This window comes from Rhipicephalus sanguineus, unplaced genomic scaffold (genome assembly GCF_013339695.2).
Source record: "Rhipicephalus sanguineus isolate Rsan-2018 unplaced genomic scaffold, BIME_Rsan_1.4 Seq216, whole genome shotgun sequence".
Classification (NCBI taxonomy): Eukaryota; Metazoa; Arthropoda; class Arachnida; order Ixodida; family Ixodidae; genus Rhipicephalus; species Rhipicephalus sanguineus.
Genome location: NW_023614789.1, coordinates 113,787 through 174,734, shown reverse-complemented (window position 1 = coordinate 174,734; position 60,948 = coordinate 113,787). Strand labels below are relative to the sequence as shown.

The following is a 60,948-nucleotide window of genomic DNA, read 5'->3' as shown; positions in this document are numbered from 1 at the left end:
GACGTCATCTTTGCGCGAGATTCACCATATGCTGTGTCCAGAGCTATCACAAATATTTAATCATGATCATGGACGTTAGTCGTAGGATGGAGATGTGTCACCAGTTATCAATTTGGGTGCGTCCACATCAAGCGGCGCTATTTTCCAAACGCCTATAGACATTGTGCAGGCTCTCGTATATCAATGTACAATAAACATTCAACTACTTCGGTGGGGACTTGTTTCCTGTTATACCGATTCCTATGGCGGAAAGGTCAATCACGTTTTTTTTTCTATCTTTTTGTGTCCGTTTCTATCTCTTTCTTCTCTGTCAATTTCTTTCTGTGTCTTTCTATTGTTTTCTCTCTTTCTTCCCTTTCTTTCTCTATATTTTTGTCTATCCCTGTCTATACTCTCTCTCTCTCTCTCTCTCTCTCTGTAGTCGTTCTCTCGCCTCTCTCTTTCCTCTCTTTCTTCTCTTTCTTTCTATGTCTTTCTTTATCTGTCTCTCTTTCTTCCTCTCTCTCTGTGCTCGTTCTCTCGCCTTGCGTCCCACGCCGGACAATTCGGCGTACGTGTTCTGGTAGCGAAGCAGAAGATGAAGAAGATGAAGAAGAGGGCGAAGAGAGAGAGCGCGTGTTGGTTCATGATAATGAAAAATTTCTATTTACGACACACGGCCACCCTCGAGCATAACAACTCGGCTGTAATAAATATTTGCATCATTTTGAGTACATATGCAGAATTAGACATGTCAAAACAAAGGAAATAATACCGACAGTATGCGTTCCGAGGGTCCGAAATAAAGTTTATTCATCCATCCATCAATTATTATTTGGAATGTCAACCAAATGAAGGGAAGACAAACAGCATTCATATCCCACTTCTGCAAGAAGAAAATAGCTCCTGTTATTGACGTTATTTGGTCGCTTATTTAGAATGAATGGCACATTGTCTATTAGTGACTGCATGCCTTAATATGTGAGCCCATTAGGTGCCCATAATACGTATGATGCTCCATTGTACGAGAATTGTTTTTTTTTTTTGTTGCTTGGTTATCTGCACGTTAACGTGTTAGAAGTCTTTGCAGTTTTTAGAGCTGAAAATGGACAGGGAACGCTATTCAGAAAAATGTAGAATTTAAACATTATCACCCGGATAGAGTTGCTTTCTGAAATGGCTTCAAGGAACTCTATTAGGGCTGATGCAACGAATTCTCCGCTTTTTCTGCAACAAAAGGGTTGTACGTAAATTAGCAGTCCCTCTGGAAATAAGAGAGCAGAAATTCGCAGCTGTAGCAGAGATAGCGCTGTACACGTGCAACATAAATTTGCCCGGAAAAAATGCCGCCGCCGTAATAGAGCACCTATATCTGACGACAGTGCTGAAACTTTTGGGAGAAACGCCAGAGATCGATCAAATATGTGACGATAGACACCTGCTACCACCGATAAACATCCTTCGATTTTCTCTATTGGGTTATGTAGCAGTCTGAAGGCAGAGCCACCGAGCCCACTTGGCTGAGCGGCCTCCAGCGCGTATGGATTTGTAAAGTGCGTTTCTTTCACATCACTGGCATTCATCGAAAATATTCTGGGGCAAAGAGAAAAAAAATAAAATAAAATACGAGAGAGAGTTAGAGAAAGTTTGAGAGAAGGAAGGCTTTAAGATAAACACAAACGGCCCAAGAATTGATGGCACGCCGGTTGTTTTGTTCCGGAAACAGAAGTGTCACGTGACCTAGCACACCGATCAATGACGCCGGGGAAAGGCGCAATCCAGGAGTCTACCGTAGCAAGCTAGACCCATCCTCGTGGGTCGTCCTAAGTTGACCAACCGCGAAAGAGTAAGGAGCTCCATCTGCGGAATTGCAACCAATAAAAGTGCGCGCATCCCCACCTGACGGTCATTCTACGCAGTCTTTCCTGGCATGCATTCCGAGCCGACTGCCTGCGACGTCGTGAGGAGGCAGCAGAGTTCGATTTTTCAGACGCGACGATCCGGTGGCGCAGACCAAAAGGACACAAATGTCGTTTCCCAAACAAAGGGCGCTAGGGAGAGGCGTGTTCGCTTAGCCAGTAGTGACGTCATGCTTGCTCATTTCCGGCTCATGCGCGTCGTCTGCTGTACGTTCGGGTATAAGCTGTAGGTATGCGTTTCATCAACGACATTATATGCACATAGCGTGCAGTATACGCTTAGCATAGCGCACACATCCGTATTTTTCCCCGTATTTCTTTATACTTATGTTCTGTAGGTACAGCATTTTCTTTATGCAATTACACTTACAGGAAATGATTCACTCATTGAATATGACTAATAAGTCGTCGTAAGAGGCTGGATTCTCCCATTAAAGCAATATTTAGCGGGAATAGGCGTCTTCGAATGAAAAAGTTGTGGATTACATTAAACATGTACTGAATGTGGGGCAAGAACTGCTGATGAAAGTTCGCGCGTGCTCGTGTCAGTTTCGTGCACACTAATAATTTCGCAAATGCTTGTGTTGTGACCGATTCGCTAAAAGTCCCTGACGACACACATACGTAAAGACGTTACAGTATAGCGACAATCGAGATCTGAACAATCACATCCGACGTTAAATATTCATCAGCGTACTTAAAAGGCTAATTAGGCTGCAGCGACTTTGCGCTTGCAATCAATACACAAAGCTCGTGTCGAGGCGTGAAAAGCGCCCATCGTAGTCCCAAACATACATGTAATTATCCAGCCGCAAACGGGTGCGACGCGGCTTTAATTTTTGTAAATGCCTCCCCACGCCCCTGCCTGCCTCTGAATGTCCGCTTCAGTGTCGATCTCTTTATTATCAGCTTGCGCACTCATATCGGACTGCGTCTCGCAGTTGATCGAAACGTTGCTCCCGGGCCGGAAGTGTGCATTCCCACCGCGCACTTGTTTCCATCAGATAGCCATCGGTCTGGAGTTTTTTAACTCGCATCAGCTGAGAAACACCGCTTCAAATTGGTGCGAGCTTAGGTTACCAATATTGAGCAATGGTCGTACCTACGCGCTTCCTATGAAGACGAAAATTCGACAAAGAAATTTTTCTCACTGTTAGTTTTCTTCAGAAAGCTTATTTTCTAGATCATAGGTAGCGCTAGTGACGTTAAGTGTCCTCACCGAGGGTCAATTTCTGTCGCCGTTAAAACGTAACATTCGGGAAGGGTTTACGAAGTGGCACGATTGCAGGGCTTTAGTATCGGTCCCCAGCCCACTTCCCCTCGCATACTCCGACGCACCCTGGGCTCGCTCGCCCTCTCTCCCGTTCATCGCAGCGAGTCCCCGGCCGGGCGGCCATCGCAGATTACAGCGGCGGCCATCGACGAGATGGGTGCGCGCGGAGGCTGCGCGCGGCTCTCCCTGGCCTTTGCCTTCCTCGGATGGCAAGGTGAGCGCCGCCTTATTTATTAATCGGCCCATTTAGGCTTCACGCACCCGAAAGCACTGAACTCGGGCAACCGGCCAGCTTCAAATTTCCGGCGATACTGGGAGGCTCGTGTTCGTCTGGCAGTTGGCCGTTCGGCTCTCCGAGCCTTCCGTGCAGAATCAGCTGGTTACGCGCGCTTTGAACCTCGTAACGAAGCATTTCACAAGGTAGCGACTATATCCAATAATAACCAAATATGTACCACCCAATAAATTGCGAAACGCATCGCCTCGCTTATTCAGTAATGCTGGGCAAAGTGAGACTGCGCAGTGAGAATCGAGTCGTCGTCTTTGATGTTTCTAAATTAAAGGCGGGAAAAACGTTCTTAGAGGTCGTCGGCATTACTTCCAGGAAGCTTTTCTCGAAGCCCAACTTATTAAAAATTGTTAAGATTTGCGACGTGAGACAAACCTCCTGTAGAGCTAGAGACTACGTGATATTTTCCCGGTCTTGGTTTCGATAATGGCTCAATCCCATACGCATCGAGCATTCTCTCAAAACAAGATGTCCCAGCTCTCTTTGAGAGGGCTTATAATGGGAAAACTGTTCCGAAATGCTTTGTATTTATGCACACGGTTTCGATGTGCAGTGTAAAAGTTAGCTTGTTGCAGTAAATCTTGCGTTTAATTTGCAAGTTCCCGAGGTGTCTGTCACTTGCCGCGGTATCATAATGCTATGGTAGTAGCGGTTCTTAAGTTTCAGCGTCATAAATCATTTACGCGGGCGGAAAGCAAATTTGCAATGAATGGCCGTATTTGCGAACTTCAGGTGCCGAGTATATTAAGGACCGGGCACTCGTCATGTCGATGCTCCACTGTTCAGAATGACATCGTATACTGCAGTCCTGATCAGAAATTGCGTTTATTGACCCTAAGCACCCGTTATTAAAGAGGCGGAGTTACAAGGACTTTCACTTGTGCTGTTCACTGCGTTTAACGGTGGCATACGTTTTTTTTTTTTTTTTTCACGTAGCTGTAATCTTGAATTTGTTTTAACAATTATTTATACGATCGCTGTGTGACAATGTCCCGACGTAAGTTAATATTTAAAGTAACAAGGACATTCACGTGATGTATTCCTTGTCTAACTTGGTTACAAAGCTCAGGCAGATGAAACATAAGCACAGGTTGCACTATCAGTGGTCTTGTTTCCATTACCTTCAGGTTGTTTTTTGTGCGAACATTCCTAAACTCATTAGAGTCACTTCCGTGGGTGGTCTGATCTCTCTTCCAGTCATTAGATAAGTTTGATGACATCTTTTCATATGATGCTAAATTTGCCAGTGTCTAAATGGTCCTTTAGTATACCAACTTTCAGATTACAAAATAATAACTGTTTCCTCCTGTAAGAAAATGTAAATGCGGGTATTTTATCGCCATCTCTTAAATTGTGTCTTTTACTTGCCCATCTGACTTAATGACTATCTTTCACGTACGAAAATCATACATGCGGCAGATGGGTCGCTGCATTATCATCAGGAACAGGGAGCACATAATACTTTAGTCAAGGAAAAATCCTCTAGCACTCAACCAAGGCTGAGACTCTGAGCATATTTTCAATGAAACCAGAATTCCGACGCGCTGCAGTTCTAAATAAGCACGACAGATCATAAAAGCTTATTTAATGATACGAAATCACTCGGAAATTATGTGATCGAGCCAACTGTTGTACTGGGACACTTCTCCTTCGAAATTATTCAGAAACCTCAAATTAATCCGTTCTTCGGCAACAAACCTTTGTTAACTCATGGATAACGAACGGTGAATGTGGTGTATATGTATCATGCAAGTTTTTTTTTTATATAGAGCTTTCAGAGACCAGATTGTGGTAAATTGCGTAATTGTAGTACTTTGTCGCGATTACTTTTAGGCGAGAAAGCAAACACGCAATCGATCAATTAATTAACATTTACTAAATATCTACATCGTTAACCCTCGGTAAAAGTGTTATTTTACGAAATATAGCACGTAAATTCAAAAGGTGCACCCGCTTTTAACGAAGTTTTTGTGTTAAACTACTTTCGAGATGTTAATTCCCAAAGTTGGCGACGAAATACAAGGGCATTCCAGTTAATTTTCTGCTCAATGCACGAAACTACGTCTTGAAAAAGAAGTGAGTGGAACAGTGAATTTTTACCGAAAGTTTGATGATGCAGATCTCGAAAACTGAGCCCCGCAGAGATTTTGCATCAAGTGAATATGCTTCGAAAACTAACCGGTGACAGTTGGTCAGTTGCATTACGTACCGTAAAATAAGTAAACTTAAAAATAATCATTTAGATTTCATTAATTCGCCGATTGTGTGTGTGGACTTCCTGCGCGAGGTATACCCGCCTCTTTGAGTAACCGAGTTCAAAAACTAAAATTACGCTGTCGGAGGCAACTTTCAACAATCCTGCACTTCCTTTAATACTTCTTTTTGGGCGAGCTGGTTCATGGTAGAGCAAGGCAGTAAGAGGGGGAACACACACCCACAAGAGATGTGTGTCCGTGTCGTCTTTCTTTTGGCTGTGTGTTCGCGCCGTTACTCCCTTGCTGTACTTTCTAAAAAGATATTCGGTATCTGACCGTTTTCGCTTGAATAGTGCAAAAAAATGAAAGATGCATATGTCATAACTAGCGTTGATGTTTGAAAATGTTTTAATTATTTTCTCACATAAGGCCGGCTGGGCTTCACTTATTTTCAACATTTCTCACCGATTACAAAAGGTTAATACTACCTCAGTTGAAATCGGGTATAAACCATGAAACAATACGTATAAAACTTGTTAGCGGGGCTGAAACTTCCGGGTTTTGCTCGAAAACTCCGAGTATGAATGGCATCCTTGCAATAGACGACTGATCGTGGTGTGATGTTTAACGGCAGCGCTAGGCACATGGGCGGGCGGCCAGCAGTACTTCCGCGTGCGTCCCCGCGACACCCAGGCAGTCGAGGGACAGACGACCGAGCTACAGTGTCACGTGGGCAACCTGGCCGGACCCGTTCAGTGGAGCAAGGACGGCTTCCTCCTAGGTGAGTGCCCCAACCGCAGACATCCCTTTCAAGTGGTATAAAACGACAGTTGTAATTAAGTGACACGATGAAAAGGCTTAAATTGATCAATTGTCCTCTCCGAATTCTAGCGCCGTTAATTTCACCATCATAAAGACAGGAGAAAATCAAGATCAAAGTTGCATTTTTAAATTTTGCGCCGAAATCTACACGCGTCACTCGCGGATTTTATTGTGTGTTATTTTTTTCGTATTTCGGCGACATTGGCTCAATGAAATTTCCTAAAACTTCGTGTGTTAAGTCTATGGCCCCCGCTGAGGGCAATGTACTTCATTTTTACCGATTAGCAACTACGTATCACCTAGCAGACGCCGTCAAAATCTATGACGTCACGGCGTTTGGTGCGCAAATTTCAAGGTGGCGTCACCACCCGCATTTCCTTTCCGTGCGTTTTCTTCCTTACCAAGCACCTTATCGCGGTCAGAGTCATGTTTTTGGTATTGTGAAATTGTCATTTACAAATATGCTATGTAGGTAGGTAAACAACTTTATTGATTCGTGAAAGAATCATGTGAGGGGGATGGGGGGGAGCGGAAGCAGGACGACGATGGGCCCTCGGGCCTAAAGTGTCCCTTTAAAGTGACGCCGTTTGTTGCAACGAGCGCGCAAAATCGAATGACGGCTCCCTCATCACGTCTTCACAATAAGTGGAATGTCGAATGTGCTCGGAATAGTTCAGCATTTTATTATATATTTCAGTATATCATTGGAAAGCCACACCTGACATATCATAGGATCGCCCAATAGGAGCGAGCGAACAATTTAGGTGCCGGGAAAAAAGAAGCAATTTATGCCCTTCTTTGCACTCGTGATTTCAAGTTTTCTATTCACGATGCAGTGACAGCGACCGCCCTGACAAAGACAAGTCTTCTTAGTTTAGCTCCAGCGAATTACCCTGTTCAGCAATTTTTCATCGTGACAAACAAACTTGTCTGTGCAGCACTTTATGAAAAAAAATAATGACTACGCAGATGGCGTCATATAAATAACTAGCTAACCTTAGCTAACTATTGAAGAACAAATGGCTAACCCATAATTAGACAATAAGAGATCCAGGAATATTGACCTGAATTTAATGTCCCCACTTTGCATACGATGAGAAATAAATCGATCATATTCACCATCGTCGGTACATTTTTAGACATTCAGTGCTGGATAAATGACTTTCTCTCTCAGGTTGTCCAACAACAGCTGCCTTTCAGCAATGGCGCATGGTCTTAAGCATTTCTCAGTGTTTTTTATGCTTTCGTTTTCCTCGGTGTAACAATGTCAACAATAACTTCAGGCCGTATCTTGCACTCACGCAATAAATGATAGACATCAGCTTTAACTAAAATGTACGCTACGCGAATCTGCTCGTCGGTTCAGTGGTGTTAATCGCGCCGCTCGAGCGTATGAAGGTTTGAAGAATCTCAAGAAACAGTTTCATTGGAAAGCTCTGTAGCACTTTCCACTGTACGCTCTTGAATCGACGATAAATCGATCCGTTAATGGGCGACGACACACATGGAACTTTATAGACAAGCTATATCGGTCGCCTTGCTCACTTGCGGATATTCTCCTCGTGTTCTAGGTTTTGACCCGTCCATACCAGGATTCCCGAGGTACACAATGATCGTAGACAATCAACGGGGTGTCTATAACCTGCGCATCACCAACGTCCAGATGGAAGACGAGGCGGAATACCAGTGCCAAGTAAGAAGAAGAAAAAAAAAACGCCTGATGTCCCCCTTTATTTCTTCTTTGCTCTGCATGGTGGTGAATCTCGGCCGGCAGACCGAAGCGAGTGGAAATAATTATCTTTTTTTTTACTGCAATTATTGATTTGTAGAACTACAAACACATTACAAATGCAGAAACATTCGACCCGTCGAGCTGCTAAGCCGGAGTGTCGAACTGCTGAATAAACAAGGGCGCAAATTCTGACCATAGAACCGCACGAACATCGGCAGAGTCTGTTTAGTGAAACACGACGGCAGATGGCTTCGCAGCATCAAGAGGCTGCTTCGTCCACTTCAAATGGCATATTTGAATTTCACTGATATTTTATCTCAGTAAACTTTGAATATCTAACTCTTGCTTTCCTAAAGCCTTTTTATTCTTTAAATGCTTAAGTTTTGTTGCCTTTTTAAAACACCACAACAATGTTTCTAGTTTATTGTTATGGTTGTTAACTATTCGTTTTTTGTTGCACTTGTGGCCCATTTTGGCGCGATAAAGCATGAAAAGCAGTCTCTTCTATACAATAAACAACAAAAAGTGATTGAACACAATACTTCTCTACATAAAAACAAATATTCTCTAAGGTAGCCCCGAAAGACTATGACATAATATGTGTTAAGTACCATGCCCTTACAAAAATAGATTTAGACAGTTATAGACTGCCTGAAAATGGGTTTAGACAATCGATAGACTGTCTAAATCTATTTTTGTAATAGCAGTACTGATGTTACATACGCTTTTGTCAGATATTTCGAGCTATTGATTCAAAGGATCACTCTTCATATTCTTGAAATACCAGTGATAGATTTGCGACTTCATTAGTACTGAGTAGGCGCTAGGTAAACGATAGCATTCTTCTACATTAAGGTGCTTCCTCTTACGCTTGCAGGTGGGACCAGCCCACAAGAATCATGCCATTTGGACTGCTGCTCGCATCACAGTGCTCGGTACGTCAATAGAGTATCTAGAGAAAGACATGAGAACTCGGAGAACGCTTGAGCTTGGCCTTCAAGAGTAAAAAAATTCACCCCACCTCCCCGAAGGGAATCGTGAGGAAATGCGAATGCGCGCCGCCGCTTGCGTGCCGCGATTGAGAGCGCGGGCGGCAGCGGGATCGGCCCGGCGCCGCTGCCGCTTGGTCTCGGCCTCGCGCCGCTTCACCTGAGGATCGGCGGCTGGGCCCTGACGTTTCGCAGCCGCTTCGCTAGCACGCAATTCGGCGTTCTCAGCTCGTCGTTGACGTTGCTTGGCAGCATGTCGACACGTATTTCGTGGTCTTCGGCTCGGTGTTGGCGTTTCACAGCAGCTTCCCGCACGGAGTTCGGCGTCGGCAGCTCGCTTCGGGCGCTTGCGTTCGGCATCACGCGCTCTTGGCTTCGCAGCCTTGTCTTCCACGTCAGCCATCTCGCGTCAGCGAAAGCCGGCGAACGGGTCGAGAGAGAGTAGAGCGCACGCTCCGCTCCATTTATATCGCTTGCGAGCGAGCGAACGGGAGTGTGGGGTGCCCGCCGAGAGGAGAAGCGCCCAAGCACGTGCCTACCCTCGCCCACACTCTCCCACACACGCGGGAGCTCCGCCGAGCTTCTGCGATGCGAGCGCCCTCACGCGCCCGAGCGCGCTCCTCCTCTCCGCTGATCCGCCAGCACCAGCTGCTCCGGTTGCTAGGGGCGAGGAGGAGCGCGCGCGCTCGCAGCTGTTGCTATGGGAGAGGGGGGAGCGGAAAGATCGCGGACGCCGCACGGCGCCTGACATAGCTCGACTAAGAAATGTATTCGCATTTAAAAGCGATGGCGTAATCAGGCCCCATTCGCATCGTCCTCTCAATCGCTTCGCTTCTCGATGTACACCTAATTCATGCCACAAGGCAACCCGCGCAGCCGCACACTTTGTTGATGCTGTTGCTAATAATGATGATTGATTATGCCTGTGCGCTTTGTATTTGGTGGGCCTTTGAAGCTCTATGCACAATGCACGTTTTTTGACGCCTCGTGCGATTCTACGCTGCTGCCTCGTAAAATTACATGCATTAAGGAGACTCCGCGAACTACATGACATTCGTATAGGGTTTTTATTCTGAAGCAGTTTCAAGCAGTGGCGTGGCTCTGTGGCAGAACGCCTGCTTGTCACACGAAGTTCTGGGTTCGATTCCCATTCAACCCAAGATTTTTATTATTTATTTATTTGCATCTATTTGGAATTTTCGCTCGCGGACAACGTTGATTTTTCGCTCTCAACCAAAGACGCCAACGCCGACGTCGACGCCGGAATTTCTGCGAAACGAGCTCTTTAACGCTCTCGCGTTAATAGCCTATCTGTTGCAAAGCACTGTTCCGAAAGTGCATAAGTCCTGTGCTTACAAAAAGAGTGCGCCTATATGGGAAAGTAGAAGCGGTGTTAGTTAACAAAGTTACACGCCCTGACGAACTACTAGTCTGAGACATATCTAATTAGCGCAAAAAGTACGAAAGACAAGGCAAGGAAACAGACAGGACGCAGCGCTAGCAGGACTTTAGCGCAAACGGATACACCGACGGCATTATTCGAAGGTTGTGGGTTCAGATCCTACCGACGGAAAGGGCGATTTTTCGTCCACTTTAGTTCATTTTGATTCACGTCATTATTCTATACGACAGTTAGACACGATTAATGACGCCTATGGTTTCCCTGGCCTAATTGTCTGTTGCATTCATTTATTTGTGCCTAACAAAAGAATGAGCCTGTCGAAAAGTTCCCTTCTTTCGTTCACAGGGTCCCTTAAGCATTCGCCTAAGACGACTCGAAGGCGAAAGCCATCCGGTCTGGCTCTTTTACCGTGTAATCCATGTCGACGTCTAACATCCACTAATTAACCTAGAACACACTTATTTTTCTTTGATTATCATCATATATGTGCGCAGTTATGGTAGGGCTTTCGCCCCCCTGGAGGTCGCGTGAACGTTTTTTCCTTCACCTCTCTCTCGCCGTTCGAGGCCATATAAGGTTTTCGCCTCAATAAATGCATAAGTAATTCGTTTAAAAGTGCTTGTTTTGGCTTGACATGTGTGAATAGCGTGCGTTTCTGCTTCACCAATCTTCCAGTGCCGACCAAAGAGATCGAGCTTCGCCACCGGGGAAATGGCAGCGTAGTGGAAGTCAGAGAAGCCGAAAGCCTCGTCATCGCCTGCTGGGTACGCAACACCAAGCCCGCAGCCAACATCAGATGGCTACGGAACTCCCTGCCACTCGCACAAGGTTCGCCGCCAACGCTCATTCCCACCAACCACTCTAAAAAGGGATCGTAGGAGTCTCAAACTCACCTCAGCTATCGGGCCGCTGTCACGAAATTTAGTCTACCGCAAGGGCCGGGACAGTGAAGAAGATTGGAGCGGGGAGCTTGAACAAAAATATCAGCTAACGTTGCCATTTGAAAGAAGGCCTTTTCCATATCTCATATGTCTGAAGGAGATTGCATGACGGCATTCGTGAAACATATCGGTACTGATCGCCAGGGTGACTTAAATCTGGACGCCGATTCTGAAATATAGAGATTCTGTTCCATAGTAATGTTTCAAAACATGGTGACCGCAGGGTGGGCTACGCAAAAATGCTTGAGACCAGTCACGTCCGTGTAACTCGTGAACCTACTTGAAAAATCACGGTTTCACCGCATGGGCGAAGCAATGAATGTGATAGCAACAAATTGTATTGTTATACGAAGTAAGGCTGGCAGCTAACTCTTCTGGATGGTCTCACGTGACTCTATACTAAACGCTGGTGTAAGAGAATACGGCCGCTCCAGGGAGAGAAGCGGTTTTCGCACAGTCTCTCCGCGTGGAGCACAGAACGTAGAAGGGCGAGCCGTCTGCAGATGCCTGCCGAGATCGGACCAGCGATCGGACCGCGCTCTTATAGTCGAAGTTCGCAGTTGCTGCTCGAACGACACTCCCCCCCCCCCCCCCCCCCCCATTCGCGTTCCTTCATGCTCCTTCAAGACCGGCGAGGCATGAGCAGCAAGTGATGGCAGGCCTCGCATGCGGGATGTTGTTATTGCATGCGCCCTCCGTGCGACGGAGATGGGTCGGCTCGTTTCATCTCTGCTTTAGCCATGTTCGTCGCCCCGGCTCCCGCGCTTTTACCCGCGGGTAGAACTAGAACATACAATGCAAGGGGATGTTATCGATTTGGACTTTATATGGAACATGACGGCGACGGCGATGGCAGAAACACGTCGAGAGTGTCCATATAATTGCTATCGCAATAATTATGAATAACAATATGTGGAACGAAGACAGTTATGTGCGGGAGGGCCTCTAGCGAAAGGTTCGGGGGCCGCATGCGGGGGGGGGGTTCGGGGGCCGCATCAGACCCCTGGTATGACCATATAAGCTCCAAACCTTCGAAGACACAATATACAATAAATCATGGTGGTAATTTGGGCGAGTTGGCTACTTAAGCGTGTGTTCTGTGCACCATCTTTTGTCCCTGTCGGTCAACGCTAATATAAAATTTTAGTTTATGTACACTACGGCGTACTCGTATAGCGGAAATGCGTCAATGCATGTTGTGAAAAGACCAGCGCACTATCACGACGTAGACAAAGAACCACAGCGCTTTATTTTTTGTCTACATCGTGATTGTGCGCTTGTCTCTTCCCAAGGTTGCATCAGCAAGCCTAAGTATTCAATAAGCTGAAGTCAATGCATGGCTCTCACTTTACTGGAACTCTAGTTGGAGTGCTGCAGAAAGTTATGTCAATGCGCTACATCATGATGATGACCATCGTCATCATTATTCGTTTTCAGGCAAGGATTACTCGTCATCTGCGAATAGGAATCCGACGTCTTAATGGGGCCCTCTTAGCACTTTTCAAATCCACGTTTTTTTTTATTTTCGCTTTGCATAGACTTATAGTTGTACCTACCTTTAGCATAAGTCAAAGCATCGATATGCAAATATTTTATACTTTAATAGCGTAAAGAACTGGCGGTCGTGCACGGTCGCCGTTCGCTTCTCCGCGATTGTCCGATCCCTTTGTCAACGCGATGGCTGCCGTGAAACGAAAGAACATGCTGTTCTCTTAGAAGCTGACAATAATCAACACATGCAAGCGTGGGGAAAAGAAGTCTGACGTCGCCGCTGCATACCGCATCCCAAGAAGCACGTTCAGTACACTGAAGCACAAGGCCTACATTAGGGCCAAGGCGGACTATAGGCTTCCGGAGCCCGACGAATGCACGCAGCTGCGCATGAAGATGATGACGGGCTGTTTACATCGATACCGTATTTTCTTGCGTATAACTCGCTTATAATCCTCACACCTACTGAAAACTGCGGGGAAAAAAAGTAAAAAAAAAACCTGCGTACTTTTGTGAAGCCGCCTTCCTTTCGTTATCGCGAAGCAGTGCCGTGAAGACAATTTGAGCACCGAAATTCGCACCGAAAACTTGGTAACTTATTTAAAAGTCTTATATCGAATTACACGATATATCGAACTAATTCACGTGCTCTTTTCGACATATGCGGGTTTGAATGCATAGCTTCAGACTTCTTCAGTGCGTAGCGGCGCGCGCCAGAAGCATTTCTGACAGAAACTTCATCGCCAGGCGCGCGTCTCTTATTGTGTAAGAACGAAGTTGCCAATAATCACTTCGCTGCCGTGTAATCTTGTTTAAGAGTTCGGTTTCATTTCCTGTATTTTTTATGATAACGCAATTGGATAGGTTCTTTGAACTACAACTGGCTACTACAAAGCAGCCAGCTCCCAGAGGGCGCTGGCTGCTTTCACGCCCTCTGGGAACAGAAAATGCGCTCACGCCATGCTCGCTCCTTGCCTTTTCAGAAAAAGTGCTGACGAGAAAGAATGCCTCCGGGGAGAAGCTATTTTCCGTTTACAGTTCTGTCACGCTCTACCCAAAGCTGGACGACAATCGAGCAGTGTACAGCTGCGAAGCAACGCATCCTGCACTTGAGAGCCCACTGCAGGCGTCAGTCACTGTCAGCGTGCTATGTAAGTTTTGCTTCTCTCTTCACAATATCTTACAGGCCCATTGAAGGACATTGAGTGAAGGGGATAACAAAAAGAGTTAGCATTCAATAAAAAACAGCAAAGCAAAGGTTACAATTAGTAGAGTGGAACATCATTATACGATATTATCAAGGAACTTAACCAGGCTATCGCGATTCCCGGTTAGACACAGATGCAATGTATTCCAGATTACAGCTACAGCGTGCCATGACTCGAGTCAGTAATGAGATGAGGTAAATGCCTGCGTTTGACCACGTATGCGCATGGAGCTGAGTGGGTTGTGATGACGTGTATGGCTCTTTCTTGCTGGTAAATAAACAAGAACCCAATGACCTGGTCCCTCCTCTGCCGCAGATCCTCCAGGTGCTCCCGAGATCGAGGGCTACCACGAGGGCGACATCGTGCAGGTCGGACACGCTCACGCTGGCGTGCATCTCGCGCGGCGGCAATCCACCGGCCTCGCTCGCCTGGAGCCGCGACGGCCGGCCGCTGAGGGCGCGCTACAAGCGGCCTCGCGCGAAGCCACCAGCGCCTACACGTTCACCGTGACGGCAGCCGACAACAACGCCGTGTACCGATGCGAGGCCAGCAACTTGGTCACACTGCAGCCATCGCAGGCGTCGGTCACGCTTAGCGTGCTCTGTGAGTATGCTCTCTCCAACATGATCAGCAGACATTTCGACGCGCCTTGGCGTGTCTGGTACCTTTTGGTTAAAGATGACGAATGCTATTGACGCGCATACTGCAGTTTTCTTTTATTTCACGGGGACCGGCTTCTTGACTTTATTTAACGCACTTTATTGCTCGGTGCAGGAGGTCGCTTCAACTTGCATGCTGCTTCGCGAATGACGCCGACTGCTATAGAAACATTGCGTGCCTACGCGTATGCTTGAATACCTTTCAGACTGTACACGAGCACCAGTGATAACAGACTGTATTGTGACGCATGTATAAAGGCTGGCGCATTTCGCCGCCGATCGGCCTTTCCGATTACCGACTACCGGCGATTGTGCTCGACGCTATCGTTACACTGAGCGTGTCACCTCTTTTCTTTCTCGGCACAAGTTCGGCCAATAGACTGTTTCACTCTCACCTGTAGTTCTGCTTGATTCACCGTCACAACCACGTGACACTATAATAGCGCATTGCGGAATACCGGGAGATACTGGTAGCGCGATCTTGGGACGAGATATTGTAACCCGCCCTTAGTTCGCAGTGGCACAATCGTGAAAATATCATTTGTGCTTTCTCGTTCCAAACGAAGAGCTCCGTGCTCAAAAAAATGTTTGAAGGACGGCATGTTTGGCCAAAGCTTCCCATTATGTAGCTAGAAGCACTGGTACGTTCAAATATGTTCCGCAATATTCCAGGCGTATATGCTTCCCCACGAATGAGTTAGCCACGTATGCAACGACTCTCTATTAAGAAGTCCGTGGGCCGGGTTATTCGCGATGCATAGACTTTTAGGCAATCATTTAGAACTTGTAAACGTGTCGGCTGCTGACAATATGACCTTTTTATTCTTGCTTCGCTAATTTTTAAATGTCTGCCCTACTCAGTGCGGGGGCCCAGATTAAGTACACGGGTGTCTTTGCATTTGGCCCCCATCGAAATGCGGCCAACGTGGCCGGGAATGGAACCTGTGCACACCTTACCTGCTAAGTTACGACGGCGGGTAATGGACAAGAAGGTGCAGAAAAGTCGGGCATTTCTTTTTCCCATGTTTCTGTTGCGCTCTTATGACGACCATAGCTCATGACTACTTGTAAACGTGTTTATAAGGCATGGTAGGGCTATAGACGTGTGCTGCCGTTGGTCGACATCCTCTCTCTTTGTGCTCACGCCCTGACGCAACCCGCAGTCCCCCCGCTCGAGTCTTCATGACGGCACCCAAGGAGGCCAAAGCCGGCGACTTGGTGACCGTGTCGTGCACTACGGCGCCCAGCAACCCGGCGGCCGAAGTTTCCTGGCGGCTGGACGGTCGCGCCGTGCAGCCTGCTTCCGACCAATCGACGGTGCAGAACAAGAACGGCTGGATCACCTCTTCCAACCTGACCATCACGTTGACAAGGCAGGTATGCCCGCAGCCCTGTCTAGCCGTGCTAGGGGCTTGCTTGCTCAGCTCTCTCATTTTTTTTTAGCGGCACGAAGCTGCTGCCATTTATTTCGCTCGAGGCGATCGCATATTTTCGGGTGAACTCTAATGAAAGGTGGATGAAAATATTCATTCGAACAATTCAAAATTGCATTCCTTTCGTGGATCCATTTCACCAATACATTTAAACAAACGTCTGCAAACACTCGTAAACTCCGGCATCAAAATTTGTCGCTTTTGTGCCAGGCAGTCTTCCTTATACGGTACGAAAACGGTCATTAAATCTCAAGTGTACCAGGTGGTTTTTCGACCGACTCTACGTTTGCAAAAATATGGCTTTTACCCGTATCACAGCTTCCTTTTTCCTCTGCAGCCTTCCAAGGAAAGATACGGCCTATACGTCAATGTGTAGTATGCTTTATTTTTGAGTTACACAGAAAGCTTTACAAAAGTGATTTTTGTTTTAACTCAGAAAAAAATTTCCGAACAAAACAGCCAAATGTTGCAGGAAGTTTCTCTTCACTGCACGGCACGTCGGCCCAGGATTCTAGCGGGCACCTTTCCCCTGCAGTTCTTTAAGCGGTAGTAGTCATCGCCGACCGCTCAATCAATTTTAGTCGACACTTCATGATACGTAGCCATCTTGTGTACAAATTTATTTGTTCGTTACAAGTGTTGTGATTTGTTTGCCTACCCAGCGTTTTGTCATTTTGTTGTTCACATGTAACCATACGCTCTTGCAACAGCCCTGCATTACCCGCCGCGGTTGTCTAGTGGTTATGGCGCTTGACAGCTGACCCAAAGGTCGCGGGAATCCCGGCCGCAGCTGCCGCATTTCGATGGAGGCGAAATGCTAGAGGCCCGTGTGCTTAGATTTCTGCACGTTAAAGAACCCCGGGTGGTCGAAATTTCCGGAGCCCGCCACTACAGCGTCTCTCATAATCACATCGTGGTCTTCGGACGTAAACATCACAATTGTTAAACAGCGCAGCATGTGACACAGTACGTATAAGTAAATAACGCCCTCATGCAAGTGCTTGCCACAGATTTAAGTAATACCGCTGTATGCAAATGTCATGCACCGCCACAGTAGAAACAAAATTGATTAAAAACACGATGCTCCAGATGTGGCAGGTGTAGTAGTATGGAACGAGAGGAACCAATCCTTATTTTATTATCTGGCTCTTTTTCTCGCAGGATCCCGACGTCAAGTCTTTCACGTGTATAGCGGAAACAACAAGCTGCAGGCAACAGTCGTCCAAACGGTGACAGTCAAAGTCATATGTAAGCCATGGTTTTCCCGCAGCGATCACTTCCCTCCAGAGCTGGCGTATCTTTGTCACGCAGCACTTTAAAGTCGTGTCGAAAGCAATGACATTTGCAGTCTTGTCGCCGTGAGACGAATTACAGAACTGTGGTTTGTGGGTGCTTTTGCCATAAACCGATAGCCTTCGCTAATCTGAATGCAATTAATGCATTCTGAATGTAATGCGCTAGATCAACTAGTCCAACGTGTTTCTTGAGCGCCTACACCAGGTTTGCGTTAGCAGGGATTAAGAACAATGCATGTCCTTACCGCAGATCGCGTGATAATTGAAACGCCGTCACGTCTCCAGCACCGATTGTAACGTTAAAATCATGGCATGAGTTTAACCACTCGTTCTGGTGCGTGTAACGTAGCATGTTTAAACCTCAGATGTGTTGAAGTGTTTTGTCTCTGCCCTGGTGCGCAGATCCCCCCCGCGCGCCTGTGATAATCGGCTACGACGAAGGCACCCCTATCGTGGCCAACTCGATACAGCGCATCAAGTGCGTCTCATCGGGGGAAACCCGCTGCCATCGGTCAAGTGGTACAAGGGCACCAAGGAGGTAACGTCTATACGCACAGTCGGCCAGAAGTCATGCCGCATTACGCCTGTGCGCACTCTTTCTTGATTCTGCAAAAGATGTGACTGTTGCACCATGAGTGCTTCGCTTCAGGTCCAAAAAAATTTTACAGCGCGAGAAAAACACGCACGGACGAAGAGAGGCGACACGGGCTACCTTCGTGCGTTCGTGTTTTTTCCGCGCTGTAAACTTTCCTTGACGATGCATTACCAACTCGCCCAAACGCTCACGTTAATCGTTCATTTCTGGACAGTGACTTACGTGTCCGCCCCACAAAGAGTCTGATGTGCATCAGCTTTGTATTGTTTCGTTTTATTTCGTGAACACGTAACGTTATGTCGGCTGCTAGATTCATAGCCTTTTACTGCAGGATATTACGTAATAAAAGTGTGCATGATAGTTAGGGGATATTTAGTACCTAATTTAAGTATTAAGCTACTGACCGATGCCGTGAACTTGATAGCAGTTTCGTATCAAGTATCACGCATATTGGTCTGTGGGAATCAAGTTATTCTTATGAACCACAATTAGTGTTTAAACTGGAAAACACTGTAGGCTAATAATTGTAAACTGCATTGCGAAAATCCTCCCTTAATGCGACATTTTTTTTTCTTCAGTACTCATCGCTGTCTACGGTCACAGGAAGCGGAGTGTCGAGTGTGTTGGAAATCATGGCTCAGCCGGACGACAATCAGGCGACGTTTCATTGCAAAGCCTCCAATTCGGCCACAACGGAACCTCTTACTACGTCAGTCAAGACGACGGTTCTCTGTAAGTGAGACTTTGTTCGACTGCATTCATTTTCGGCTACCGCCAGACTGTACAAAACAGAAAAAGACAATTCCGGACTAAATAATGTTCCAGCTAACGTCGCAGAAGCAGGAACAACACACAATAACTGCGTGGAACACAAAGACGCGATAAATCTCCGTTAATTAATTAAATGAAACTTCTGGAAGCCCGACTGCGTACACATTGCGAACATTATCATGTTTGTTGTCTTATCAGATAACGGCTATCTGTAAGACCTTAGGTTCATGATAAAAGCGAGCACGTTACAAAAGCTGTCCTCCCTTACCGCGTTATTTCTAGATATCGGTATTTGCGGCTTAAACTAACGCGGTAGCTGAGTGGCTGAGCTACTGCGCTGCTGAGTACGAGGTCGTGGGTATGATTCCGGCCGCGCCCGCTGCATAAAAATGGAGACGGAATGCAGAAACGCTTGGATAACTTGCATAGAATGCACGTTAGAAGAACACAATGTACTTAATATAAATCGGAGCACTCTACTACGGCGTAACCCTCTTCGCAGCTTCTGGACGTTAAACACCGCATAAAAACTGATGCTCTTCTGATCTTTTTGATCTTCATAAAAAAAGAAAGGTTAGCTCAGACTTGATTCTCTAGTTTTTAGCGTGTTCTCTTGCAATTATAGTTGGCAGTGGCTCATTATAGTTGTACATGTGAGATAATGAGATATCAAAACTGATACGTCATTTTTGTGTCGCAGTTCCTCCTAAAGTTGTTTCCATAACGGTGGTTCCACAAACTCCCAAAGAAGGCGATACGGTGAGTGACGCGCATTTTAATTTTTATATAAATATTTACCGTATCTGACTACAGAGTACATGATGCTCCTTGTTCAGAATCTCTTGAAGATAATTTGCTTTTCACTACGCAAGAAAACAAAAAGCTCGGTTAATTAGCCAATTCTTTTTTACTGCGTGCGATGTACTTGCGCAAGAAATATTCTTTCATTAAGATGGGAACTGCACTTAGGCACCGCAGATGCGAAAATTCGATAAACGTCGACGGCAAAAACATTCTTTAGCTGCTGATTGAACTTCTTGAGTCATTACCTATATGGTTAGGTAGCGCACTTTCGACGGGGACAAAAGAAACAGAGAGGACACGACGCTCGCTTCTTGAGTGGCGTTTTTTGTTCATATCGTGTTTTAGGGTTAGGCAGGCAGCGAGAAAGAGAATGGTCATGCGCTTAAGAGCTAGCGCACGCGTGTGTTACTTCCTTAAATAGGTTGTTGTTGTGACCTGGTGGAAGCTTACGCTGTAAAACTACGTTTAACTTGGGGCAAAGATAATACAAGCGACGTCCACAAACAGCGTTCATGCAATGTAATTTGAATACTTAGGACTGCGTATTTTTTCAAAATCTATTGCTATACTTGCATTACATACTGTGTACATCACGTCTCTTCTTTGTTCTTGTTAAAAGCTTAGTACGTGCACATTGTTAGGAGAGTGCATCTCTCATTCCATGTATTAGGTCAACATCGAGGTGGCTACCTGAGGTCGGCTGTTAGCGATAGAAGTATGACATAAATACGTACAGAGAATGCATGCAAGTTTGCATAAAATGAGTGTGCGTTTTTCCTCTTATTCTTCGCCTCTGTTTCTTTGAATGCCGTGCTTTGTACGTAGTACGTACAAACTCTGGCAAACCTCCATTTTCTGCAATTGCCAAGTGGCTTGTAAAGCTGGCTTTTTTACAAAAACACACCTTGCAAGGAGAAGCCCACTTCTGTGTTTCTGTTCAGATAGCTTGAGACATCTGACTATATGGACAACATAATTTTGTTTCTGTCTAGCCTATAACTTTACTGACTACTGTACCAGTCATCTATGAGCAAACAGCAACAACTAGAATGAGACCTGAATCATCGAATTTTTCAACGCCATCATTTTTTCAGTACCAGCATGTCTATTCCTTGGCTCTTAAGCCGATTTGAAATCAGTTTGTCGAATTTAAAAGAAAGAGTCAAATTTTTGTATTTCATGATTACAAGAATTTTACATTGCCCCTAAAACTTCTTGTAAAACGCTACCACCTAGCAATATGATTAAAATACTGAACGCCTAATCAGGCCGTTCAGCGCTGTACATCCTCAATTAAGTATTGCATTATGTAAGCTGCGCCTCTTAGCGCGTATAAAGTTGTCATCTTACTTTTGCACAATAACCTATATATATATATATATATATATATATATATATAGATTAATATATATATATATATATATATATATATATATATATATATATATATATATATATATCCGTGACGTGTTCAAATATATATGGTGGTGGTGGTGATGTCGCCACAGGCGGGGTTCGCCTGGCAGACCTGGCCGGCAATCGCTCCTTCTCTTTCATGTAGAATGTCGTTTTGTTAAGCGTAGGTATTCTCTAAAGCCACGCGCAAGACTATTTCATTCTCGCTTGAGACGTTTTATGAATTACCTTGCAAAATTTTAACCTTAGTCTTTCTCGGTAGTTACAGAGCTCTAAAGCTGGTGTTTAAACTTTGATATATTGAAATGTTTGCCAGTATGTGACGCTAATGAGGACATCTATAATCGTTCTAGAAGATTCTGCGTATTCTCGTTCTTCTTTTTCTTCAGATGCAAGAAGTTTCGTTCAAATAAGCTTGTAGGTTGCGTAATGAGAGCACTCCTTAGTTGTGCGTTCGAGGTCGAAATGGACGCCGAGCCCCGCCACGGTGGTCTAGTGGTTATGGTGCTTGACTGCTGACCCGAAGGTCGCGGGATCGAATCCCGGGCGCGGCGGCTGCATTTTCGATGGAGACGAAAATGTTTGGGGCCCGTGTACCTAGATATAGGTGCACGTTAAAGAACCCCAAGTAGACGAAACTTCCGAAGCCGTCCCCTACGGCGTCCCTCATAATCATATCGTGGTTTTAGGGCGTTAAACCCCAGTTATTATTATTAAATGGACGTCAAATGACAGTGGAATCTAAGTATTTCGCTAAAGCTCTTGCTTTATCCTTTAGCTGATCCTAATCGAGGCGTCTCCTACTTGAATACCTCCCAACAGTGTCGACAGTGCTTACAGTGCATCATCGTTCTTGCTTCTGTGGCCGGTGAAATTCCTCTCTGTTCCTTTCACAGACCGAAAGCCGGGCTAAAATCTGCGTATCGTAGAAGTGAAACTTTATTACTGAATTACGCCAACTGAAGCGCGTATTACGAAGGCTGAATATCAAATGATTGGAGGCCTCTTATTCTCGAAGTATATCTTTAATGACCATCAATAGTCGAGCGAGAGAAGCGCTCTTTCTTCTGCTCTTTACCATTCTACAAAACGAACATTCGTGCGCTGTACTGACATCGACAGAACTGTCTGGAAGTAACGTCTCAGCAAAAGGACCCGTCTTCGTTAAGGAAGCATTTGCAGGGGGTGTTAATCTAGGCATCGACAGGAAGGCGTTGCGCTGCCGCTTCTTCCAGACGCATCTTATCAACACAAAAAGAACAACATAGGAAGACGTACACATACCTGTCTAACCCCTACCAGGGCTACTTTCCGCTCTCGTGAACCAACAAACCACTCCCAAAGGTATCTTTTTGTATGCCTGACAAAAACAAAAATTCATCTTAATGACTAAGCAGAGCTTGTCAATCATTGCTAGTAACTTTTAGCGATGCCGGAAAACGAAAGAAGATTGGTTGAAACGGTTGGAGCACGAGCAATATAGAAATGAGGAAGGGAAAAAAAATAGAAGCTTGGTTGTATAAAGATGTGTTCATCTACAATTAAGTAGTGCAAATGAGAATTGAAAGCAAGTCGTACGAATACGCTTCTCGTCAAAAGTTTGGAAGAGAAAGGAAAAGGATTGGCGTGAGAGGTGTCGCTGTAAAGGTACTGACACCAACTTTCGAAGATGAGTTTACTCCGTCATACAAGACCCGCAGGTCGTGGGATCGAATCCCGGCCGCGGCGGCCGCATTTTCCACGGAGGTGAGAGGCCCGTGTATTTAAAGAACGCCAGATGGTCAAAATTTCCAGAGCCCTCCACTACGGCATCTCTCATAATCAAACGTGGTTTTGTGACGTTAAACCCCAACAATTATTAGTATCCGTCCCGCAAGTCTCCTGTATACAGACACGGCTCTGAGCAAGTGTGAAGCTCAGTAATGCTTATAAGATTTTATTTTGATATTAGTCCAGTTTCGCCTGCGCACACTGACATCTACACAAGCGTGACGTCAGGCTACGGTGTCAATTCTGTGACTTCACGCGCCAGTATGGCTAGTTGTGATGACGTCAGGCATCGAAATATGCAAAATGGCCGCTTGTGCGTCACCGACGGAGCCACGCAGCGGAGGCCGTTGAAGCATCATGACATCTTGCGCGAGCACGTGGCGAGAAGCTCATACTGCGTCGTGACGTCAGGGTACAGTAGGAACCGAAACTAGCTATTAAGAACATGTTGTGCTTCATTTTTCAGGGTGCACTCACGCTTACCAGCACATTTTCTGGGTTCTTTAAGACTTGCTCTTTCATTTGACGCAAAAAAAGATACTGAAAATTTTCGTGTCAGTACTCATAATGATGTTTTCTACGACCCCATATATCGGTGCTGTTCTCTGAAGCGACCTTATGAAAGCGGCATCAATGAAAAAAAAGGTACGTGATCCCTTCGTTCACCGGTAGGTGGTGTTGACGTGCGAGTCCGGCAGTTCGAACCCGGAGAGCAGCATCCGCTGGGGCGCGACGGTCGCAGCCTGTCTGGCCAGCACCAGAGCCCGCGTGGCGGCCCAGCACGGTGGCAAGGCGACGCGCAGCCGACTGCGGCTCAACGGACGGCGGCCGACGACGGGGCCACGTTCACCTGCCTTGCCTCCAACCAGGTGCAGCCGGCGGCCACCAGGAGCGTGGCGCTCAGAGTGCGACGTAAGGGACCCAACCTGCCGCAGTAAACGAGCCAATAAAGACCTCGTCACCGAACGAGGCCCGCTCACTTGCTTCGCTGTCAGTAACGCCGAACGCGCATGCGCGCACGGGCTCCTTTCTTAGTTAGACGAGTTATTGGGATTTCAATTATATGGACACTTTCGGGTGGGTTTTTGCCGTTGGCGTCGGGGTCGCCGTGCCGTTCCGTATATGTATAGTATGTATACGTAGTTCGCAGTCACTTGGAGCAGCAGTTACACGAGCTTTGCTCATAAGGGCGCGCGCGCTATCTCGACAGACATCACTAGACGGTTCGTATACGTGCTGTGCTCTCATATCTTACTTCACCTTGAGAAAACACGCAGCCCGAAAAGCGCTTCGCTCCCTGGAGCGGCCGCATTCGCTTAAACCAGCGTTTTTTCACCGCTACGCGAGTTCGGATCCAAAGAATTAGCTGCTAGCTTTCCTTCGTGTAACATCCCAATTCGTTGCTGTCACATTCATTTTTTCGCCCTTGCGGGCGAAACTGATTTTTTTGTAGGCATGCTATACAGTAGTCAACGCATTACTTATTTGATCATGTGACAGATGGCATTACGAGTACGCAATGGCGAAAATTCGAGATCGAAGGGCGGCGGTAAAATGCTGCAAACTTAAGTGTCGAAAGCTTACACGAATCAATTATATGAGAAATATTCTAATAGGATTGTATTTCCTAACCTATTTTAAGATTTGTCTTTTCTCACGTTCATGTGTCACCTTGAAATTACTATGAACGCTTTCTTTTTTGAGAAGAGCAAAAGTCGGCACACCTCGGGTGTCTTGTCCTCTTAAGCACGTTCAGCTAAGACAAGTTGTGCAGGCCTGACTTCTCGTTAACAACGGCTTAGGTTGAGCTTCAGTGTCACCGGTCACGGTCGTAAAAATATCGGGGCTTGCAAGGGGGTGTAAGAAATAATAGGCGCCAAGAGAGAAGGCGATAATGATATTATAACTAACTCGGGGCTTTTGGTTTGCGTTTACTGTTGCCTAGCGAGAATGCCAGTATGAATTTTTGCGCTGTGACTTATATTAGAAACGAAAGTTTAGTACACTACAGGCCAGAGGGAAAAAAAAAAGACTTGGCGAAAAGTTATGGTCATAGGCGTCTCCTGCAGGTCAATACATTAACGATATTAAGAAATAGGGGTCTCAACTTGTAGGGGTGCTATCGGTAAGGCGTATGCAAGTACGCAAAAGAACACAAGAGAGCGCAGACAGACGAGAGAAGTATGGAATTCGATACGCAAAACTGTTTGGAGACGCACATATAAAACTGTCCACACGTTGTGCATACGCTTTGTGTTTCATCTTTGTGAAGTCATTTGAAGCATCCTAGGACGGCCCTTTAAAAAGACAACCCAACCACACATATGTTTTCTGAAACAAAAAAGGTTAAGATATTTGCCTTCCATGAGACCAGTTTAACTAAATGACGTCTGCTACGAAGGTCGTCGCTATTAACAACTCAGAGCTGGGTGCCGAAGCAGTTGGCAAGTGTGGGCGCCAAAGGGCGAGAATCCGTCGCCACTTGCCTTGCACGTCTCAATCCGACCGCCTCGATGAGCAAAATTTTCGTAACTGCCCTTTCGTAATGACGTACGCAGGCGAGTTTTAACACTGACGCGCCTCTGCTTTTGGTCTTCCCAGACAAGCCACTGTTCCTGCACCCGGCCGTGGCAAAACACGAGGTGAAGGAAGGCGACAGCGTGCTGCTGAACTTGTCCGCGAAGGCTTACCCTTCGAAGATAAGCTACGCATGGACCAAGGAAGGCGTTTGTGCTGCCTCAGGAGTCGTGGCGGGAAGCGCGTAGGGTTTTCCACCGAGCCTCGGAGCTCGTCATCAACCACGCGCAGAAGGACGACAGCGGACGCTACGAATGCGAAGCCCGGAACAGCGTCGGGTCCGCAAAGGTCGCCGTTGTCGTCAAAGTGCACTGTGAGTACTCGGCGTTACGAAAGCATGAACGCCCAGTGAACGACGCCCGAGTTCTCAAAGACCTCTTAGGATGTAACTGTTCGTAAGACAAAACCTCAACCAATCTTTACTCTGGGTATATACGAGTTATAGGTGCCGAACGCAGCCATCCGATAGCAAATAGCCCTTACAAGGGAACATTTTGGGCAGTACGGTCGCAGGAGTGCAACGTGAATCACTATGACACTTTGACCAAGTCCGCTCGATAAAGAAAAAAAGTTAAACAGCTTCGCACTAATGGTGCCAATCCTGAAGGAACTGGGCAGCCTTCCTCGTTTCTGTTTAATTTTCTCTTTCTTCCTTTCTCTCTCTCGCTCTCTCAGTTTTTTCTATCTTTTTCGTGTCTCTTTTTCTTTGTATTTCTTTCTTTCTCTATACATTTCTTTTTCTGTCTTTCTCGGTCTTTATATCTTTTTTCTTTCTTCCCTTTCTTTCTGTTCTCGCTTCCTCTTTCTATCTGTTCTCTCTCGCTGTCTCTTTAGTTCTTTCCCTCTCTTTTATCTTTCTGTATCTTATGTCTTCCCTTATTTCTGTCTACTTCTCCTTTCTATTGCTATGCCTTACTCTCTCCCCTCCCTCTTTCCCTCCTCATCACCCTCACTTCCCTTAAACACTCCCTTGGTGTACTATATTATACAAGGCTATGTTATGCTCTGCTAGTTTTCCTGGATAGCCGAGTGGTTACAATGTCACCTTCGCATCGTGGGTACGCGGGTTCGAATCCCGCCTCGTTAAGAAATTCTTTTTGCCAAGACTTTCTCTCTCATTCTTCCTCTCTTTCTTTCTTTCTCTCTGTACCCGTTCTCTCACCCATCAGAGTTGTAATCGTGCGCCGGACAAATCGGCACGCTTGTTCTGTGAACGAAGCAGAAAATTAAGAAAATGATTAACAGGAAGAGGAGGACGAACGTAGCGCGTGCCGGTTCATGATGATGATATTTCTGGCGACCTATTGCAAACCAACGGCTGGCAATAAACCGCTCCGCTGTTCAAAAAAAGAAAGGAGGAAGGTGGTCTGACAATGTGTAGAGGAACATCATCATCATCATCATCGACAGTGTGCCTTTCCACAGCAGAAGCACGAAGACTGCGGTAGGAGAGTCTCTTGAGAGGCCCATCTCGGTTACTTGCCAACTTTTATTACGCAGTTTAACCGACAGAGTGGTTGTTTAATATTGTATACATAACAGTTGAAGTACAATAGCGGTTACCTTGAACGTCCTGCACTATACTGACAATAAATGCACAACAGACTGGAATACCTCATTCCAGTGGCTCTTTCTCCAACCTACTTACAGTGCGGCTGCCTGAAGGCCAAGCAAAAAAAAAAAAAAAGCTGATTCGCATCCGTGCATGTATAATATAAGCATACGACCAGTAACCCTCGGCTATCGCCCGGAGAATAGGCGCCAACAAACTATTGAATTACGCAGTACGATCGCCGCAAGTTATCTATAAAATGATAATTTCTACGTGCTAAATAAGCATGTGCGTGCAATAAATATCCATCAGGAGCACATTAAGCTGTCCGCGCTTCCACTCCTATAACCGTCCTGGCCTGTGGCTGTGAATGTCATTTTCTGCTGAGTCTAACAGCAATACCAAGAGCGTTTCACAACATATAATAAAATAAGTAAGTTATTGAGAAAATTTCAGAATAGGAAACAAGCATTTCTCAAAAAATATCCTGGATGGTGACGTTTTACATTGCAGCTTGCATGCACCACGTCAAGGGAGTTCAATTTATAAAATGTCCTGCAAGTAGGGCCTTCAATGCCCCAATTTACAATTGGAAGACATGAATAACAATACGTCGGAACAAGTATTTAGCGCAAGGAGAGAGAGAGAGAGACAGAGAGTGGTAAAATCTATTGCATTATTGCTGTCATAAATTTCGGGAGCTCTTCGCTTTTTTTCTATTAAATGTATATAAGGAGAGGTTGGTGCCAGTGCGTGGCGCCGGCTACTCCTCTTGCACAATGCTCTTTGGCAGTTACTACATGCGTATATAAAACTTCTTAAAGTGATTTTTCTCACGAGCAGGTGAAGGCAACGAATGCAGTAGTCCTTATACGCTGCTCGGATATTTTACTTTGCAGTTCGCAACAAAAAAAGGTACAGCTAAGTATAGCTGAATAGGCGGCAATTTTATCTGAACAGCTTTTTTCAGTGAATCTAATTATCCAAAAAAACAATAAAAACATCGCAATAAATCGTACGGTTGGGCGCACACACTTTGAACGAAACCCGGGAGTGGTCATAACTAAATATTTTGCTGTTTTGTACAGAAATACTTCCGTTATATCTACATCCTATTGTGCTGTACGGATAGCAGTGAAAAATCGATATCGGCCGCTATTGAATTTCGGGCTACTGAATTATTAATCTTAAAAATAATACGTATTTTCCCTAGGCCTTTCGCAGTCGGTATATTTCATCTTCAGCGTGGCGCATAATTATAGAATTAATAACGCGCGTACCAAGGACTTCCTGAAAGCGGCCTTATTTTCAACCGGCGAAAATAAGATAAGCCGGCACTTTCAAACAGCGGGGGCCTAATCTTTGGTCAAACACGAGTCAGCACTCACTCGAACTATTCATTTAAATGAGGATGGCTGCATCTTACTTTCCTTTGGGTTTATTTCCTTGGGATTCGAGAGGTCACTCAAGCACTGTGTAAACTTAAACCCGATATTTTCTGGCCATCTATTCATTCCAACGCTATAACAGCAGGCAGTCCGCACATGGGTGTGTTTGTGCGTGTGCCTGCACGTGCATGTATGTATGTAGGTACGTACGTACGTACGTACGTACGTATGTATGTATGTATGTATGTATGTATGTATGTATGTATGTATGTATGTATGTATGTATGTATGTATGTATGTATGTATGTACGTACGTACGTACGTACGTACGTACGTATGTATGTATGTATGTATGTATGTATGTATGTATGTATGTATGTATGTATGTATGTATGTAGGTACTACGTACGTACGTACGTACGTATGTATGTATGTATTTATGTATGTATGTATGTATGTATGTATGTATGTATGTATGTATGTATGTATGTATGTATGTATGTATGTATGTATGTATGTATGTATGTATGTATGCGTTGTTATCGGCTTCAAGAACAGGTGGGTTGCACCGCTGTTTGAATTTCAATAGCATAGAATAACGTATCCTATTCTAAATGCTTGCAGAAACGTCATAGTGTAAGGAATGTTTAAAACGTCAATCGAAAAATGTCCAGAAGGAGCGTGAATTAAGCACATTTCTCCGCAATAGAAGAAGAGAAGTAGATGAAAAGGAAACGCAGGGAGGCTAACCTGGCGCGAGTGAGCGGTTTGCTACCCTGCACAGGGGTGAGGAAATAGGGGCAGGAAAGAGGACAGGGAGAGAGACATAAAATGAAAACGAAACGCACACGCAAGACGTTCCAATCCGAGCCGTTCTGAGAGTTGAACGCAAAATGCGCAGTAGCGCTTGCACAGCCTTTTTCTGTGACGTTAGGTCAGGTCGATGGCGCAGGCCACTCATGAGCACAAGTGATTGCGGTGAAGTTGGTACGATGTTTTATCCTCTTCTTATATGTTGTCATGATTTTACGCCGTACCGAATCTGCACTCGCGAATTCAAGAGAGATGCTCACGATGATTTGTAACACTGCAGTATATCGAAATGTTAATTCTACCTAATTGTGCAAAGCAATGGGAAAAATTTAATTAGAGCCAAAATAAAGTATTGCACATAACTCTTCAATGCACCAGCACCATAACACGGTAATTCCTCCACTAAACTGGTAACTAAATACATTCGCGTTGTCTCGTTTAAACGCTTCAGAATTCGTAGTTTTACAAAACGGGGATGTCGATTTCCGGTGAGAAGTTACGAAGTTGCAAGCTTCGTTCCTCACTGAGTATCATATTTTTTTCATTTGTGATTTTGCCATCAACCTTGAAAACTTTAAAAATAACTGTTTCCAACAAATACTAAACTCGGTTTGCTGTTAAATGTAGCAAGTTTTATAAAAGCAGAACAGTTCAAAGCTTACCTGTAGTTAGGTTACACATTATTTCCCAAACCAATAAGCAAATTTTCGGCAGTACCAAACTAATAAACCTTCTCTTAACGTGTAAATAAAAAAAATATTCAATGGCTGAAAATTGGAAAGACAGTCTTGGAGCGAAGGCGGCAGTATCGAAGGATAGTGAGTACTCGATTCATCCCACCTCCTCCACTTGTATAGTATAGTGAGAGGTATTTAAACAAGATTTTCGATCTAGCAAACCTCCCTGTCTTTTCTTCGTTTAATATCTATCTATCTATCTATCTATCTATCTATCTATCTATCTATCTATCTATCTATCTATCTATCTATCTATCTATCTATCTATCTATCTATCTATCTATCTATCTATCTATCTATCTATCTATCTATCTATCTATCTATCTATCTATCTATCTATCTATCTATCTATCTATCTATCTATCTATCTATCTATCTATCTATCTATCTATCTATCTATCTATCTATCTATCTATCTATGTTATTAACTGCTTTTGCTTTGCAACGAGCAATTGCATATTGCATTGCAAAAAAGCAACTGCGACATACAGCATAAAAAATTGCTTTTTCTTCTGATTTACTGATGTAAGTTAGGGCCAACAGTGCCGTCAGTTGCGAAAGGTATAAGTGCGCCGATTTCCCAGTGAAAAGTGTCACCATGACGACTGCGCAGACCCTGCGCGCATCACCAAGATAACGGAGCAAGTGCTGGCCGGTGCGGGCGAGAACGCCTCGCTGGCATGCGCCGCGGACGCGGACCCACTGACGGACGATGTGGTCCGGTGGCGGCGACCAGGTTCGACCTCAGGCACCGCGCTAAGCTGCTGCTCGAGCGCGGCCGTGCCTTCCTCACGGTGTTCAACGTGAGCAGGGAGGACGAAGGCCTGTTCGAGTGCGTCGCCCACAACGGACTCGGAAGCCACGTCGCACGCGCCGCCAGGCTTATCGTGAAGTGTGAGTTCGAAGCTTCGCAAGCTTGGCGGGACACGGATGATCGCAGGGGTCCAATTGCCGCCCAGCTATATTCTAAAGAATTCCTGTTCCTCTCTTTGTGCGAGTTCTGACTTGCCACATATAGATACAACTTTGATACACGTTATAACTCTCTTTTGGACATCATTATGCCTTTTTCAGAGAGTCGTGGGAGGCGCGTCTCTCTAAAAAAGAGCGTGTATCTTTAAGGAGAGTTATGTGGCGTAATAATAATAATTGTTGGGATATTATGTCCCGAAACCACGATATGATAATGGGGGATGCCGAAGTGGAGGGCTCCGGAAATTTTGACCACCTGGGGTTCTTTAACGTGCATTTAAATCTGAGTACGCGGGCCTCAAACATTCCGCCTTCATAGAGATGCGGCCGCCGCGGCCGGTATTCGATCCCGCGACCTTCAGGTCAGCAGTCGAGCATCATAACCACCAGACCAACGCGGAGGGTTGGTTATGTGGAGAGTCAGGGCTCTCCGGAAAGAGTAACAGGTAATCTCTTTTTCTTAGATTGTATAACAACATGAACCTAACACATAATGTGGCCAAGAAAAGCACAGCGGGTGCATAGCTCCGGGACTTTAAATGTTCCGGATTTTTTAACAGCCTTGCAAATGCCAAAATACTGAAGCTAAGAGATATACATGCATGCTGAGGGCTTAACCGAAATCGCTGTTTCCTACCTGCAAAAATATGTCTTCAAAGCAGAGAAAAATGCTCTTAAAATTTTCCTGGTAGGACATATGGCGAATATTACGGCGAAGCAGCTGAAACAACAGGGCGGTGAAAGAATACACAGGACAAAGCGCTGCCTTAATTGTGTGTTGTCCTCTGTGTTCCTGACAGTTGATTTATGCTGTACAGAAATTGCGTGCCTACGCGAAAGTGAATATTGTCAAAGGCAAAGTAATCCAGGCAATTAGTTTTCTGGAGTTTCCGGGAACCTTTAAGCCGACGAGCACTAATAAAACTTCATTTGGTCCTAGTTGGTGCATTTTCTCGGGGTTAAAGTTACAGCGTAAACTCACAAGACGCCCCACGAAAAAAAAGACGACACATGCAAGCGCTGTTTTACTATCAACTGCTTTATTCCTTCATACGTCAATTCATATATAAGCCACAAAGAAACACTACCGTACATGCGCACGCAATAATATCTCTATTTCAGAAGTTAAACAACGTTGGCAGCCAGTGCGTCAGATACGCGAACACATGAAATCATATTCAGACGAGTGCATGGACAACGAAGTGTCACTGATAGATAGTTGAGCTCTTTTCCTTAAGGCCATCCGCGCATGCTCGTTCTCACTTCTGCCTAGGATCGACGTCCCTTCAAATCGCGCCTCACAGTTGCAGCAAGAATTAATATGAGCAACAAGACACGCTCCTCTATCAGCATTCTTGTTAACAGTGCTTGTGTGTGTCGCGTGGCGTCTAGTGTGTTTGCGCTGTAACTTTAACCTCACGAGGGACAGTCATCGCGCCATACACACTAAAAAACGTAGTCTTGAAAGGAGCGACACTGTAGTGGATACTGCTTAGCGAATTAGGCCAGCTGTAAAACAAAAGGCCACCATCGAGCGCAACGTCGGTAACAGTTCTTCCTCTTGGCGCAGTCAAGGCGGCCATGCTTCAGGCCCGCGAGACGACGCTGGCGGCCGAATTGGGCCGGCCGCTGTCGCTGTCCTGTGCTGCCCAAGGTGCACCGGTGCCCGCGTTCGTCTGTCTTTCGGCAAGTGTCGTTGGACGGCGGCGGAGACACGCGGCGAGTCGTGCGCAGCGAGCAGGATGACGTGGTGCGCTGGAAGTCCACGTTGTCCGTCGAGAGGGTCGAGTCCGGCGACTACGGCCGCTACACGTGCACCGCGCGCAACGAGCTCGGCTCCGACTGGTCCCGCTTCACGGTGCTACCCAGGGGTACGTCGAGAACCCTTCGCTCTCGGGAATAGTGCGCCGATCATTCTCGACGTATATTTTACTAACAGCATGATGAAAAACTACTAGGAAAGGAAGGGACGACACGAGCGATGATTCACGATTGAAGGTTTATCCTTATAATCATCATCATCATCATCATCAGCCTGTCTACGCCCACTGCAAGGCAAAGGCCTCTCCCATGTCCGCTAATCAACCCGGTCCTGTGCTTTCTGCTGCCACGTTATACCTACAAACTTCTTAATCTCATCTACCCATCTAATTTCTGTCTCCCCCTCACGCGTTTGCCATCTCTTGGAATCCAGTCAGTTACCCTTAATGACCACCGGTTATCCTGCCGACGTGCTACGTGCCCCGCCCATATCCATTTCTTCTTGATTTCAACTATGATATCCTTAACCCCCGTTTGTTCCCTGACCCACTCTGCTCTTTCCTGTATTTTAAGGTTACACCTATCATTTTCCTTTCCATCGCTCGCTGCGTCCGTCCTCAATGTAAGTGAACAACTCTGTAAGTCTCCAGGTTTCTGCTCCGTTGGTAAGTACCGGTAAGATGCAGCGGTTATATACCTTCCTCTTGAGGGATAGTGGTAGACTGCATTCATGATTTGATAATGCTTGCCGAATGAGCCCCATCCCATCCTTATTCTTCTAGTTATTTCACTCTCATGGTCGGCTCCGCGGTTACTACCTGTCCTAAGTAGACGTAATCCTTTACAACTTCAGTGTCTCGCCACCTATCGCAAAGCGCTGTTGTCTGCCAACATTGTTCCACATTACTTAGTTTTATGCATATTAATTTTCAGACCTACTCTTCTACTTTCCGTATCCAGTTCAGTAATCATGAGCTGTAATTCGTCTCCCCCGTTACTCATCAATGCAATGTCATCAGCGAATCGCAGGTTACTGAGATACTCTCCATTAACTCTTATCCCTAATTCTTCGCAATCTAGGGCCCTGAAAACCTCCTGTAAACACGCGGTGAATAGCATTGGAGAGATCGTGTCTCCCTGCCGTACGCCCTTCTTTATTGGGATTCTGTCGCTTTCTTTATGGAGGACTATAGTGGCTGTGGATCCGCTGTAGATTTCTTCCATTATGTTATATAGGCTTCGTCGATGCCTTGATTCCGCAGTGCCTGCATGACTGCTGATGTCTCCACCGAATCAAATGCCTTCTCGTAATCTATGAAGGCTATGTATAGGGGGTTGGTTGTATTCCGCGCATTTCTCTATCACCTGATTGATAGTATGAATATGGTCTATTGTTGAGAATCCTGTACGAAATCCTGCCTGGTCCCTTGGTTGATTGAACTCTAATGACGTATTAATTCTGTTAGCAATTACTTTTGTAAATAGCTTGTAGACAACGGACAGTAAGCTGATGGGCCTGTAATTTTTCAGGTCCTTGACGTCCCCTTTCTTATGAATCAAGATGATGTTGGCATTCTTCCAAGATTCTGGTATCTTCCCCGTCGAGAGACACTTCGTATACAGGGTGGCCAGTTTCTCTAACATAATCTCTCCACCGTCTTTCAACAGGTCTGATGTTACCTGATCCTCACCACCTTTAAATCACACATACGTATAAAAAGAAAGTTAACAACCCTGTGCGAACCAATGTGACAAGAATTCGACGCCCTCAATCCTTAAAGGGGCCCTGCAACATTTTTCAGCATGGTCAGAAAACGCTGCCGATCGGTAGTCGATGCTCCTGAGAACATGTGAGCCAAACGCTATAGCGCAGCACGCAGCCTGGAATTTACAATTAATTCTCAAGGTCAGCTAGAAGTCGCTCACTCTTCAGTCGACAAATGATATCATAATGCCCAATGACCTCGCCATAAACACAATGTCCACGGCCATTGGCTTATTTGAGCATCATGAGCTACATAATTACCGTGGCCGCCGCAGGATGCTGCGACGTGCCCGCGCGCTCGATCGCGATCACACCGAAGGTAAGCCGCGCGTTCAAAAAAAAAGTATTTAAGGTCATGACGCGCGCTGACTAACGGACCACGGCCGCTCAATGAATCATTGGGCGACCGTGAACGAACACAGTTTCTTGCCCCTTGTCATCCTCTTCCTGTGTAGCTTTCAGCGCGCTCTCTTGCACGAAAGGAGAGAGAAAGCGCCTGAAGCGTGCTACACATCCCTGTAACTCCGCTCGTGCTTGACGGATTCTAAATATTTTGCGGCAGTCGATTCGTGAGGCAATAAGCACCTTTCATGAAGCGATTCGATGATTGCTTGGGAAAGTATTGCAGGGCCCCTTTAAAGAAAGATAGAAAGTTGCAGAGAGCCCCTAAGCATATTCTTATGAGATGACAACGCGAAAGCGTTTCCTTTGACTAGGTTGTTAGGGAGGGGTACTGCAAAGTTGTGTTGCGGAATTGTGTTATAAGGGATAAGGCAATGTCGGAGGCCGAATTGTGTTGTAGAATGTTGGATTCGTTCAGCCTAAATCGCTTGCTCTTCCTGCATCCGATGTGTGCCGATCCCGTCGTGAATTCGAGCCACACACTTATTTCTCCGTGAACGTATTTCTGCACGTACAGCAGCTTTCCGACCGCTTCGTCGACGAGTCCATCGAGCACGTCAATGTTTCGCACACTATTTCACCAATATTCAAAGTTTAGCGTTAGTTTGTTGAGCCGGTTTCCTATGTTTGCCCTACCCAGCCCTTCTAGAATTTGCCGACTTGGTTGTACAGCATACACTTTCAATTCACGCTTGTCCCTCCTCGTTAAGGGAACTATTCGTAGACTAGTGTTCTGCCGTTGTCGACGCTATATATATATATATATATATATATATATATATATATATATATATATATATATATATATATATATATATATTATATATATATTACAACGTCCACATCAGGCTCACTGCAGCTATGCATGCTTCTGAGACAGTATGCCTCCATTGAAGTTGAAGGCCAACAGATACGGCGGACAATGGCGCGCTCCCTTCGAGTCGGGGGTTCCCCTTCTGCTGTTTTATACTGAGGAGATCGCTCTCTCCTAATCCGCCCCTGCAAGTTGCTGCGGCTGTTGTAAGCGCCGCGGCGTGGAGAGGTCACGTGACCTCTGGACATGGGTTTTGTGGACGCCCGGTGGGTGCACGTTTTCGCCAACGTAGCGAAGTAACGCTTTTGCTTTGGAAACACAAACACGGGGACTACATGTTTATCAAACAGTCGCCCTAGAAATTTGTTTATTCGCTATTTGTTGACGCTGATGCCTCACTAACGCACTTTACTCCACTTTGTTTAATCTAATGTGAGGGTTATGAGTATGAGGCGTGTATAGTACCTTGTGTGTCCGTGCTGTTTGTAAAATATGCATGTGTACCGATTCGTCCAATCAGATACCCTTCTCTATACGCAGGCAAACCCGAGCCGCCCACGGCCGTGCGTGCGCTGAACGTGAGCCACTCGAGCGTGCTGCTGGTGTGGTCTCCCGGCTTCGACGGAGGCCTCGAGCAGCAGTTCCGTGTGCGCACGCGGCGGCTCGGAGGAGGTCCGGGCTCCATCCGCTACGAGCACACTGCTGCGGCACAGGGAGTTTCCGAGCTGCTCGTGATGGGACTCGAACCCGGCGTCGAGTACGCGTTCAGCGTGCAGGCGCGCAACGCGCTCGGCGAGAGCACCTTCAGCCGCGAGTCACCCGCCGTCACGACGAAAGGTAACGAGCGCTGATCGACCTTTAGCTTTCAAGCAGCGCCAAGTGTAAAACACTATATGTACAGAACATGATATGAGAGAAATCACGAGTGCTCACCATGCGAGCTACTGCGAAAACGGTATACCATTCAGTAGCTTTCATCAATGGGATGTTGATCCATAGGTAAAATAGCGCAAAGGAACAGGGACTATAGACACAGGACTAGCGCTGTTTCCTTGCCGTGTTTCCTTTGAACTGTTTTACCTATGGATACGTACAAACTGGCTCGCATTCAGACGCTATTAAGTTAACTGTATTGGTAAGTCTGTGTGTGATGTGTCGAAGAGAAGCTAGGGGTTGCTTAGCCGTCAGATCATTTTCGGCGTATATCAAAGAAATCTATACCACACCACACACATGAACAAGTTTATATGCGTGTGACCAGCTCCACCGATCTTTGAAGAAGGACAAGATGAATAGCTTAGGTGAAGTGTTTGCACAATAAAATTGCCATTTAAATTGGAGTACACGAACACGAGGCATCACGGGTAGGCACACTGGTGGACACATTCACGTCCGCCATCACCGACGGACGTGACAGCTGAAACGCACGTGACTTCTACTGGCAGCGTTCAGCTGGCCTCACAGCGGAGCCGTCATGGACGCACTGGGTGGACGCCAGGCGACGGTGGCACAGTACCTGCTCGTCACCGTGGCTGCATGCGCCACGCTGCTACTCAACGGACTTCTGGCCGCCTGCCTCGTACGCCGCCGTCGGAGGAGGAGACGGCGGCTTGCCGGTACGCTGCTAATAATACAGCGCTCTTATGATCACTTCAATGTGACAGCATTAAGCCGGGTACTGTAGGGTGATTGGTGTCGTAGATTGTCACTGAAAGCCGTTTGGTGAGAGAGAGAGGGATGCGATAGCCTACTTTCAGCAATATTCAGTTAGTTTAATTTATGAGCAATTTTCGGCGAAAGAAACAAATTATTTCCGCAGTGAAAATTCCGGAATATGTCCATCAATAAACGAAGAATAAAAACAGCGCTAAACACGGGACGAGAAGAGGACACATACACGGCGCCTTCTCGTCCCTTGTTTAGCGCTGTTTTTATTCTTCGTCTACCATGCAGCATCAACCAGCCCAATGAAGCACATTGTTAAAGTTCATCAATAAACTCGTATTAAAAAGTAATCAGTTACACGACACCTTACAATTAACAAACTTAGTTCTTAATATTTTTATTTTGGAATCACAAGAGACATATAAATTTGAATCCGCGCAGTTCCGCCACATGTAATGGCTTCCTTTCCGCTACAGCAGGACAGTTCAGCTTAATCAGTGCATGTCATCCAAGCTTTCTGGTTAAGGAACACAAGCATGTCAACTTTCTCGCCCTTCAGCCTGCTCCTCCTGCTCCATCATATACCACGCACTCAGGGTTGATTTTATGCTATCGAAAGTACCATCGACAGTTCTTCATAACTACCAAGGGGTCAGGAGTGCGGCGCTGGGAAGGATGTGAACGCCGGCGATTACGTCATCCTCGTGATAGCGCAGTCGCCATTATCGGAAAAGAGAACACATGCACGTTTCATAACCGAAACCAGTCATATCCAAAGAGGCCGCTGCTATGGTCCTGAAGTAGGAGCTTATTCAGCGCTGCTGTTCTTTTTAGGAGCGGAGCTCCTTATAACATCACCTGGTCGGTCGTCGCTCCATGCGGCGTGTCCCCGCCGTCGTCTCCCGTATCATTCAATAGATGGCGTTGTCCTATAGATATGCATGCAAACTGCAGTTGGGTGACGATATACTAGATGGCGCTGTCCCATAGAGATAGAAAAAAAAATAAAAGAAATAAATAAATAAAAAATAAAAAATAAATAAATATCATAAAATAAATAAATAAATGAAGGAAAAAAGGAAACAGGAAAAATAATCAAAGCGGCGTATCGCTTTGATTGCTGCTGGGCGAAACCACTGAACATTTCACGGTGTAACCATGATTGCTTCAGGAGCTTCGCCCAAGCTCTTCATCATTCACCCGTGGATATGCTGTAATTTTTTTTTATTCGCAGCATCTGAGAAGAATTCTGTCGGCCCTTCAGCGGACATGCAATTCTGCAATTCGGCAAGCCACGAGTCCACCTCGACGGACCCATGGGCGACGATGATGTTACGTGGCCACGCCATAACTGTAAGCACAAAGCACAAGATTCGCAAAGTTTTCTTGCCACAGTACCAGCGGCAGCGCAATTAGCATGCTAATGGCACTATTATCTAAGAACCTACGGGTTATGGAGTAGCGGCGCATTAAATCCAGATTATAAGGAAAAGTGTGAAGGCATTTCCTAGTGGATGCTAAGTATTAAAAAAGGGCAAATACCTTGCGTACCCTGTGCTCTTCTGCTAACGTTTAAGCTACGTTTCGGCTAACACTATTCACCGAAGTCTATGCTGCATGTGGTTGATACAAGCAGGCTGCAATGTGTTCTAACCAAAGAGATGCGCTGTAAACGGTACTTTGTTGGTAAAGCAAGCCTACAATAAATCTACGTCTATATAATATAACACGTAGCGCTACCTTTCCCAGTGCTGCATCAAATATTTGCCACCTTAAAGAGCCAGCCCTATATAATCGTGAGTCTGCACATTAAGAAGCTTATTATTCGCCGTTTGTGATATGGGTATTTTCTTATAGGTTAATGTTAAATACGTGCACTGTATTTATGGGCCTCGTACAGTGAAATGTTAAATGTGCCCTTCTCTGCCTGGGACAGCCCATATAGTCTCCCGGAAGCTGTCTCAGAAAAGACGCGTACACACAACAGCGCTTGAAGTCGTGTCAACTTTCACAGATAATACCCACGTATTTTTGCAGGAGATACCTCCTAGCGAAGAAGAACCAACCATTGATGAGACCGAGCAGTGCTGCACCGGTGTCATCTATGCGCCCTCGGCAGCAGCCCTTCCACACGAGTCGTTCGACCATAGTGAAGCACTGCTACCGCGAAGCTCAAGTCACGCACCGTGTGCGCAGGACTCCATTGTGCGCGCAGTACCCAGCCATCCGCAGACTGCGGCGGTCAGCTGCGTTCTCGGAAAGCTGGGCAGCCACATGGTGTGACCGTGACGGGTCAAGCAGTTTGTAAGCTTTGTTCTTAACGGAAGAAGACACTCGCACGAAAGCGCAGTCAAGTCCAGTTCGAGCGACTTCCAAGAAAATCGTGCTAGCAGTGTGACGAGGAACAATGGGGTGGAACGTCAAATTTTTCCCGGCATGTTTTCGCGAATGACTGAATAATGTTTATACGTACGTGGAATTCGTAACGTTTTGCCGTGCAGACGTGTCACCCCGATGCCGTTTACTCTGCAGTCCCTGTGATGTCTTTCAGACACCTTGAATGTACCTATACCGTGCACAATCTCTTTGGGCCAACAAGCGAACGCCTCGACTTTATGAGGTGAGTGGAACTATAACACAAAACCAGTTTCGACGCGGGCTTTTGCCGTCCTACGCCACTGCATCCGCTTTATTGGTAACCCGAGCTGTCGCATAACTTTCTCGTTGGGGTCTTTACGAAAGCCTCAGTTCCACCCTCAAGGACTTGTCGCAGTCGTATAAGACAGGCATGTTCCAAAGAGGGCGCGCGAGCCGATGAGTTCGCCTTCGCTGCGGGTAATACGCATTTACGCGAATGTGCAAGTGGCGTATCGCATCGCATTTCTAGCGCGTCGCATCCATGGGTTCCAGTACACTAGAAGAGGATCGCATTAATGCACCAAGACAGCGTACACTAAGACAGGTAAGTTGACTTACGCGGTGAATGTACCACTACACGCTGGCGCACTGCATCGAACGAGAGAGAGAAAAGTGTGACGGACGCCGGCACGCGCTGATCTCCAATCACCAGTGGAATTTACTATCAGGAACTAGTCCCGGACAGTTTCAGACGACGGGAAGTGTAAATATTACTGTGATGCGATACGCTACTGTCACATTGACGTAAACGAGGTTATAGATCATCGATGTCAACACAGGCTATACGTATAAGAAATAAGCCAACAGCGACATTACTTTTTCAAAGCGCTGTCACTTTCTCAGCTTCTTTCCTCTCCTGATCGGCTGGGAGAATGCTTGCAGCCTTATATCGTAGGCTCAACGAGAAGTAAACCTAAGGTTGGCAAGCCCGTCGTCTAGCGCCACCGGTCAGCAGATGTGAGAGTGTCTAGAAACCGATGCGTGATAACGACACCAAAGTGGTTCGGTGGGGACAGCTGAGTCGAATACCTGCGCAGCGGCTCTGTCAGCGTGCACGCAGTGAGGAGAAGAGCGCTGAGCTATACGGTCCGTGCAGAACGGAATCTACGACCCACGTAGCCTACAAGGTACAATATTAAAGGAGTCACGAAAGCGTCTCCGTACACACTGAAATTTTCTGCACCTTTACACGTGTAAAAAGGGTGTTTGGTTGTCCAATGGCTAACAATCGTATAGGTAAAAAAACAATTACAAGTTTCTTGTTCGCAGCCGTTTCATCGCAAGTAAAAATTATGGCAGGGGCACAGAGGACGAGGAAAGCGCAATAAATTTCTAAGCTAGCGCTGCCTAATCCTCGTATCAAATGTTTCTACGCGCATCAGATGGTCAGAATCAGTGCAAAGTTTTTAATGATGCATTTTCTCATTGTACCTGCTGTTAAGCTCGATGCTAAGTGTAATAAAAATTTCCTACAGCCGTAAAGATGAGGTGGTTACCTATGGGACAAGGGAACATCCTTAGGGTGAAAAAATTTAAGCGTAGGTGATCAGTAGTACGCGAAGAGAAAATTTTCTCTGACTTGGTCAGTATATCCAGCATCGTACACGTGTTTTCTCGGCCATGTCTGTTGGCCGTTGGTCGTATCGCTCGTACACTGCATGTCCTTCGTAATACAAAGAGCAAGATGCCCCGATGCAGAGGTTTACTGGCGCATACCCCCGAGCTTTCGTTTAAGTGGAGGTTCCTCAACGGGGCAACCTAGCACTTCTCAGGACGCGCGCTCAATTTGCACAGCATGACAGCATGCAGTGGTGGTTCGGGAAGATGGACAATTTTTGTCGGTAGAGCACGACGTAAGTTTTGCTAAACAGAGCAACAAACATATGGGACAAAGAACTGAACATAGTGCGCTGTTCACTTTTCTGTCGCGCTGTTAAACAAAACTTAGGCAGTGGTGGGCTCGCTATAAAAATAATGTTAAACAATCACGTACACCTTTGTCCTCGCTTCTTACTTCACTCGGAGCTAATATCCTTGCATCGAAATTCGCGCTTTTTATCGTACGAGGACGGACTGAGTACACACAAACACAGAGCGCACAGCGCTCTGTGTTTGTGTGTGTACTCAGTCCGTCCTCGTACGATAAAAAAAGCGCGAATTTCCAAGATGCACACCAACTAGCCCTGTAGCTGCTCTAATTGCACTAATATCCTTGCGTAAGTGGTGTATTTCCTGAACACACGACTAATGTGCCTCGGCCGGAATGTGATACTTGATGGCGAATAGTGTTTGCGCATTGTCGGAGAACCTGTATATTCCCGTGGCTACAACTGTGTTCAGCGGCGCCATTGCACCATGTTTTGCGGAAATCCCATTAGGGAAAAAAAAAAAAACACCTCGCTCAACATCCCGCAAACGCTGTCGTTCTGCCTGTTTGAACGGAACGACTTGTACGCTAATGGTCTGAGGAAATCAAACACACAAACTCTGTGGTACGCTGTACTGTAAATCCTACCCAGTGTTAAAAAAAACGTATGCAGCTAAAATACGATGCTGTTAACTGGACAAACTTGTACATATTAAGATGTTTGGATAAGTTTATGACAAAAATAAACATTTTGTATATAAGAGAAATTGCTTCTGTTCCTTTGTCCCTTTCTTGCTTATCGCGGCTTCAGTTGACGCATGTTGTGGCACATTGCACGATAGCAACTACACGTTTTTAAACTAATGTTTCTGTTGACAAAACATGGTGCAGCAAAGTTTCACCTGAGGAGAAGAGCACAGCGAGTGAACGGACAAGTTACGAAAAGGGAACAAGAGAGTCAAGCGCTTTCCTTCCTACCTTAGCGCAGGACGTGCAAGATATGCAGGGATTCAGTTGTTTAACATCCTACAGCTACTAAGCCACCCAAGTTGCGCATAACCGCCCGCCTGTTTATTTATTAACAGCGGAGCTCTTTAAGCTAGGGGTAATTCCGGCGTGGGACACAACAACTCGGGCGGGCATGCGCCACTGAAAGCGGGGCGTAGCCAGAAATTTTTTTCAGGGGGGGGGGGGGGGGTATCCTGCCATACTGGGTGTATGTTCGTGTATGCGTTCGTATGTGTGCATGTATATAACCAAGCAAAATAGAAAATTTTCGGGGGGGGGTTAAATCTTCCCAACGCCCCCCCCCCCCCCCCCTGGCTACGTCCCTGGTGCCAAGCACCTCCAAGCATAGCATAGCCATGCATACTACAGTATAGCAAGGGTGATAAAGGGCGGTGAGGGTGAGGGTCAGTTATAATAGAATGAGGAGGACACGTGAGGGGTGAGGAGGAGGGAAAGAAGGATGTGAGACAGTATACCATAGCACAACCATGTACAGTAACAACTTGATGAGGGCTAGTTGGTTCAAAATTAGAACAAATAAAGTAACAGCGCGAATGGAACAAGGACGACAGAGGAACGTCCCGTGTCCCGTGGTCTTCGTTCCTTTGTCGTCCTTGTCCCGTTCACGCTGTTACTATCTTTGTTCTAATCATGTGCAGTATAGCATAGCATAGAGTAGTGAGGCTGAGGAGAAGTGATGCGAGGGTTAGGAGGAGAGAGGGCAATACACAAATAGATAACGACAGTAAGAAAGATAAAAGAAACAGAAAGAAGGTGTACAAAGAGACCAATAAATAAAAAGAGGAAAATATGATGATTTAAAGAAAGATCTGCGTTCGCCAGCTGGTGGCAGTTGCTTGCAAGCTCCGCTGTTACTCAGGTTTCCCAGTCGCCGAACTGGCTTTCATTTCTTTTGCAGCGAAGCTGTACACCTCTCGTTGGTCTGAAAATTTCGCGGATGGATGGATGGATGAGAAACTTTATTACACATATTGCTGAATGGGTGGAGTCCCTAGTCCGGGACCCATTGGCTTGCGCCCCAGTCCTTGCGCGGGCCACCAGGGCCTCTTGAACCCCCCGGTCCGGGCAGGACAGTGCCGCCTCCCATCCATCTCTACTGAAATCCTTAAATACATCTGTTTTGGATGTGTTGCACGGGCACTCCCATGCCATGTGATAAAGTGTAGCTAGATTAGCGTTGCATAACCTGCATGTTTGTGAGGGGCACTTGTCAGAGTCGATTTTGGAGAGTACGTGTGGGTTGGGATACGACAACGTTTGTAAGCGGCGCCAGGCTACCTGTGCGGCTTTACTGAGTTGAGGATGTGGTGGAGGATATTTCCTCCGCGCAAGCCTTTGGTTTTGTAACATTTCAGTGTATGTGGTCAAGTGGGCCGTCTGATCTGGAAGGGCTGGAGTCCCTACACTGAAGTTAGAGTCCCGGGGTAAGAGAGCTCGGGCGGAGGCATGAGCTAGCTGGTTGCCTCTGACTCCACAGTGGCCAGGTATCCATATGACATGTTTCCAGTCTCCCTCAGTACGGCCTTCTGCTGCTTGTGAAAGTATTCTGCGTGCTAGAGGACTGATTTTGCCTTTAAGGTAGTTGCGATAGGCCGCCAAATTTCGCGGAGTCAGCACAACATAGAGTTTCCTATATATACACTAGAGTGAACTCTGGCGCTAGTGTCTATGGGAGCTGCAACGTATGGTGCTTCAGTCAGTATGGGAATGATGGGTAGGTCACGTATTTCTTTAAGCTTCGTTCATTCGCCTTCTTTTGGCTCCGTGTGGCCTGCAGCTGCTTTGTCGTAAGACGAAGTCCAGCAGCGTTCAGCAGTTACACTTCACCACCTTAACCTTTTTAGGCTCACCAATTCAAATCTGCATGGTCACGAAGTTCACAACGATCCATTTTTTTTATCCTAAACAAATGCCAGCACAACAATAAACAAAGCCACAACTGCGTTCGAAGCCGCAAGCATGAAGTTTAGGCAAATCCGCGTACTACCCATCATTCCCATAATCATGGAGGAAAGAGAAAGAAAGGAGGGACCACTACGTCACGCAGCCAGCCTTGGCAAGCCAAACCGTTTGAAGCCAGCAGTGTCGGCCCAACAGGTGACCTTTTGCGTCGAGATCACGCAAGGAATGAGATTTGCCGAGGCATTGGGTAAGGCGCCCGGTGCCTTTCAATCGAAGCGCGCTCGTTCGGCGCAGACCGATCGACTGACGGAGGAGGTTCAAAAATAGAACTTCACCGGTAGTACTAAAAGCTACCGCGCGCTCTGACGTTTCGATTACATGTTGGGCCGGCAAGGTAGGCTTCAATCACGTGACGTAATGCTCCCTCCTTTCTTTTTCCTTCCTCCATGCCCATGATAGCTGAATGATCACAGCGCCAGAGTTCTCTCTATTAGTCGGTGACAAGCTAAGAATAAAAAGTAAACTATACCGCTGTCCATTTGTATTATGCGCGTCCAACTACGGCCGATCTTTACATTGACGTAACGGTTAAGACGAACCAATGAAAAATGCAACATGGCGCCGTTCGCGACGAGAGGCGAGGTACCGCTGCACCGAGACTGAGATCCGTCATTTCGAATTTCCTGCGGTGTTTGTTTCTTCCAGAAGATGCTATTTCCTACTTTTATTCGCATGTACCCAGCATCGTCCTCGCCGGTCGTCATCCAATGCAGTAGAAGCCTGTGACTGTGCCGCGTTTGAAGTGCACCGAAGTGGCAGCAGCTCGGAGTGTTTTACAACGCTTTAGCGCGTTCCGTCGTTTCGGCAGCGTCAAGTTGCAACACGTGTGTTCCCTCCATCGCTCGGATACACCAAGCATATCGCCTGAGGGTCACCACATCGGCGATTGTTGTCGCGTTCATTCGTGTGCAGTGAGGTGAAAGTGAAGTCGGAATGTGCGCGTCTGTGTACGATTTACCGCCCGCAAAAGCCATTAGCGTTGCCACATGTGCGCGTGTGTGCGTTGCTTGGAGCTCGCGACATGGGAATCTTGGTGATCTATTGTGATATGCGCCGTGCTGTGCGCCTATATAAACGACGTATGTGCGAACGAAGCGTGAGAGAAAGAAAGCGACCAACATAATCCGTTAGCGCAACACAATGCGTAAGTAAACAAATATGAATTGTGATCATCTGATGCGTTTGTGATTATGTGACGTGTGCCTATTGGCGCAGTTGCGTCGTATCAACGGAATGTAGTTCCACCAGCCCAGAATCATGTGCTAGGTTGAAGTGCCCGTCGCGTAAGTATCGCGCTCGATGCACGAACGCCTTGCAATGAGAAACGACGTGCGAGGTAATTGTTGTTTACGAACCGTGAAATGATGCGCTCGCTGTGACACGTCGATTGCATGGATCATGATCGTAACTGAAGTGACGCCGCTAAAACTATTATTCAGTGAAAAAAAAAAAGCGTTTGTTTTTAATGGCGTTGCATCATATTTCACGATATCATATTTCATGGAATCCTTGTTTTTGTCTAACGTGCGTTTTTTAGCATTTCGCGTGTATTGTGGGCATGTATTACGCAGTGATAATTTGTCTATATTGAACTCGTTAAGCTTATAGTGCATAGACCCTTTTTTTAAGCGCTTATCCCTTCTTGTGAAGCCTCACCCCCTCACTATGCTTCACGAACAAATGAGGAGGGGGGAGCCGGAGAGGTGGGGCTTGACAATGTACGAAAGGAATGTACTTACTGATTGTGTCCACCGAGATTACCTATGTAGACATCTACATGTTTTCCTTTTTTTTTCTTCGAGGATGCACGTGCTTTTTCTATGTCCGAGTGTATATTTGTCATCTTTTGGCCTCCTGATTTTTTCATTTCTACATTTTTTCTTATTGATTTTTTTTGTCGCTCTACCTGCACGGAGGACGATGCTATAAAAGCGCATCGAAGCCTCGTAAATTTTCCCTTGATAAAGATCGGTCTCCGATCGAAACGTTGACAAATAAACTGTCTTTGAGAAGCGTGTATCCTTTTCCTATTTGTCTTGCGGCAACCGATGACAGCCTCTTCACAATCTACGTATAGATATATATGCCTTCGCACAGACACACACATATATAGAAGGTGGGGGCCCCTCTTCTAGCAAAAGTGGCCCCCCTGCTGTAATTCCCACTGGGGTGACGCAGTTATGTAATAAAAGTAATAAATTAACTAAAAACTTGAACGTTCGAGGCTTAAGGGGTAATGGCTGTGCCAGTGCAACTTGTCGAAGCGAGAAACAATCCCACGTAAAGCTTTTAGTCAATGCCAATTTAGCCGCGTGCACCTCCTTGGCGTGAACGGCAACGCACGCAATGGCCCCCACAGTTAAACGCCATGTGTGCAACATGCTTTTATTTCGATGAAGCAAGACGTCAAATGAAGCCTTGGCGTCTTCCTCAAACACGATTACAAGCACGGCGACTAGAGACGCAAATGCGGTATTTACGGCAACACAGGAGTCGAAATGCACAAAGGCGATCTCAGACCGCTTCGCCATACTTCGCTTTGAGTCACAGTTGCCATAGTTACAGCAGGCAGTGAAGAAAACTGGCAGCGAGAGTTTCGCAAAAAAATTACAAACGACCTTATTAAACGTGATAAATGTCCCTGTTTTGTTCTGTTAAACCGTAAAATAATGATTCCTTTATTTTAAGTTTTATATTAAATCTGCCATTCTTTGTTTTAATACCATATTAGGTACTGCTCAGAAACATCGCCTTTGAGATGTACATTACTTTTTCGTATGGACTCCGAGATGAAGGCGGCGGGGGATGCGATTTAAACAACACAAATATTGTTATGCTGACGCTGAACTCCGTGCCTTCACAATTTATTTTATCTAGCTTTGCTTTCTTTATTACAATATCAGTGCAGTATTGCAAAATAAGGTTTATATGAGTGAAAAGTATTGCCATTGTTTAGGAACTACTTCGTTTGTAGCGCGGAGGCATGCAAAATATGCGCAATGCGGCCTCGTGGGCGGAGCTTATATTTATTCTTAGGTTGTCACCGACTATAGTAAATATTGCAGGAAACTCCATGAGAATAAAACTCCTATAGCGCGTATGTGCCACAGCAACGCCTCGGAGGGGTTGGCCACAGAAATGGGGCAAATACCACAACTCACCACGGACGCTCGCGTGCTCCTGTGCTAGCAGATGCGCGCGCTCCTTGCGTTTTCACCTCGGACGCTGAGGAAGGGCATTCGGAGAGGTGGACAGACGAGCCGACGAACGCAGCGTAGCGAAGAGGAAGAGGAAAGAGCGAACGAGCAACGCGTGTAACTCCGCTAGCGTTCGCTGTAGACTCGTGCACAACTGCAACGCCACAACTGAATTTCGACCTCTGGGTGTTTTAGGGGCCCTTTATCAATCGAAGGCAAACGGCATATCTTTCTTTGCAATTAGGCATACAGCATAGAGCTCAGTATTCTTTTCAATAAAGAAAACCACAAAACAAGCATCGAAACCGAATGGTGGATGATAAGGCGTCTTTGAACAGTGAACAATGGGAACAGCCTCCCACGCGTTCCCGGTAAAGATTAGGTTGCGACTGCTTTGCACTTCACACGAGGGCTTCGAATGACGTCAAACGGCCCTTCCTTCCCCGCGTGTGTTCCCTGTTTTCATATATAAAGGGAGACCCGTCTAGCAACTTATTCAGTTCATTTTGACTGCCACGTGGGTAGACCACGGAAATTAAAAACACCAGAACAACAGGCGCGTGAATACAATGCTCGACGAAATGAACAATTCGTCTTGCTGAAAATGGTCGCGGACCAATCACGGTGTACCACAGCGACAATTAACAAAGCGATTATCACTACCATTACTCTAAAGTAATAATACAACATACCCCTCCCCCCCCCCCTCATCAGCATATGTGGTGTTTGATACAGCTTTGCTGGACATTCACGTTCGCAGGGCGGGATGGCGGCAAATATTTCTTGTAATTTTACCATCAACTACTCGCACAGCACACAATAAAAAATGAACAACAACGGTTATGACTTGAGCCCCACGAAGGCGAGACACACGGACAGTTCCCAACATTTGTCATATTTTAAAAACCACCGTCGCTAGCACTGGCTATCTCGTTGAGTGCCCTGAATACACGTATCATATGTGAATGTCCTATCGAGCAAAGTGATGTTATCTTTAGAGCTCATGTAAGATCGACAACATTAACCAAACAATATCGCTGCTGCGCATTTCGGTCGAAATAGAAACACCGTAAGTCCAATAATAAAAAAAGCACACAGTGAACATCGAAGGATGGCGAATTCGCGTCATGCCCTGGGACACCAGCATATTTCTACCGCAGGGCTCAAGCACGCTGTGTGATTTGTGTATGTAACCCTGGCCGCCGCCTGAGGAAGGGGGGCTCCGGTAGGGCTAGTCTCCAGGCCCCCGCCTCCCTTAACCCCAGCAAGGACCCAAATAAAGTTGTCTCTCTCTCTCGATATAAGTATCTATGAAAGAACAAACTATGTATGTGGGTAGTATGATGTATGTATGTATGTGATGTAGTATGTATGAGTATGTATGTATGATGTATGTATGTATGTATGTATGTATGCGTATAAAGGTCGCATCAGCGAGGAGCCTACTCGGTATATCAATACGGTGCTAGGTAAGCAAAAAAAACAACAGAATGAAGAAAGCAAGCCGCTACTGATCTCGATTAATGTCGGGGTGCCCGCTTGCCAACCGATAATTGGGTTTCGCCGCTGACTTCGCGAGAAAGTAAAGCGGCCAACACACTTTTGCTGTGCCTGCATATAAAGACGTCGCGTGCGGGCGCAGCAACGCGGAGCTTGACTACTCTGCTCCGCAGAGCTACGATGGAGGCAGGACGAGCCTTGAGGGGTGAGTGTATCCTCGATCTGTTTGCTCTATAGGAAGCGATATGCGTTCCATGTAATTCTTAACGCACCGCTGGAGCAATTAAATTCACTATTGCTGCCCGTGTTCTACAGCACCTTTCTACAGTACCAAAGAAGCAATTCACATCATTTAGATAGACTTGACAAGCCCTTGCAAGAGCAACAGTTTGCATGGCGTCAGTTTTTCATTGGTAACGATGGACTACGTCGTAATCCAAGCAAATCAAAGTTTGAATGAACAAGTTTGAAACCGATACTAACAACCGCAACGGCCAACATTCGAGGAATGCTATGAAATCCGTGACGTCACAGTGATGTAAAGATTTAGCATTCGTTTTTCTCATTCAGTAATCAACTTCTTGCCCGCAAATAAACAAAAATGTAGAGTTTCGCGAATATAATTTGCGAGTCTAAGTAGAGGGCTTTAAAGGAGTGTCAAAAGTCTTTCATTACCTACCAGCCACAACTCACAATTATATGTTTCAGTGAGTTATAACCTCGCTCGAAGGACAGCGTTTGAGGCACGTCTCAAACACCGCATGCATATTATTCGCGTGTAAAACATACGTGTAATTAACAACCGTTGAGGCACGCGAATAAGGCTATTATGCTGCAGGGGCGCACAAATTGCGGCGTATAAATAAATAAATCGGTTGCATGTTGCACACCTGTTAATGAGACCTTGTCACGTAATTGTTGCAAAGGTGGCTGGGAGGAGAGTGTGTTTCTGTATTTGGGGTGTGGTTATAGGCACAGTAAGTTGTATTCCGAGGAGAGAGAGAGGGGATAAACGACTCTATTTAGAAGGTATCTAAATGGAAGCGCCCTTAGTCCAGGATGCCTCGAGCTCGGGCAGCGTCCGGGGCCCTCGCAACCAGTCTTAGCTGAACCTCGAGGCTGGAGTTGCCCAAGGCTCTCAAAGCTCGTTGGTGTGGTAAAGGTTAGGGGGTTTCAGTCGCGATTTTCTGCAGCCTCCTACCATACGTTGAAGAGACCCGGATTCACCGAAGAAGCGGCATTCCAGAGAAAATTGAGTAACGGCTATGATGACCTCTGGTTTGGCGTGGCAATGTGTTGATCTGTAGAGTATTCTCTTCCGCTCTTTAAGTAGTCACTTCTGTGCGGGAGGGTATGTTCTGCAGGTGAGCTTATAATGTTGTGTGATGCCATGGTACGTGACCAGACGATGCGTGCGCACTGACTCGGCTTCCTCGTGAAACAGTCTCCATCTTGCCTTGTCGCCCTGAACACTTATTACCGCTTGCTTAATAAAGCTTCCTAATTGAAGAGTGGTCGTGTCAAGTCTCGTTATGAAACAATAAAGCAGGTATTCACAACAACGGTACCGCTCACGCAAAACGGACCTCATGACGTTTCACATGTCCAAAAAAAATTCTCTTACTGCCAGTTAAGGTAGTGACTACTTGTGAAACCACGACATAAGTTCATAAAAACGTCTTACGATAAAATTATCATCAATGAATATTCAACCAATTCTGATCACAGTGAAGCCATGAGGCCAGTGTCAAAAGTCCCTTACGAAAGCGAAGTTTGGTGGCTCCAGGAAACTACGAAGCGCAATCTCATGTGTGATCGAAATCATGTGTGTGCATTTCATCAAGTATAAGCACGTCTGCCGTCATCTGCAAGGTTAATTCTCCATACATAGTCAGTATGCACTTATTGAGCAAATTGTCCACTCAATCGCTTCCTTGATTTTGCACCGAATAGTCTACATATGCATCAACGTAATTATTTGTATTTGTTTTTTTTTGCGTAAGGCGCCTCGCGAAAATGAGAAAGTTAAATAAATTGGAGAGATTGCGCACAGCAGGGCGCAGCAATAATTGTAAACGAATGAAGCCAAAATTGCACGCTACGACGTGTTTCAACTCCATCACGAGGGGGCTGTCACGAGAACTTTACCTTGAACAAATCTCGAGGCAATTTTTTTTTCCATTCGAAGAAAATGTGTACAGTCAGTTACCGAAAGGTGCAGGGTCTTAATATGAAAAAAAGAATTGCGGATTCTCGAGGCACTTCTTTGTTTATTCCTTAATTTACAGTCGCTATGTTCAATGCTTGCCGCATTGAAATGAAATAAGTTCTACTGGTAACTTTTAAGCACACATATATAGTCACAGTAACATGCAACAGAAGGCCCTAAAAATTAAACTGTAGGCAGGACATCCGAGATGAAAGATGCGTGATTTCTAATCGTGAACTTGCTGGCAATATTTAAAAGACGTTGATCGGAGTCGCATGGCATTGCCAAACTTACTACCGTGCAGGGCTGGGCAGTATCGCGATACAAGAGTATCGCGATAGTATTTCAGAGATACTTTTGAGTATCTGTATTTCTGTATCGAGATACATTTCAAAAATGTATTTGTATCTCAGTAGTGAAATACATTTACGATGTATCGCCTGTATCGCGATGCTATGCAGGACATGGGTATCTCGTTACATTGTTTTTTGTGTCGGAAATGAGTTGAGGCGTGTTTCCAATGGGGGAATGACGTTTTTCTTTTTCTTTTTTGTGCCAAGACAAGCAAAGGCGCGCCGCCGGTCACCGACAGATAAGGCGGCGATGGTTTCCCCTCAAGCACAGAATGGCCCATGTGGTAAAGCGCGCGACAACGCAGACGGCAGAATCGCGGGGGCAGTGTTGTCGGCCTCTGCCGACGAAAGTCGCTGCACTCAATGTCAGTGCAGCACGCCTAATTTTTTTCGGGTGGCAAGCCATTACTTCGCGACCCCCCGCGCGGATACCGCCTTGGAACAGGCTTTGCAATGCTTCGCGGGCGTTCAGTTCTCAAAGCGGCGACACTTCCAAAAGCAGTTCCCGTAGTCGCGGCGGAAGTGACTAGAAGATGGCTATCTCTGACGTGCTTTCAGCCACCTCTCCAATGTCAGGGTGCGTTCCTAATTGATGACATGAGTGAAACGGTCTTTTGTGGTAGCAGGCTCCCCCACCGCCGGAGCCGACTTCGCATGTTGCGGCTTTCTAAAATGGGTGCTCGTAGCGTCGGTGGTGGTGACAGCTTCATTGAAGCCGACAGGGTCAGACGGCCGAGGATTCCGAAGATGGGGACAGACTTCGGATTCTGAACAGTCAGAACAACCCAAGTGAGGGCGGAAGCGTTTCGGTATCTAGATGACCCGAGAAGAGATATCGCCACGCTGCAGGGCAATCCGGCTATGAAGGCGGTATTTATTCACTATAACACGAATGTGTGCTCGCCTTCAGCGGTAGACACACTTTTTTTTTTCGTGAGTCTTGTGCTGAGGCTGAACCGACGCTGTTAGAAGACATCCTATTTGAGAAGCCTACACAGCAACCTTCTTAGCAAAGCAGATCTTCAAAATAAATGTGTGCTTTTTCTCAATTCACTGAGGTTCATTAGTGCACAAGAAGAGATTCATTAGTGATTCGAGTGATTTGCTTAAAGTGTGCTATTTCTAGTATAGCTTAGTTTGTTCGCCAAGTATGTCGATTTCGGTGACCAGTGCTTGTTACTGTTGCTGTGAAATAGTGTATTTTTATTGCAATTGATACTTCTAATTGTCATTATTACTAATTATATACTTTGTCCGCCCCCTCCCCTGCAGTGTCTTAATGACGCTGAGGGTACTGTAATAAATAAATAATGAACTGAACGTTTCGATGCGTTGTAACTTTCATTACAACATCATGCTGCACTAATAAGTGTCTTTGCATAGTATGAGCATCCTTGAAATGAAAAAAAGTATTCCAGTATCTGTATCGCTGTAACTGTATTCCGGAATACTTTTTTCGTCTTATTGCAAAAGTATCTCCGAAATATCCCGTTACGTTAAAGGCAAATGTATCTCAGTATCTGTATTTAGGCTTCCAGTTCATGTATTTCGATATCTGTATTCCGGAATACTTTTGTGAGTATCTCTGCCCAGCCCTGCTACCGTGTCACCTTTCGCGTGTATACGCAAAGGACGAACCCGGCAATTCTTTTTTCGACAGGCTGGTTGCGTATTGAGGCGCTCATGAAGCTCTGCTGCTGCCTAGCCCTTCTAGGAGTGACCCAGGGACAGTATTTCTCAAAGACAACCAACACCATACCTCGCATGGGCAGAAGGGATCTTGACTATCCTCAGGTGAGCGACAATTTTTTCCGCCGCGACGTCCTCCTCTCGGCTTACGGCGTATGCTATAATACGAAGACACTGAAGGCACATTGTGCCAGCTGCGAACTAGTGAGCTGTTAACGGGCAAATTTTCCGCTGCTAATCGAGAGACACATGCGCATACAATTCTGCGTTCCCTTCTCTGACGCGCGTTTTGCAGTTGGAGGAACCGAGGATGGGCCGCACACTGGGCCTGTTGCAGGCAGACCCGGCACGCCCAGCAATGGTCGACCTGGGGTTTCTCGGTGGAGGCATGCGGAACAGAGCCAGAGAGAGACCACTCGACGGTATACTCAACGCTGTTCTTAAGCTCGATAAGTGCGTATGTGAAAGCCAGGCTTTGAACGCTGCTGCATGCATGCGAGCGAGCGCCTGGTATGCGTGCGCGGGCAGATATTGAAGGGCACATAATCCACTCCGAGTTCAAAGATTAGAAAATGGTTTCTTTCCAGCCTCCACTGTCTTTCGTATACAGGCGTTATCTCCTCCTCTCCACCTATTTCTTCCTAAAGCACGTGGAGCCGATCAGGATTTCGAGCTTTTTCGGATACACGCTGTTATCTCCGCTTGCGCAGCCGCAAACGAACAAAACGAAGTGAAATCAGTTGATCGCGCACGATAGTCATGGGAGACAAGGCAGATCGGGCGTGCGACTGCAAATGGCAGGACACAATTCCCAACTGACATCCCTCGTACATGGACCCATGGAGGGTTATTTCCCCATGACGCCATGTGAACGGACTGCTGGCGTCAGGAACTGTGCTGAGAAGATGGGAAGCGAGGAGAGAATAACGCGCTCGTTCTTACTCTCGTATTTTCAGAGGTTGTTGAGGAGCCCTCTAAGGATGCGACATCGTATAACTTTTGTCAGCGACTCCACACCACTTTCTAGCGACTACATTCACGAAACACTGACTAATTTATTTATTCTAGGCATTAGTGAATAATCGAGTACTCCGAATATTCGAATGAATATTACAGTATTCGAATTCGCTTCGACACGAATTTTAATTGCTCGAAATTTCGAAGTATTCGAAATGAACCGTATGTAACCCCTCTGTAAAAACGGTTTCACTGCTGATGAGAAATGCTATGCTGTGAAAACACCTGTCCAGGAAAAATCCGCACTGCCGTGAAGCTTTACATCAAGGTTCAATGAACATATTACCGTCATATCGATTAATTACTTTTTAAGTTTAAAGGCTTGTTATAGGGCTTATATGTGATCAGAACAGTAAATTTTAAACGTAGAGTATTTTGCCGGTTATCACTAGCATCCAATTGAAATTCAGATCCTCCTACTACCAAAAGTTGCTTCCACTTTACTACGAACCAAAGAAGTGACATTCACACATGCGTTGTTGCAATCTTTGAAAATATTGTGCACGTTAGTTTGGTCACGACAAATATGCTCATTTTTAACTATGTGATATACACTATTTGTATTATTTGACTCGAAATTATTCAACCAAATCACTATTCGCTTCGAACCTGAAATTTACATTCGCTCATCCCTGATTGATTGATTGATTGATTGATTGATTGATTGATTGATTGATTGATTGATTGATTGATTGATTGATTGATTGATTGATTGATTGATTGATTGATTGATTGATTGATTTTTATTCATCGCAAGTACGCTGATATGCTTGCCATTTCGCATTACCACGGCAGGTTGCCATGGGAACCGGTGCCGAGCTACTGTGTTGCACGCCCTGCAAGCCATCGACGATGTTAACAACGAGCCCTGAGGAAGCCGTTTTCCCTTCATCGTGGCGAAGACGCGATTGCTTTTCGAAATAAATAAATACATAAGCTGCTTCACATCAGACTGCGAAAACATCATTAACCGTGAAATGCTACACTTCTGGGTGCGTAAAATCTGAGCGCCGACGAGCTAGCAGTTTAGCATGAAAAGTGTCGCACACCTTGCTCATCGATCTACGCACACCCAGCATGCGGAGTGTCTGCCGACGCGCGCGATACTCATGTATGCAAGCGTACATAGGCATGCGTCGGCCTTCCCTAGTCATCCCAAGGGGGGCGCCAGTTCTGCCCCGTACCTTTACTCGGTCGGACCTCTCACGTCATCCTTTAATGCGCTACGCATCTTCCTTCATGGCGACCAAGGACCCGGATGTTTCACTCAAAGAACAGTTCCTATCTGAGCCTAGCCAGGGACCAATGCAGGCCGGTGTGAGAAGCACGTCATTTTCATTTTTGCATCCATTCTGGCTCGACCAACGGCTGCGGGAGACTTGGCCCCCCTAATGGAAAGCCCTGCGCACGCCTCTGCAAGCGTCCTTTCCAAATTACCGCACATTGTCACTGTGTTACCCGCGGCTAGCGCAGCTGTTCATGTATGCAGCACCTGAGAATAGATGTGGCGAGAAAACAGCTAGATCTCATTTTGTCGACCGCATCACCTCACGCAACGATTCCACGTGCCGTAATTATACAGGGCGACCCAACTCTAGCCAGAGTTTGAAATATGCCAACGCACTCCATTACGATGCGGCCAAATGCCTGTTAATGACTATTGCATGTAGTTAGTCACATTATTTTTTGCGTTCTACTCCATTGCTTAATTAGGCAGCAATAATTAACTAACGTCTAAAGCAACGAAGCTGGGCAAAAAATTCCAATTGAAAAGTTGCAGATCTGTTTGCAAAACATCCGATTTGGCAGTTTCTAACTTTCAACCTATTGAGTATTAGTGTTTTTTCTGCTTACTGCGGGTGCCCGCGAAATGCAAAAGATACCAATTGACATGCCCGCATACCACGTGGCAGCGTATATATTCTTGCGAATGATGAACACTGCGCAAATCCGAGCGTTCGAAGCCGTACGCAAGGAGCTAGCAAGGGAAATCACTGCACCTGGCAATTGAGTATGAACAGTGAGCAAATTCAGCGTAAAGATAAGGCAAGCTGCACTGAAGGCGCACATATGCAGTCAACGAGACCAGTTCTTGCAGACACATTTTCTATCAAAACGATATGCAAGTGAAACACAACCGAACGCGCGCAGAACAATGGTTGTTTTAGTAGAGTTCGACAACAGAATGACCAGTGCTTGGGTGTGCCGCAGTATCAGAGATGAGAGTTGGGCTAGTTTGTATGGCATACCGTCTTCATACATACCTAATTAGAGCAAAAAATAACGAAGGACAGGGCAAACCAAAGACAGCGCTGCGATCTGCCTACTTCCTTCGCCATGTCCTTCGTTTTTTTTCGTTTTTTTTTCTCGTTAAGTGTGTCTCAGGTCGGTATGCAGTAGCACGGCCACTGGATCCAGCGGCCTTGGCAATAGTATGTCTCGGTCAGTTAGACGAGTTGCAAATCAGTAAAAGAAAGGCTCCTTTCAAGCTGTGGCTGTTCACCTCTTCGTTCCCATGAGGCGTCATAAAGTTTTAATCGCCGCATCTGCAGTTCATGTTGTCGATGGGAAAGTCATTCATCCTCCGTCGCTGGCTGTTTCGGTGAGTGGTGGCGCCTAATGGCTGACGAAGGAAAGGGCCTTTTAGATTGTTGTGTCCACATGTGACAATAAACAATGTTGTGTTTTTCTCGTCCCCACGTGCCGCGGTGGTCTTGCGGTTATGGTGCTTATGGTGCGGTGCAGCTGTCAGTACGCGAAGGTGACTCGCATGCCGGGTGAGCTGCCACTGCTGTCCACGCACCGTAACTGTGTCTCAAAGCCCGCCGCTAATTGTGCACTATCCTGTGACAATACGGGCTAGAAGAGAAGGACGCCAGGCGTGGTGAGGGATGCAGGTTAGAATAAGCAATGGGGAAGTAATAAATCTTTTATACTATGAAATGTGTTTATTACATGAAACTAATTTCCATATTTTAACGAAGGATCATAAAAGGCATTTCAAAAGTAAAAGTGATTTTGTAATGGCTGTTATACGTACGGCGCGAGTGCATATAAGCTGTTGCGCAGTTCCCATTCCATAGAAACTGCCTCGATTGCAGCATGCGTCTGACAGTTTCCACAAAAAAACTGCTTGCACTACGACGCTGTGAGCCCTGTTCTGCCTTGCCTTTCAAACCGTTGGCTCATAGCGACGTAATACTAAGAAGTCCAAACGACTCCGCTCGGGAATTCTAGGCTGCAGAAACCTTTATTCACCGGCAGGCCCACGTGCGTCAAGGATTTTGCTTAGAATGCTGTCAAGCGTTACTCAAGACGCATAGGTTTCTAAACACGACCATTACGCATCCTAAAGCACGCCGATCTACACAGTTCGCTCGCTTAGCAACGCAGTGTGTGGCAAGCTCTTGTGGCCGGCAACATTTTCCTGAAGTTCTTCTGGGTCGGCCTTGCGGACGAAAATCACTCGAATCCAAAAGAGGCAAACTTTTAAGCTTTTATATCGTTTGTATTACGCTCGACTGTTGCAAAGAGCTCTGCACATGCTGTTGTTTCACGCCAATGACTATAGCAAGTTAAGGGTGCGCCACATGACAAGCAGTTTTGCAGAATAGGGGCCTTGTAGTTTGGGGGGGGGGGGGGTCAAATTAGAATAAGAAGAAACGAGGAATGAACTTTAGTTTCGTAGTAATTGCATGAAGTCTACAGACAATGAAGGAAAGAGACAATATTGATCTGTCGGAAGTGTTAAAGGTCAGACAGATTTCAAGTCTTTTCTCCCAAAAATGAAAGTGAGCGATGAAAAAAGTGTATTCTGAACCCGCAACTTGTGCATGAGGCCCGTGTGACGCTCTATTTGTTGTTCTATAACATGGGTTGGGCTGGTGGTCCCGACGTGGGAGTCGCACGCTGTGCGAGGGCGTGTCCTGCGTCCTCAATCAATCATCAATGAATCAACGGACGATGCAACTGCAACAGTGTTTTAGCTCAACCATGAAATTTTGACCCAAATTTTCGTAAGCACATCAACGGATCCAAAGTCGTCTTGAGTGTTTCTCTTAAGTGCGCTTAAGCCAAATTTCTGCGCGCAGTCGTCGCGTTTTCTTAGCAGAAAAAAAAGCAACAAAAAGCAGGATCCTATGACATGTCCACCGCCATGCCGAAACAGACCCGTATATATAGAAGAGCATCTTAAGGATGGCTTCTTAACGTTAATAAAACCTACGGGAGAAGCGAGCTTATATATTTTAATTACGTTTCAGGGTGATTGTGAGCGCGCATTTTTCGCATGTATGCATGGCACGACCATGGTAACGTCAACGGAAGCTGCAAATAAATAGGATTAAGGATAATACATCAGTCTAGACCGAACACTGACCCTCTTAATTGTGATATCTTTGCTGACCCGAGTGCACCATCGGGAAACCCAGTATCTTATTTCCCCCAAAGCATTATACATTGCGTTTGAAAACATTGCTCACGTTGCATGTAACAGAGGCGATTACATGCTCGGCCAATTATTCTCAATTTATTGTTATTTTGAGTGTAAAGAAGCCAATAGGATTATACACACAAAGTAGGAAAAGAAGGCTAATGTGGGCTTTCAGAGCACATTTTGGGTTTCAGTTTGAAAGCAGGAACATCGTTGCTTCGCACATTCAGGCACACAACGGCACAGCGAAGGTGGCGCTGTTGCGCTGAACTCGCAATTATTTCAATCAGCCGATAATGATGGCACATACTGGAGAACAGCTACGGTAGCTATTTAGGTGAGGCCGCTGCAGTGGACACGCATCGGCCATGTAGAAGGCACTTCATTTGGTCACCCGCCAATGTTGCCAACATCTGCGCACTTCGACTACGATACATGCAAAATAAATGACCTTTCCGGCGCGTTTAATGGGCTCAAATATTGTCAGCCTGCTTTCGGATACCCATGAATAAACATGCAATGTGTGTTTCACACTCGAAATGGAGGTGCCACAACCCTTTTTTAGGGATGGGCGAATAGTAAACTTGAGATTCGAAGCGAAATCGAAGCAAATAGTGATTTGCTCGTTTCGAATCGAATGGTTCGAATATTATATATCACATATTATAAAAAAATGACATTTTGTCATGACCAAGAATTGGAGCTAGGCATGTGTGAATAGTCGAAGCAACTTTGAACAGTAGCAAGATTTGAATAGCAGTAGGTTGCAAGTTATAAGATTTGCAGTATGTTACGTTGAAAATTTACTATACTTAGAGCACATAAGCCCGTATGGCACGCTTTTAAACTTGAAAAATAATTGAGGCGAAGGTAATATGCACATTTGACCTTGAAGTGTGGCTTCGCGGTTGTGTGAATGTCTCCTGGATTGGTGGTTTCACGGCATACCAACTGCACATTGCAGTGAAACTATTTTTTACAGGGTAATAAGGTGCGATCAAATATACTTATATTCGTTCAATTCGAATACTTCGAAATTTCGAATAATTTAAATACATGTCGAAGCGAATTCGAAAGCTGCAAAATTCGTTCGAACATTCGAAGCCAGCGCACGAAAAACAAAATCCAGGAGCTGTTTAAAGCGAAACGTAAATGGTCTTATATAGGTACACTTAACCTCGATTCTAATAAAAATTGCCACAAAGTTCGCATTGAAGCGAATCTAGACAAAATGCACTTATTTATACTTCGCCGCCATTAGGTGTCTCGGGTACTTTTGCCGCTTCTCGGTGAACTGCGTTGAGATCACGAAACCGTCTACGCTCAATCGCTATACACAGAAAAGCTACTCTATTCGGCTAACTCACCTCCGGCAGAGCCAAGAAGGCTGCAGTGATAAATATATATGCTGTGTCCGTGACACAAATATCTCGTTTGCGCTATAGTCGGCTTACAGCAACAGGGCGCTCCTCTTAACGTGTTGAGTCAGCCTGTTAGAATTAACATTTATAAGTCTGGCGCACGTGAATGCTAGCCAGAAAGATCGGTCCCGCACGATGCGGGATGACTTCTCACCGTGTATGTAAACGCGCGCTTACACTCGCATATAGAAACCGAAGGTGTAACCTCCGTCTCCAAGCGGCCTCGTCGTATGAAATAGCGAACCATTGGCAAGGAACCATTTATGGCGCGTAAATGCCGAGAGCACCACGACGAGTGGAGCCGTGCGACTGATGTTTTTCTGCGGTTACTCTTCTTGATTGGCGGACGACTGCTCGCCGCCGTTAGGGCCGGGCTCTCGCTTGGTGCTGTCGTTGCGGCTCTCGGAGGTCCTGTGCGGAGTCTT

General features: G+C 46.0%; 2 protein-coding genes across 2 annotated transcripts; both read left to right on the top strand.

Moving 5' to 3' along the window:
* Positions 1-3,151: 3,151 nt before the first annotated feature.
* Positions 3,152-39,712, top strand: LOC119376741 (nephrin-like). The gene is given in 28 exon segments (XM_049411474.1): positions 3,152-3,385; positions 6,290-6,436; positions 8,049-8,170; positions 9,087-9,144; positions 11,276-11,428; positions 14,016-14,183; positions 14,556-14,616; positions 14,618-14,703; positions 14,706-14,847; positions 16,063-16,276; positions 17,494-17,526; positions 17,529-17,580; positions 18,030-18,113; positions 18,116-18,165; positions 18,801-18,954; positions 19,694-19,752; positions 23,656-23,710; positions 23,764-23,895; positions 25,585-25,708; positions 25,710-25,873; positions 30,664-30,786; positions 30,789-30,944; positions 32,593-32,700; positions 32,735-32,893; positions 36,305-36,601; positions 37,210-37,380; positions 38,664-38,782; positions 39,467-39,712. Coding segments are annotated over 28 exon segments (3,498 nt in total). The 5' UTR covers positions 3,152-3,324.
* Positions 39,713-49,582: 9,870 nt separating this feature from the next.
* On the top strand, positions 49,583-55,542 carry LOC125756585 (uncharacterized). The gene is made up of 4 exons (XM_049411473.1): positions 49,583-49,607; positions 53,625-53,758; positions 53,949-54,075; positions 55,466-55,542. The coding sequence occupies exons 1-4, from the start codon at positions 49,583-49,585 to the stop codon at positions 55,540-55,542; spliced, it is 363 nt and encodes a 120-aa protein (XP_049267430.1).
* Positions 55,543-60,948: the final 5,406 nt, after the last annotated feature.

Excerpts from the sequence above, each read along its gene's own strand:
- LOC125756585 (XM_049411473.1), top strand. The coding sequence starts at position 49,583 with ATGGAGGCAGGACGAGCCTTGAGGG. Across the intron at positions 49,608-53,624 it reads GGCAGGACGAGCCTTGAGGG|GCTGGTTGCGTATTGAGGCG; the intron begins GTGAGTGTATCC and ends TTTTTTCGACAG. Across the intron at positions 54,076-55,465 it reads CAGAGAGAGACCACTCGACG|GTTGCCATGGGAACCGGTGC; the intron begins GTATACTCAACG and ends TTACCACGGCAG.